Genomic DNA, 72,089 nt, shown 5'->3' on the forward strand with positions numbered 1-72,089 from the left:
ATATCGAAAAAAACTCAAACTATATGTAATTGTTTGTTTTATTTACAATTTAATGATAGATATGCTTATCATTTTTTTGTTTCAATATTTAGAATAAAATTCTCAAATGGCTAACCAACTATATTTTATACAAAAACTGAACTAATTAACTATTTTGGAAATAATTGATCGAAAATCACTTAACAAAAATCACCTATCAACTAATTTCTCTTAAAATCAATTTGAAGTAAATTTTATATATTTTTTAAAATCAATTTGGAGTAATTTTTATATATTTTTTAAAATCAATTTTAATTCATGTCAAACACTATCATTTGATTTGTACTGCAAATGATGTTGGCAAGAGAAAAAGTAATTTTGACCATCTCAAAGTCACTTCTAAATACACCCCTTAATTAAGTCAAAGTTTAAGGTTTAGGTAAAGTGATTTTGTTCAAACAAGAAGTAATAAATAATTGGATATACCATCGTACCAATAACACACTAATGTAGTGAATTCTATCAAAATCTAGTATTTAAGCGTGTTTAGACAAAAGTAGTACTAAGTTAAGTGACCATGGCCAATTGAAAAGTTTTCGTATTTGTATCCCATTTCACAAAAACAAGTAATAGAAAATTATTGTCCAAGCATAAATTAAACAATCTAATAGTAAATGATAAGTAAATTACTATGTTTTTTACTGTATGACCATTGATAGGCTTTAATAAATTTTGGTGGTGTAAGTAACATTTTATCTCCATTAAGATGTAATTTAGAAAAAATGTATAGCCAAATGTTAATATTGTCCTCCATTGTCAATTAAAAGGTGTCAACAAAAAAGATATAAAGTTGTCCGTCTTTGGAACATTGACAACAATCAATCGTCAAATATCAGTCTATGTTCGAAAAATTTCAACCAAAAAAGAAAAAAAAATACATTTTCATATATGTATATACACGTATACATATATAACGTTAAGATACTTTTTGTTTTTTTGAAAAAGATACGATAGGTCAATAGGTGAATCCAAACATCTCTACTAAGTAGACACTTCCTTACCATCCTCTGTCATTTATGCTTGATTAAGATATATATTTGTTGGAAGGGTAAAAGCATTAACAAAATTCCTTTTTTTTTTTTTTTTGAAAATTTTGAATAGTTGACATTAGCTTTGTTGATATAATTTTATTTTGGTTGTCAAATATGTTTTTTTTTTGCTGACTCTAATCCTTTTTGCTATTAACAACTGTCAAAATTATAATATTAGTATTTGATAAAATTAAAGTATATAGTAGTGAAGTTCTTATTTTCAAAGCCTTGCATCATATTGTTATACTTGGGTTGTGAAATATAGCCAGCAATAGACAAAGATAAAACAAAATAATCTCTAATTATTATTTGGTTCTCAATATAATGTTAATGCCCCTTGCCAGGTGCCAGCAAATTAATTAGGATAAACTACATATTCAGATTGGAGAGGAAACTTTGCTAGAGATAGTGCCAAATTTCTTTGTTTGTGTCTTTGTGCTCACTTACACAAACAAGTTAGAAAGATCACTATTACATTCAATGTTGAAGTGACTCTACTTTAATCACATATTCAGAAACAAACAAAGAAGGAATGTTATTTCTTTGGAAAGATATTTGCTACCTAATTGTCAGTTGACCTATATGTTTTGTACTAATAAAATTCTTTATGTCGATTGATAACTCAGCTAATTAGGTGAAGAAATATGTTTTGATCTTGAAAAATAAATAAATAAACAATTGGAATAGAGATCACTTCTAGGTTTAATAACTTAAGCGTGTAGTAATAGTTTGAAGAAAAATAATAATAAATGTAACAAATTAATTATACTCTGATCTTATTAATTGATATGGTCTAGGTCTATCATTAATGTAGCACTATATATATGTGCGTGTCTATTTATTATATTTACAACTAAAAAAATCCGTTGGGAATGTCAAACATAATTTAAGGGCATGTTGAAGTAAATTTTCAAAATGGCAAATTTGTAAACTACAAATGGATCTTCCACATTTGTAAGGTTTTAACGTGTAAGGTGCATTTAGCCACAAGCGGAAATTACATTTGTCCAAAAACTTGAGGTGAAGGGAAGCGTGGCAGCGTGTCATCGTAATACGTTCGTTTTTCGATACTATCGTCATGAATACCATTTCATCCTCAATCCGATTTATAGGGACGTGGTTTAAACCAAGAGTTTTTTTTCTATATATATAGAGAGGGTTTTTCAATCTTATTTTCTATAGAACCAAGTGCTCAACGATACATAATTTTGAACCACAAAAAAATTGAAGTTAAGAAAAAAATGAAATCAGTTGTAATTTTTTTGATTATTCTTAGCATACTTGGTGCAGAATCCACATCTACATTTAAGGATTCCCCTACGGATACCAACCATGCGGTTGATCTTCATAAATTTTGTAAACTTGGTTGTGTCTTTTCTCTTTGCAGCAATGTTTCCACCCAAGAAAACCTGAGTGAGCTAATTTCTAGTACTCTTGTATTACCTATTTTATTCTTGTACATTTTTGGATGAAGCTAATATATATTTTAATCGTTTAAGTTTTTGGACTTTTGACGTCTCAATCTAAATGCTATTACATATAAGTAACATCTGGTTTGGTTCTTTTCTTCTTCCGGCTTCTATAATATTGTCCCTTTCACATGGCTCTTTTGATTATACATATCTATGAATGTCACATTCTAGTTGAGATATTCTGGTCCACCTACAGCTAATTCACATCATCTTCTCTTTTGTTCCAAAAAAAAAAAAAAAAAAAGAGTTTAAGGTTAATTGGTTTTTTGATAATTCTTTTAAATTTTAAGCACTAGTACTGCTGGCAAACATGTTGTAATGAAAATAATTCATAGAGGAAGACAATGTTTGCTATTGAGCATGAAATGTCATTAGAGATGATCCTTGTCATGACTAACATTCAATTAGAGTAGTATTCATATACAAAATTTGTATCTCGAACTCACAATCAACGAGAGATTAGTAGTAGTATTCATACTAAAATTTGGTCCGTTTCTTTAATAACTCTCTCTAGTTTCGATGGATTATTATGTTTTCTTTAATTGTTTCTTTTTCTTTCTAAACCTGACAGATGTGGACAAAGTAGAAAGTTGTGTGAATGGGTGTGATCAAACGTGTAAGAAGAACTGATGGTAAAGAAAAGAAGATGAAGTATACTGATGGTAATAACTTTCTCTAGTTTCGATGGACTATTATGATTTCTTTAATTGTTTCTTTTTCTTTCTAAACCTGACAGATGTGGACAAAGTAGAAAGTTGTGTGAATGGGTGTGATCAAAGGTGTAAGAAGAACTGATCCTAAAGAAAAGAAGATGAAGTATACTGAGAGGAGAAGGGAACAGGGATTGGCTTTCTAAGATATACTATATATGAATAAACAAAAATCAAGTGGTGAAAATTAAAACCATTGGTTTAAAAAGATTATTATTTCATATTTAAGCATATGTTTTGTTTTGATATAAATAAAGTTTCAAGTTTTTGCATGTCGTTAATTATGAGCAATGGGTAAAAAAGAGCCCTTTCTCTCTTTTAATGCTATACGAGAATTAAGTGTGTTTTGCCAAAATTTTTGCTTTACTATAGATTATGTGTGTGTGTGTTTGTAACGACCCAACTTTCCGGACTAAGCTAAGGTCACTACCAAATACCAAAACTCTATCATTCAACATAAAATTTAAAACGGACCTGTTACGATTCATTAAAGCATTAGAAACCTTTCAAAAAGACAGTTTCGGGCCCTATTTTAAATCAATCAAAAGTCAGAAATAAAAACTCAAGTCACCAGTTCAAAATCACAAGTCAAAATATTCTGACAAAATACATAGCGGAAGCGATAAGAAAATCAGACGCGTCCATATGGCCTTCACGCGTCCTTCCTGCCTCTCGTCGGTCTGCCCCTCGCTGTGCCCTTACCTGAAAAGTTAAAGAAGAGAAAGGGTGAGTATAAACATACCCAGTAAGGGACCCACTACTGGGCCCGTTAGGGGACAACAGTTAACTTCCTATTCGGGGGTACCCTACATAACAGTCTAGTGGTTCCGTAGAACGCACATATCAGTCTAGTGCTCCCGTAGGATGCACACATCAGTCTAGTGCTCCCGAAGGATGCACACATCAGTCTAGTGCTCCCGAAGGATGCACAGATCAGTCTAGTGCTCCCGAAGGATGCACACATCAGTCTAGTGCTCCCGAAGGATGCACATATCAATCTGGTGCTCCCGAAGGATGCACGTATCAGTCTAGTGCTCCCGAAGGATGCACACATCAGTCTAGTGCTCCCGAAGGATGCACACATCAGTCTAGTGCTCCCGAAGGATGCACAGATCAGTCTAGTGCTCCCGAAGGATGCACATATCAGTCTGGTGCTCCCGAAGGATGCACGTATCAGTCTCGTGCTCCCGAAGGATGCACACATCAGTCTAGTGCTCCCGAAGGATGCACCTATCCTTAAGGCACACTACCCCATAGATGAAGCTAACCGTTACCCCTCAGTCCATACTAAACCGTCTACATCAGTCATACCCCAACGACATTCATATTACAGTTCCACCATAGACTTTGTCAGTCAGATAGTATAGGTTTAACAACTACGCCCTCAGTTGCTATACGCATCACCCATTTCGCACACCTTTAGGGAAAACCCTAGACCCAATCAACTAACCAACCCAAACCGGACTCACAGTACTTCCCCGTCCAAACTCCATGATCAACATCCAGACCAATGATTACTACGTACTGAACCGTAACTTCAAGGTCCATCAACATAAAATCTCAATCTACAATTAGCAGTCACAGTATCTTTACATTAGACAAAATATAATAACAGTGCTTAACAGTCAACACGCATACAGTTGTTCAGTACAGTCACTAATGTGTAATCCCCTGTGGATTACTACGTTTTCAGCCTAGATTCGGGGTCCAGTAGTAGGAAAACCCTTACCTGATGCTCGGTTATGCCCCTCGATCGAATCCACGCTCAACGGATCAACCTAACGAAAACACGAAGGTTTTAGTTGATGACTCTAGTAGAAGTCGTTTTAAAAGGTCAGAAGCGACATCCGTTGACTTACCCAAGGAAAGGAAAACTACCTCCAAACAAGCCTACCGCGAGACCCGAGAACTCAAGCGTCAACTCTGTACTACCTTCAAAGGAGAAAAGTAAGGCCATATCTTATTCCAATATTCAAACTCTAATCGCATGTAGCAACATTAGGGAATTCATCGAAATCAATCCTTACCGAAGACTCACCGTGACCCGGAACGGAGGAAGGAAGGCTTAGGTGGCTTGGTGAAACAAGGAGCTCGGCTCGGCTTAAAGGCGTTCGGCTCGGCTCGGCTCGGCTCGGCTCCACCTCGGCTCGGCTTGGCTTGGCCTCGGCTCGGCTCGGCTTGGCCTCGGCTCACAGCTCGGCTTGTGGCTCGGCTCAACTCGGCTCGCGGCTCGGCTCAGTGCGGCTCGCGGCTCGGCTCACTCGGCTCGGCTCACTCGGCTCGGCTCACTCGGCTCGGCTCACTCGGCTCGCGGCTCGGCTCACTCGGCTCGCTCGGCTCGGCTCACTCGGCCCACGGCTCGACTCACTCGGCTTGCTCGAATCGGATCCGTGGCTCGGGTCTGGTTTTTGCTTCACCCGACAACGCTCGAGTGAGAGACGTCGACGGCGGACGTGGGTGGCTCTCCTCGGTGTTCAGGGCTGCGTCGGGAACACAGATTGATGTAGAGCCGTCTACGGTGACAGAGACGGAGGAAGAGGGAGAGCTATCGGCTGCCGGCGGTTGGAAGTGAATCGGGAATGGATGGAGGCCGCGGCGGAATCCGCTTCGACGTTCGTGGACGGAGGCGGAGATGAAGGCGGAAGAGAAAAACGGAGACGGAGAGGAAGAGATGGTGGCGGCTGCGGCTTGAGGAAGACGAACGAAGAAGAAGAAAATTTTGGAGGGGGGGCTCGCGCGCGTCTCCTTTAGGGTTTCTTTTTTTTTTTTTTTAAAATATATATATATATATATATATATATATATATATTAAAACAAAATAAATATAATTAATATTAAAATATTAATATTAAATAATTTAAAATAAATAATAATAATATATATTAAATAAAAAAAAAATAATAATAATTTATAATAAAACATTAATACTAATTAGTTATAATAATATTAAATAATAATATTAATATTAATATTAAGTAAATAGTAAAAGGAAAAATATTAACATTAAATTGAAATGACAATAATACCCAATACTAATAATATAATTAATATTATACTATTAAAATTCACTTAAATTGCGAAAATTTTTACCTCGAGCTTCGGGGCGTTACATTCTTCCCTCCTTAGGGAACTTTCGTCCTCGAAAGTTTTTATTCCTCGAACAGTTCGGGATAACGGGACCTCATGTCATCCTCACGCTCGCACGTAGCCTCTTCTACCCGGTGATTCCGCCACAAGACTTTAACCAGAGGGATTTCTTTATTCCTCAACGTTTTCACCTCTCTAGCAAGCACCTCAACAGGTTGTTCAGTATAGCTCAAGATTTCATCAATCTCCAATGGCTCGTAATCCACTACATGGGATGGATCTGGCACGTACTTCCTCAACATGGAGACATGGAACACATCATGAACTGTCGAGAGTGATGGTGGCAACGCCAAGCGATAAGCTACAGGGCCAAACCGCTCCAGAATCTCAAACGGCCCAACAAAACGGGGACTCAGCATATTTCATATAAAAGAGTGAAAATTATTAATTATAGTAAACTGAAAAATGTATTACAAAAATCAAACGTTGAAAGGCTTAAGTACTTGATTTCTAACTTAATCATAATATTAGATAATAAGTACAAGAACTGACTTTTCATTTCGTACATCAATTGAATAATGAAAGAAAGGTAATGGTAACTAATAAAAATGGTTGAAATGCCTTGAATTTAATTTGTCATGTGGTGCTACAAACAACAAAGAACATATGCACCGTTTGTATTAAGAAAACATTCTCTCTAATAATAGATTTTCTCTCTATCTCGTAAATGTAGCTAACACTTCGTTCGTAAACTACGTATATCAAATGTGTCGATTTCTCCATACGTTTTTGGTAATTCTATAGTTCGTCGTCGATTTCTTCAACAAAAGTTGTGACATCTTTCTTTATCTTTTCAATGTGGGTGATTCTCAACTTACTCCAAACTATGTAGTCTATTTGAGTTCACGAGTCCTTGTCCGAATATAATATCTTTTTATACTAATTGTGACATCAACTTTCTATTTTTATACTAATTGATTTAATATTAAATTAGTAATTGGAGAGAAATATGATGCGGATATAGTGATTCAAATCGTAAGCCTCATGATCGCTAACACATATCACATGTCAGTTGACCTATATGTTTTATACTAATAAAATTCTTTATGTCGATTGATAACTCAGCTAATTAGGTGGAGAAATATGTTATGATCCTGAAAAATAAATAAATAAACAATTGGAATAGAGATCACTTCTAGGTTTAATAACTTAAGCGTGTTGTAATATTTTGAAGAAAAATAATTATAAATGTAACAAATGATACTATGATCTTATTAATTAATAATTATAAATTTCCTCGCCGCCCAGCAGAACCAGGCCGCCCCTGTTCAGGCCCAGGCCGTCGCTCCTTCAGCCCTTGAGGAAGCTCAACCAGTACCAGTTCAACTGTCGGCCGAGGCGAAACACTTACGGGACTTTAGGAAGTATAATCCTAAGACCTTTGACGGATCCATGGACAACCCCACAAAGGCCCAAATGTGGTTGACGTCCATAGAGACTATCTTCCGGTACATGAAGTGCCCAGAAGACCAGAAGGTGCAGTGTGCAGTCTTCTTCTTGGAGGACAGGGGCACCGCCTGGTGGGAGACCGCTGAGAGAATGCTGGGGGGCGATGTCAGCAAGATAACTTGGGAGCAGTTCAAGGAGAACTTCTATGCTAAGTTCTTCTCTGCCAATGTGAAGCACGCCAAGCTGCAAGAGTTCCTAAACTTGGAGCAAGGCGACATGACGGTGGAGCAGTACGTCGCCGAGTTCGATATGCTGTCCCGCTTTGCTCCCGATATGGTAAGGGATGAGGCTGCCAGGACGGAGAAATTCGTTAGAGGACTCAGGCTAGACCTTCAGGGCATTGTCAGAGCCCTCCGCGCAGCCACGCATGCTGATGCACTACGTATAGCACTGGATTTGAGCCTGCCTGAGAGAGCCGATTCGTCTAAGGCTGCCGGCAGAGGGTCAGCCTTGGGACAGAAGAGAAAGGTGGAGACGCAGCCTGACGTAGTACCGCAGCGAACACTGAGGTCAGGAGGTGTCTTTCAGAGACACCGACGGGAGCTTGCAGCAGCCGGGAGGACTCTGAGAGAGCTACCCGCTTGTACTACATGTGGGAGAGTCCACGGAGGTCGTTGCTTGGCTGGAAGCGGAGTCTGCTTCAGATGCAGACAGCCGGGGCACACTGCTGATGTGTGCCCTCGGAAACCTTTCGAGACGACACCGCCCCAGCCTTCGGCGTCCCAGCAGGGAAGAGTTTTCGCCACTACCCGGCAGGAGGCCGAGCGAGCTGGCACAGTGGTGACAGGTACGCTCCCAATTTTGGGGCATTATGCTTTTGTGCTATTTGACTCTGGGTCATCCCACTCGTTTATATCCTCCGTTTTCGTTCAGCATGTGGGTTTGGAGGTAGAACCTTTGGGTAGTGTTTTGTCGGTTTCTACTCCATCTGGGGAGGTCCTGTTGTCCAAAGAACAAATAAAGGCATGTCGGGTAGAGATAGCGAATCGTATGTTAGACGTGACCTTGCTAGTGTTAGACATGCAGGATTTTGACGTGATACTAGGCATGGATTGGCTGTCAGCCAACCATGCAAATATAGACTGTTTTGGCAAGGAAGTTGTCTTTAACCCTCCCTCCGGGGCTAGTTTCAAATTCAGGGGGGCAGGCATAGTATGTATACCCAAGGTCATCTCAGCCATGAAGGCTAGTAAACTACTTAGCCAGGGTACTTGGGGCATCTTGGCAAGCGTAGTGGATATTAGAGAGCCAGAAGTTTCCCTATCTTCCGAACCAGTGGTAAGGGAGTACCCCGACGTTTTCCCAGACGAACTCCCAGGACTTCCGCCTCCCAGAGAGGTAGACTTCGCCATCGAGTTAGAGCCGGGCACTGCCCCTATCTCGAGGGCCCCTTACAGAATGGCTCCAGCCGAGCTAAAGGAGTTGAAGGTCCAGTTACAGGAGTTGCTGGACAAAGGCTTCATCCGGCCCAGTGTGTCGCCTTGGGGAGCCCCAGTATTGTTCGTGAAGAAGAAGGATGGGTCGATGCGCCTTTGTATTGACTACCGAGAGTTGAACAAGGTGACAGTCAAAAACCGCTACCCCTTGCCTAGGATTGATGACCTGTTCGATCAGTTGCAGGGAGCCACTGTCTTTTCCAAGATCGACCTGCGATCAGGCTATCACCAGTTGAGGATTAGGGACGGTGACATTCCCAAGACGGCCTTTCGTTCGAGGTACGGACATTACGAGTTCGTGGTGATGTCTTTCGGCTTGACTAACGCTCCTGCAGTGTTCATGGATTTGATGAACAGGGTGTTTAAGGACTTTATAGACTCGTTCGTCATAGTCTTCATTGACGACATCCTGATTTACTCAAAAACTGAGGCTGAGCACGAGGAGCACTTGCACCAGGTTTTGGAGACTCTTCGAGCCAACAAGCTGTATGCCAAGTTCTCCAAGTGTGAATTCTGGTTAAGGAAGGTGACGTTTCTTGGCCACGTGGTTTCCAGTGAGGGAGTTTCAGTGGATCCCGCAAAGATTGAAGCGGTGACCAATTGGCCTCGACCGTCCACGGTTAGTGAAATTCGAAGTTTTCTGGGCTTGGCAGGTTACTACAGGAGGTTCGTGGAAGACTTCTCACGTATAGCCAGCCCGTTGACCCAGTTGACCAGGAAGGGAACACCTTTTGTCTGGAGCCCAGCATGCGAGAGTAGCTTTCAGGAGCTCAAACAGAAGCTAGTGACTGCACCAGTCCTGACAGTGCCTGATGGTTCGGGAAACTTTGTGATCTACAGTGATGCCTCCAAGAAGGGACTGGGCTGTGTCCTGATGCAGCAAGGTAAGGTAGTTGCTTATGCCTCCCGCCAGTTGAAGATTCATGAGCAGAACTACCCTACCCACGACTTGGAGTTGGCAACTGTAGTCTTTGCACTGAAGATATGGAGGCACTACCTGTACGGTGAGAAGATACAGATTTACACCGACCATAAGAGCCTGAAGTACTTCTTCACTCAGAAGGAGTTGAACATGAGGCAGAGGAGGTGGCTCGAGTTGGTGAAAGACTACGACTGGGAGATCCTATACCACCCAGGTAAAGCAAATGTAGTGGCTGACGCGCTGAGTAGGAAGGTTGCACATTCAGCAGCGCTAATCACCAAGCAGACCCCCTTACTCAGGGATTTTGAGAGAGCCGAGATTGCAGTCTCAGTAGGTGAGGTTACCGCACAGTTGGCTCAGTTGTCAGTTCAGCCAACCTTGAGGCAAAAGATCATCGCTGCTCAGTTGAATGATCCTTACTTGGCCGAGAAGCGTCGTATGGTGGAGACAGGGCAAGGTGAAGACTTCTCCATATCCTCTGACGATGGCCTTATGTTCGAGGAACGCCTGTGTGTGCCAGAAGACAGCGCAGTTAAGACGGAGCTTTTGACTGAGGCTCACAGTTACCCGTTTACCATGCACCCTGGGAGTACGAAGATGTACCAGGACTTAAGGAGTGTCTATTGGTGGAGGGGCATGAAGAGGGAAGTGGCAGACTTTGTCAGTAGGTGCTTGGTGTGCCAGCAGGTGAAGGCACCTAGGCAGCATCCAGCAGGGTTGTTGCAACCCTTGAGTGTGCCGGGGTGGAAGTGGGAGAGTGTGTCGATGGATTTTATTACGGGACTGCCCAAGACCCTAAAGGGCTACACGGTGATCTGGGTTGTGGTCGACAGACTCACGAAGTCGGCCCATTTCGTGCTAGGGAAATCCACTTACACTGCCAGTAAGTGGGGGCAGTTATATATGACAGAGATTGTGAGACTACATGGAGTACCCGTATCCATCATTTCAGACAGAGACGCTCGTTTCACATCAAAGTTCTGGAAAGGACTTCAACTTGCATTAGGTACGAGGCTGGACTTCAGCACGGCATTCCACCCTCAGACTGATGGTCAGACAGAGAGATTGAACCAGATTTTGGAAGATATGCTGCGGGCCTGCGTGCTAGAGTTTTCAAGAAGTTGGGACTCCCATCTGCATCTGATGGAGTTTGCCTATAACAACAGCTACCAGGCTACTATCGGTATGGCACCGTTCGAGGCTCTGTATGGCAAGTGCTGTAGATCCCCTGTCTGCTGGGACGAGGTTGGAGAGCAGAGGATGCTAGGCCCCGAGTTAGTGCAGACTACCAACGCAGCCATACAGAAGATCCGAGCTCGTATGCTGATAGCCCAGAGCAGACAGAAGAGTTATGCTGATGTACGACGTAAGGACCTCGAGTTTGAAGTGGGAGATATGGTCTTCCTGAAGGTAGCACCCATGAAGGGTGTTCTGAGGTTCGCGAAGAAGGGGAAGCTGAGTCCACGCTTCGTAGGGCCGTTCGAGATACTGGAGCGGATTGGCCCCGTGGCTTATCGCTTGGCGCTACCCCCATCTTTTGCTGCAGTGCACGACGTATTCCATATCTCCATGCTGAGGAAATATGTCGCAGACCCAACACATGTGGTGGACTTCGAACCACTGCAGATTAGCGAGAATTTGAGCTATGAGGAGGATCCTGTCGAGGTCCTGGCAAGGGAGGTCAAGAAGCTTCGCAGTCGAGAAATTCCACTGGTCAAAATCCTTTGGCAGAACCATGGGGTGGGAGAGGCCACGTGGGAGAAAGAAGAGGACATGAGAGCCCAGTACCCCGAGCTGTTCGAGGATTAGAACTTTCGAGGACGAAAGTTTTTTTTAGGAGGGAAGATTGTAACGCCCAACAAATTCGATATTCTTTTTTGTTTTGTCCATTGTCATTAATATTAAATGTGGTTATGGGAATTTTAAATTTATTGGAAGAACCTTACCATTTTGATTTCCTCGAGTAATTAAGGTTGGGAATCCTTATTTTGTTTAAGATAATAAGTATTTTTTTTTTTTACTTTTATTTTTATGGGAAATAATTGGGGAAGCCCTTATTAAACTAAAGTTGGTTTTTATTTTAATTATTGAAGTTAAGGGTGAAATAATCAAATTAATGGTGATTAGCAAATTAATTATTTGCCTTGGAAAAGGGTCAAGGGTGGCTTAATTGAAGAGAGAGAAAAGAGGGTTTATTAAATTCTTTTATTATTTTAAATTCTTTTAAAAAGGAGGCATTGGGAGACGTGAGACTCCTCATCTCCCCAAAGAAGAAAAACCCTAGCCGCCGCCACTCTCCGCGCCGCCGCCGCACGCCGCCGCACGCCGCCGCCGCCAGCTTCAAGCACAAGCGTCGGAGCCGGCCGCAGTAGAGCCGAACCACCCTCCCAGCCGCGCCGCGTCTGCAAGCCGAAGCCGGAACTCGCCGAGACAGCCGAAGCCGATCAGCCGCGCGTCTGCAAGCCGAAGCCGGAACTCGCCGAGACAGCCGAAGCCGGAACTCGCCGAGCCAGCCGAAACGGGAACTCGCCGCGCCGCTTCGAACTGAGGAGGACAGCCGAGCCGCGTCGCGCCGCTCCGATCAAGCCGAAGGGAGCCGCTTAGATCCGCGCACGCCGGGCATCCGCGCACAGCTGTCTCCCGCAGCCGCCACCCGAAGCCGATCCGCCGCGCGTGCCTCCAGCCGACGAACCCGAACCCGGAGCCGCTCCACATCCGCGCGCCCGAACCCGGAGCCGCTCCACGTCCGCGCGCCCGAAGCCGAAGCCGAAACCGCGTCGGCCAGCCCTCTCCGCGTGCAGCCGCGCCGCGTCCAGCCCATCAAGTCGAGCCGCACGCGTGCAGCTCCTGCGCCGAGCCGAGCCGCGCCTGCTGCCGAGCCGAGCCACGCCTGCTGCTGAGCAGAGCCGATCCTTACTCTTCCAGCCAAACCAAGCCGAGCCGATCCCTACCTTTGGAGCCACATAGATTTTGGCCGTTCCCCACGTTCCTTGGTAAGTTTTGGAAAGTAATTGGGATTTGGTATACCCAACGAAGAGGAATTTTAGTTTTTTTTTTTTAAATAATTCATTGGTTGAATTAAATTATCTTTCTGAAAGGGGGCCGGTTGGACAAATTGGTGTTGGAGCGTAGGATCATTTCTCGACTTAAAGGGGACTAACGCAACCTTGATTTCGGGGTAAGTTGCCTCAAACGACTCTTGGGTCTCTGTTCCTTGAAGGTTAGGTTTAATTGTTGTCTCTAATCTTTTAGGGCCCTGCTGCTTGGAAAGCACACCTTTTTCCACTTTTAGAACTCGTCAAGTAAATCTCCAGGTAAGAGATTCTACTACTAGCTCCATGCTTAGAATTATGAGACTATGTATGCTCCAATTTTGCATGTTGAGGATTAAACAGTACTATGCCTGAAATCAATGTTAGTATGATGCAAATGACGATATGGTTATACTATAGCCTGTTATGTGTGACGAGAACTGTTATGGCTATACGACGAATGTCGAGACGTAGAGTGTAGTGATGATTTATCTGATATGTTATATGCTGATGCCATGTGTATGTATACTGCGATTAGGGTACCTGTTAGCTTAATCTGTTAGAGTCGTACCTGCATGGGTGTCCTTCGGGATCACCACCTATTGAGGACTGTGTGGTCCAACGGGACACCAGTCTAGCATGGATATAGATATGACTCGAGTGACTCGACGGGGTCCTCGCATCCCGACTGTCCTAGGTGTCCCCCGAGGCACCGAAGACCAGAGTTACGTTCCTACGGGAGCGCATGTTGCACGTGTTCGGGAACGTGCCAGAGATTGGGTACCAGTTACAGGACTCTGACAGGAAGTTAACAGGCACCTAGTGGGACTAGTAGTGGGTCCCTTACTGAGTATTTTATACTCACTCTCTTCATTTCATGTTTTCAGGTAGAGGACGAGGCAAGGGCAAGGGCAAGCTGGCGAGCGACCCGAAGTGACCGTGGAGGGCCATAGGGACTACTGCCTCCGCTTATCCTTATTTTAGACTTTCGTATCTGAGTTTGAGTACTTTTCATTACTTATCATCTTATTATGTAGATAGGGCCCGAGTAGGACTTTAGGACGCATTACACTTTTTTTGCATAACTACCTTGTTTAAATTTTCATAAATAAAATTTCTCAAATCTTATGCGTTTTTAATAATTTTGATGACTTAAACCACTTGTTCTATATTTAGTAATCACTTCGACTTAGTATAAGGAGTTGAGTCCACATTTTTAGGGTTTTAACGTGTAAGGTGTATTTAGCCACAAGCGGAAATTACATTTGTCCAAAAACTTGAGGTGAAGGAAAGCGTGGCAGCGTGTCATCGTAATACGTTCGTTTTCCGATAGTATCGTCATGAATACCGTTTCTTCCTCAATCCGATTTGTAGGGTCGTGGTTTAAACCAAGAGTTTTTTTTTCTATATATATATAGAGGGTTTTTCAATCTTATTTTCTATAGAACCAAGTGCTCAACGATACATAATTTTGAACCACAAGAAAATTGAAATTAAGAAAAAAATGAAATCAGTTGTAATTTTTTTTTATTATTCTTAGCATACTTGGTGCAGAATCCACATCTACATTTAAGGATTCCCCTACGGATACCAACCATGCGGTTGATCTTCATAATTTTTGTAAACTTGGTTGTGTCTTTTCTCTTTGCAGCAATGTTTCCACCCCAGAAAACCTGAGTGAGCTAATTTCTAGTACTCTTGTATTACCTATTTTATTCTTGTACATTTTTGGATGAAGCTAATATATATTTTAATCGTTTAAGTTTTTGGACTTTTGACGTCTCAATCTAAATGCTATTGTAACGACCCAACTCCTTATACTGAGCCGAAGTCATTACTAAATGTAGAACAAGTGGTTTAAGTCATACAATTTAGCAAAAACGCATAAGGTTTGAGAAATTTATTTATGAAAATCCAATAAAATAATATGCAAAGATGAAATTTCGTTCTAAAGTTCTACTCGGGCCGTATCTACTAATAAAATGGTAAATAGTGAAAAATACTCAAACTCAGGTTCCAAAGTCAAAACAAGAATAAGCGGAAACAAAAGTCCCTAAGGCTCGACACGGTCACTTCGGGTCGCTCGCCAGCTTGCCTTTGCCCTTGCCTCGTCCTCTACCTGAAAACATGACATGAAGAGAGTGAGTATAAAATACTCAGTAAGGGACCCACTACTAGTCCCACTAGGTGCCTGTTAGCTTCCTATAAGAGTCCTGTAACTGGTACCCAATCTCTGGCACGTTCCCGAACACGTGCAATCATGCGCTCCCGTAGGAACGTAACTCTGGCCTTCGGTGTCCCGGGGGACACCTAGGACAATCGGGATGCGAGGACCTCGTCGAGTCACTTGAGTCATATCTATATACATGTTAGACTGGTGTCCCGTCGGACCACACATTCCTAAATAGGTGGTGATCCCGAAGGACACCCATGCAGGTACGACCCTAATAGGTTAAGCTAACTGGTACCCTAATCACAGCATAAATACACATGGCATCATCATATAATTATAACAGATTAATCATCATTTCACTCTCCATCTCAACATCCATCGTACAGCCATAGCGGTTCTCGACATCACAACATCATGTTATAATATAATTGTATCATCAATGGCATCATACTATCATAAATTTTATGCATCGTACAGTCTAGCCCTCAACATGCACCATTGGAGGTGACCTCATAACTCTAAACGTGGAGCTAGTAGTAGAAATCTCTTACCTGGAGATTTACTTGACGAGTCCTAACTGCGAGGCAAGTATGCTTTCCAAGCGACGAGGTCCTAACTGTTTAATACGCCAAAATTCGTAATTAGGTCACCAACGACTAACGGTTCAAAACTCAGTTGAAATGACTTACCCTAGAAAGAGGTTGCAATGGTTGAGCCCCTACTGAAGAAATCTCACGCTGCAGCGGTTACTTGGTCCAAGACGTCCCTTAAGGAAATTATCTAATTTAATTCCAAATTAAATTATTTAGTGCCCAAAACATTGAATCTTACTGGGTAATGCTAAAATAATTAATTTAATTACCAAAAATTAGGTGGAAGGAGCCAAATTAGTCTTGGCGGCTTGGCTGGAAAAAGGACAGGGATCGGCTCGGCTTGGAGGTTGAAGACCGGCTCGGCTCGCGGCGCAGACAGGCGCGGCTCGTGGTGCAGACAGGCGCGGCTCGGCTCGGCTCAGTGCAGAGGCTACGCACGTGCGGCTCGCACGCGGGCGCTGCTCGGCTCACGGGTGTACGCGACGCGGGCCGGGCTTCGGGTCGGAGGCACGCGTTGGATCGGGTCGCGGAGCGTGGTTTCGGCCGGGTCGGATCTTTGCGCGCGAGGCGCTGGGTTCTGGGTTTTGGACGGCGTGACGGCGCGACGGCTTCAGACGGATGTTCCGGCTGCGCTGCGTCGGATCAAAGCGGCGCGACGTGGCTGGACGTGCGAACGTCGGCTATGCGACACGGCTGGCTGACGGATCGGCTGCGGCTCCTCAGCGCCTGATTGGAGCGACGCGACGCGGCTCGGCTTGGCTGCTCTGCCTCGGATCGAAGCGGCGCGACGAGTTTCGGCTGGCAGACACGGCGCGGCGTGCGTTGCTGTTCCTAGGCGTGCGGTGGCTCGACTCGGTTTAAGTTCTCCGACGCGGCTGGGAGGGTGGCGTCGGCTCGATGGCGTGCGTTGGTCGTTCGTCGGCGGCGGCTATGGTGGGAGAAACTTGGGGTTAGGGTTTTCTTAGGAAGGTGATGAGTTTCACGCCTCCCAATGCCCCATTTTTAAAAGAATAAAAGAATAAAAAAAAGATAAAATAAAACCCACACAAAATTACTTTCTTTTCTTCTTTTATTATTAATTTCTTTTCTACTTTAATCCAATGGCAACTCTCCTCTCTCTCTCTTCATTAAAGCCACCTTTGACCCTTTCCAAGGCATTAATTAATTTGTTGCTTCACAATTAATTAATTTATTTCACCCTTAAACCTCAACAATTAAAATAACCAACCAAGGAAAATTTTAACCTTAATTAAGTGTAAGTCAAAATAATCTCATTCCATAACCACTTTTAAAAATAAAAAAAAATACTCTTGATATGAACAATGGAACTCTAATCTACTGGGGCGTTACAACTATTACATATAAGTAACCTCTTGTTTGGTTCTTTTCTTCTTCCGGCTTCTATAATATTGTTCCTTTCACATGGCTCTTTTGATTATACATATCTATGAATGTCACATTTTAGTTGTGATATTCTGGTCCACCTACAGCTAATTCACATCATCTTCTCTTTTGTTCCAAAAAAAAAAAAAAAAAGTTTTAGGTTAATGTGTTTTTTGATATTTCTTTTAAATTTTAAGCAGTAGTACTGCTGGCAAACATGTTGTAATGAAAATAATTCATAGAGGAAGACAATGTTTGCTATTGAGCATGAAGTGTCATTAGAGATGATCCTTGTCATGACTAACATTCAATTAGAGTAGTATTCATATACAAAATTTGTATGTCGAACTCACAATCAACGTGTAACGCCCCAAATTTTCGAGGTAAACTTTTATCGTTTTGCGTAAAATTTTTCGGAAATTTTAAATTTTTGAGTAAATTCTGAAATTTCTAAATTAATATTTGTAAATTTATATAATAATAATATAATATTAATTATATTATTATTATTATTATTATTTATTTTAATCTTTATATATAATTTAATATTAATGTTAGTTTTTATTATTATTATTAGTATTATTATTATTATTATTATTATTTATAATTATTATAAGTTAATATATATATATATATATAATAATTTTTTTTAAAAAAATAAACCCTAAGGCGCGCGCGAGACACGCCCCCCCCCCTTTTCATCCATTTTTGTTTTCTCTTCCTTGCGCCGCCGCCCCTCCCTTCTCTTTCGATTTCTCCTTCTTCTTCTTCTTCCTTCATCGTCCGCCGCCGCTGTTTTCTTTTCTTTTTCCTTCCGTTCGCGCGCGTCCCCATCCTCTCCATCTCCGTCCTCTGTCCCCGTCTTCATCTCCGTCGGCGTTCTTAGCTTCACCGGTTGTTCGCCGCAGCCACCATCCGCGCGTTGCACCGTCTGTCGTCCATCTACAGCCGACGTCTCCCTCTCTCTTCGTTTCTGCCACCGCCGGCGGCCTCTCCCTTCTCATCTCGTGTTCCCGATGCAAACAGAACACCGAGGGGAGCGCCGTCGTTGCCGGAAGGAGGAAGGAATACACCGAGCCGCGAAGTGAAGCCGACTCGAGCCACGAATCCGAGTTGAGCCGAGCCGCGAGCCGAATTGAGCCGAGCCGCGAGTTGAGCCGTGAGCCGAGCCGAGCCAAGCCGAGCCGAGGACCGAGCCGTAAACTGATCCAAGCCGAGCCAAGCCGCGAGCAGGCCAACCCAAGCCACGAGCCAAGCCTAGCCGAGCCGAACACCTCCAAGCCAAGCCGAGCTCCCTGTTCACCGAGCCACCTAAGCCTTCCTCCCTCCACTTCGGGTCACGGTGAGTCTTTGGTAAGGATTATTTTGATGAACTTCCTAATGTTGCTACGTCCGATTCGAATTTGAATATTGGAATAAGATTTGATCCCACCTTTTCTCCCTTGAAGGTATTAAGGAGTTGACGTTTAAGTTCTCGGGTTCCGCGGCAGGCTTGTTTGGAGATAGCTTTCCTTTCCTTGGGTAAGTCAACGGATGTTGCTTAGGACCATTTAAAATGACTTCTACTAGTATCATCGATTAAAACCTTCGTGTTTTCGTTTAGGTGGATCCATTGAGCGTGGACTCGATCGAGGGGCATAACCAAGTTTCAGGTAAGGGTTTTCCTACTACTGGACCTCGGAGCGAGGCTGGAAACGTAGTAGTCCACAGGGGATTACACGTTAGTAACTGTACCGAATAAATATATGTGTGCTTGACTTTTAAGCATTGTTATTATTACTCTTGTCTGATGTAAAGGTAACGTGACCGCTAGTTGTAGCTTGTGTGCTATCGGGTATAAGGAGTTACTTGCTAGTAGACCCTGATGCTGGATGTTCGGTATAGGGTGGTTATGTTAATGGGCTACGTTGTAGATTGAAATTGTATGTCGATGGACCTTGAAGTTACGGTTAGGTACGTGGTAGTCATGGGTCTGGACACTGATCATGGAGTTTGGACGGGAAGGACAGCGAGTCCGATTTTGATTGATTAGTTGATTGGGTCTAGGGGTTACCATAATGGTGTGCGAATTGGAAACGCGTATAGCAACTGAGGGTGTAGTTGTTTAAACCTATACTATTTGACTGGCAAAGCCTATGGCGAAAGTGTAATATGAGTGTTGATGGGGTATGACTGTGGTAGACGGTTAGTATGGACTGAGGGGTAACGGTTAGCTTCATCTATGGGGTAGTGTACCTTACGGATATGTGCATCCTGCGGGAGCACTAGACTGATACGTTCATCCTTCGGGAGCACTAGACTGATATGTGCATCCTTCGGGAGCACTAGACTGATATGTGCATCTTTCGGGATCACTAGACTGATAGGTGTATCCTTCGGGATCACGAGACTGATATGTGCGTTCTACGGAACCACTAGACTGTTATGTAGGGTACCTCTGAATAGGAAGTTAACAGTTGTTCCCTAACGGGCCCAGTAGTGGGTCCCTTACTGGGTATGTTTATACTCACCCTTTTCTCTTCTTAAACTTTTCAGGTAAGGGCACAGCTAGGGGCAGACCGACGAGAGGCAGGAAGGATGCGTGAAGGCCATATGGACGCGTCTGATTTTCTTATTGCTTCCGCCGATGTATTTTGTTAGAATATTTGGTTTTGTGATTTTGAGTTGATGACCTGAGTTTTTATTTGAAACTTTTGTGACTGTGATTTAAAATAGGGCCCGATACTGTTTTTTTTGTAATATTTCTAACGTTTTAAGAAATCGTAACCGGTCCGTTATGAATTTTGTTTTGTGTGGTCGAGTCTTAGTACTGAGTAGTGACCTCAGCTTAGTCCGGAAAGTTGGGTCGTTACGGTTGGTATCAGAGCCTAAGTTTTAGGTTCTGTAGACTGACTTATAATGTGAGTCTGTGTTTTGTGTCCTTATGGCTAAAACGATCCTTGCCACTCGTCAAGTACGCTCTCATGAAATTATATGTATAACTCTATATGCATTACCTTACCTAAGTTAAACTGCAAAGTTAATTACCATTTATGACTAAAGGGATCATTGGTGGTTGTTAGGGAAATGCCGCCAAGGAGAGGTGCATGTAGGGGTGGCCGAGGAGGCCGAGGAAGGGGAGCAAGACGTGTTCAACCTGAGGTGTGCAGCCTGTAGCCCAAGCCACTGACCCGGCTGCGCCAATTACTCATGCGGATCTAGCTGCCATGGAGCAGAGGTTTAGGGATTTGATTATGCAGATGCGGGAGCAGCAGCAGCCTGCCCCGCCAGCTCCAGCACCAGCTCTTGCTCCAGCTCTTGCTCCAGCTCCGGCTCCAGTACCAGTTGCGCCCCAGGTTGTGCCGGATCAGTTGTCAGCAGAGGCTAAGCACCTGAGGGATTTCAGGAAGTATAATCCCACGACGTTCGATGGGTCTTTGGAGGACCCCACCAGGGCTCAGCTGTGGTTATCGTCGTTGGAGACCATATTCCGATACATGAAGTGCCCTGAGGATCAAAAAGTTTAGTGTGCTGTTTTCATGTTGACAGACAGAGGTACTGCATGGTGGGAGACTACAGAGAGAATGCTAGGTGGTGATGTGAGCCAAATCACGTGGCAACAGTTCAAGGAGTGTTTCTATGCGAAATTCTTCTCTGCTAGTTTGAGAGATGCCAAGCGGCAGGAGTTCCTGAACTCAGAGCAGGGTGACATGACAGTGGAGCAGTATGATGCGGAGTTTGACATGTTATCCTGCTTCGCTCCCGAAATGATAGCGACCGAGGCGGCCAGAGCTGATAAGTTTGTTAGAGGCCTCCGACTGGACATTCAGGGTTTGGTTCGAGCCTTCCGACCGGCTACTCATGCCGATGCAATGCGCCTGGCAGTGGATCTCAGTTTACAGGAGAGGGCTAACTCGTCTAAGACCGCTGGTAGAGGTTCAACATCGGGATAGAAGAGGAAGGCTGAGCAGCAGCCTGTTCCAGTGCCACAGCGGAACTTCAGATCAGGTGGTGAGTTCCGGCGCTTCCAGCAAAAACCTTTTAAGGCAGGGGAAGCTGCCAGAGGGAAGCCGTTGTGTACCACTTGTGAAAAGCACCATCTGGGTCGTTACTTATTCGGGACCAGGACTTGCTTTAAGTGTAGGCAAGAGGGTCATACAGCTGATAGATGCCCGTTGAGACTTACGGGGAACGCGCAGAATCAGGGAGCAGGTGCTCCACATCAGGGTAGGGTCTTTGCTACCAACAAGACTGAGGCTGAGAGGGCAGGCACGGTGGTGACAGGTACGCTTCCAGTATTGGGGCATTACGCCCTAATTTTGTTTGATTCAGGATCGTCACATTCTTTTATCTCTTCCGCATTTGTGTTGCATGCTCGCTTAGAGGTAGAGCCCTTACACCATGTTCTATCAGTATCTACTCCTTCCGGGGAGTGTATGTTGTCGAAGGAAAAGGTGAAAGCATGCCAGATTGAGATAGCAGGCCATGTGATTGAAGTAACGCTGTTAGTCCTGGATATGCTCGACTTTGATGTAATCCTGGGTATGGATTGGTTGGCCGCTAACCACGCCAGCATAGACTGTTCCCGTAAGGAGGTAACATTTAACCCTCCCTCGATGGCCAGTTTTAAATTTAAGGGAGAAGGGTCAAGGTTGTTGCCTCAGGTAATCTCAGCCATCAGGGCCAGTAAACTGCTCAGTTAGGGTACTTGGGGTATCTTAGCGAGCGTGGTGGATACTAGAGAGGTCGATGTATCCCTGTCATCAGAACCGGTGGTGAGGGACTATCCAGATGTCTTTCCTGAAGAACTTCCAGGGTTACCTCCTCACAGAGAGGTTGAGTTTGCCATAGAGTTGGAGCCGGGCACGATTCCTATATCCAGAGCCCCTTATAGGATGACCCCCGCAGAGCTGAAAGAATTAAAGGTGCAGTTACAAGAATTGCTTGATAAGGGATTCATTCGACCGAGCGTGTCACCTTGGGGTGCGCCAGTTTTATTTGTTAAGAAGAAGGATGGATCGATGCGTCTATGCATTGACTATAGGGAGTTGAATAAGGTAACCGTTAAGAACAGATATCCCTTGCCCAGGATCGACGATCTATTTGACCAGTTACAGGGAGCCACAGTGTTCTCCAAGATTGATCTTCGGTCGGGATACCATCAGCTGAGGATTAAGGATGGTGATGTACCAAAGACAGCATTTCGTTCCAGGTATGGACATTACGAGTTTATTGTGATGTCTTTTGGTTTGACGAATGCTCCGGCAGTGTTTATGGACTTGATGAACAGAGTGTTTAGGGAGTTCCTAGATACTTTTGTGATCGTGTTTATCGACGATATCTTGATATACTCCAAGACGGAGGCCGAACATGAGGAACATTTATGTATAGTTTTGCAAACACTTCGGGATAATAAGTTGTATGCAAAGTTCTCGAAATGCGAGTTTTGGCTGCAGCAGGTGTCCTTTCTGGGCCACGTGGTTTCTAAGGCTGGAGTCTCTGTGGATCCAGCTAAGATAGAGGCGGTCACCGGTTGGACCCAACCTTCCACAGTCAGTGAGGTTCGTAGCTTTCTGGGTTTAGCAGGTTATTATCGACGGTTTGTGGAGAACTTTTCTCGTATAGCTACTCCTCTTACTCAGTTGACCAGGAAGGGAGCTCCTTTTGTTTGGAGCAAGGCATGTGAGGACAGTTTCCAGAACCTTAAATAGAAGCTAGTTACCGCACCGGTTCTTACTGTACCTGATGGTTCTGGCAGTTTTTTGATTTATAGTGATGCTTCCAAGAAGGGTTTGGGTTGTGTTTTGATGCAACAGGGTAAGGTGGTCGCTTATGCTTCTCGTCAGTTGAAGAGTCATGAGCAGAACTACCCTACACATGATTTAGAGTTGGCAGCAGTGGTTTTTGCTTTGAAAATATAGAGGCATTACTTATATGGTGAAAAGATACAGATCTTCACGGATCATAAGAGCTTGAAATACTTCTTTACTCAGAAGGAATTGAATATGAGACAGCGAAGATGGCTTGAGTTAGTGAAGGATTACGATTGTGAGATACTGTATCATCCAGGCAAGGCAAATGTGGTAGCTGATGCTCTTAGTAGAAAGGTATCACATTCAGCAGCACTTATTACCCGACAGGCCCCGTTGCATCGGGATCTCGAGCGGGCTGAGATTGCTGTGTCAGTGGGGGCAGTCACTATGCAGTTAGCCCAGTTGACGGTACAGCCGACTTTGAGGCAAAGGATCATTGATGCTCAGGGTAACGATCCTTATTTGGTTGAGAAACGTGGCCTAGCAGAGGCAGGGCAAGCGGTTGAGTTCTCATTATCCTCTGATGGTGGACTTTTGTTCGAGAGACGCCTTTGTGTGCCGTCGGATAGTGCGGTTAAGACAGAATTATTATCTGAGGCTCACAGTTCCCCATTTTCCTTGCACCCAGGTAGTACGAAGATGTATCAGGACCTGAAGCGGGTTTATTGGTGGCGTAACATGAAGAGGGAAGTAGCAGAATTTGTTAGTAGATGCTTGGTGTGTCAGCAGGTTAAGGCACCAAGGCAGAAACCAGCGGGTTTATTACAACCCTTGAGCATACCGGAATGGAAGTGGGAAAACGTGTCCATGGATTTCATTACAGGGCTGCCGAGAACTCTGAGGGGTTTTACAGTGATTTGGGTTGTGGTGGACAGACTTACCAAATCAGCGCACTTCGTTCCGGGTAAATCCACCTATACTGCTAGTAAGTGGGCACAGCTGTACATGTCGGAGATAGTGAGATTACATGGAGTGCCAGTGTCGATTGTTTCAGATAGAGATGCCCGTTTCACTTCCAAATTCTGGAAGGGTTTGCAGACTGCTATGGTCACGAGGTTGGACTTTAGTACAGCTTTCCATCCACAGACTGACGGTCAGACTGAGCGTCTGAACCAAGTTTTAGAGGATATGTTGCGAGCGTGTGCATTGGAATTTCCAGGTAGCTGGGACTCCCACTTGCATTTGATGGAATTTTCTTATAATAACAGTTATCAGGCTACTATTGGCATGGCACCATTTGAGGCCTTGTACGGCAAATGTTGTAGATCCCCGGTTTGCTGGGGTGAGGTGGGTGAGCAGAGATTGATGGGTCCTGAGTTAGTTCAGTCTACTAACGAAGCGATACAGAAGATTAGATCACGCATGCATACCGCTCAGAGTAGGCAGAAGAGTTATGCAGATGTGAGGCGGAAGGATTTTGAGTTTGAGGTAGGGGACAAGGTGTTCTTAAAGGTAGCACCTATGAGAGGTGTCTTACGATTTGAAAGAAGGGGAAAGCTGAGTCCCCGTTTTGTTGGGCCGTTTGAAATTCTGGAGCGGATTGGCCCTGTAGCTTATCGCTTGGCGTTGCCACCATCACTCTCGACAGTTCATGATGTGTTTAATGTTTCTATGTTGAAGAAGTACGTGTCAGATCCATCCTATGTAGTGGATTACGAGCCACTGGAGATTGATGAAAACTTGAGCTATACTGAACAACCTGTTGAGGTGCTGGCTAGAGAGGTGAAAACGTTGAGGAATAAAGAAATCCCTTTAGTTAAAGTCTAATGGTGGAATCACCGAGTGGAAGAGGCTACATGAGAGCGAGAAGATGACATGAGGTCCCGTTATCCCGAACTGTTCGAAGAATAAAACTTTCGAAGACGAAAGTTCCCTAAGGAGGGAAGAATGTAACGCCCCGAATTTTCGAGGTAAACTTTTATCGTTTTGCGTAAATTTTTCGGAAATTTTAAATTTTTGAGTAAATTCTAAAATTTCTAAATTAATATTTATAAATTTATATAATAATAATATAATATTAATTATATTATTATTATTATTATTTATTTTAATTTTTATATATAATTTAATATTAATGTTAGTTTTTATTATTATTATTATTATTATTATTATTTATAATTATTATAAGTTAATATATATATATATATATATAATAATAATTTTTTTTTTAAAAAATAAACCCTAAGGCGCGCGCGAGACACCCCCCCCTTTTCATCCATTTTCGTTTTCTCTTCCTTGCGCCGCCGCCCCTCCCTTCGCTTTCGATTTCTCCTTCTTCTTCTTCTTCCTTCATCGTCCGCCGCCGCTGTTTTCTTTTCTTTTTCCTTCCGTTCGCGCGCGTCCCCATCCTCTCCATCTCCGTCCTCTGTCCCCGTCTCCATCTCCGTCGACGTTCTTAGCATCACCGGTTGTTCGCCGCAGCCACCATCCGCGCGTTGCGCCGTCTGTCGTCCATCTACAGACGACGTCTCCCTCTCTCTTCGTTTCTGCCACCGCCGGCGGCCTCTTCCTTCTCATCTCGTGTTCCCGATGCAAACAGAACACCGAGGGGAGCGCCGTCGTTGCCGGAAGGAGGAAGGAATACACCGAGCCGCGAAGTGAAGCCGGCCCGAGCCACGAATCCGAGTTGGGCCGAGCCGCAAGCCGAGCCGCGAGCCGAATTGAGCCGAGCCACGAGCCGAGCCGTGAGCCGAGCCGAGGACCAAGCGAGCCAAGCCGAGCCGAGGACCGAGTCGAGCCGAGCCGTAAACTGATCCAAGCCGAGCCAAGCCACGAGCCAAGCCGAGTCGAGCCGAACACCTACAAGCCAAGCCGAGCTCCCTGTTCACCGAGCCACCTAAGCCTTCCTCCCTCCACTTCGGGTCACGGTGAGTCTTCAGTAAGGATTATTTTGATGAACTTCCTAATGTTGCTACGTCCGATTCGAATTTGAATATTGGAATAAGATTTGGTCCCACCTTTTCTCCCTTGAAGGTATTAAGGAGTTGATGTTTAAGTTCTCGGGTTCCGCGACAAGCTTGTTTGGAGATAGCTTTCCTTTCCTTGGGTAAGTCAACGGATGTTGCTTAGGACCATTTAAAATGACTTCTACTAGTATCATCGATTAAAACCTTCGTGTTTTCGTTTAGGTGGATCCGTTGAGCGTGGACTCGATAGAGGGGCATAACCAAGTTTCAGGTAAGGGTTTTCCTACTACTGGACCTCGGAGCGAGGCTGGAAACGTAGTAGTCCACAGGGGATTACACGTTAGTAACTGTACCGAATAAATATATGTGTGCTTGACTTTTAAGCATTGTTATTATTACTCTTGTCTGATGTAAAGGTAACGCGACCGCTAGTTGTAGCTTGTGTGCTATCGGGTATAAGGAGTTACTTGCTAATAGACCCAGATGCTGGATGTTCGGTATAGGGTGGTTATGTTAATGGGCTACGTTGTAGATTGGAATTGTATGTTGATGGACCTTCAAGTTACGGTTAGGTACGTGGTAGTCATGGGTCTGGACACTGATCATGGAGTTTGGACGGGAAGGACAGCGAGTCCGATTTTGATTGATTAGTTGATTGGGTCTAGGGGTTACCATAATGGTGTGCGAATTGGAAACGCGTATAGCAACTGAGGGTGTAGTTGTTTAAACCTATACTATTTGACTGGCAAAGCTGTAACGCTCCGAAATTTTTTTAAGGTAAAATTTTTCTCGCTTTATTTAAAGTGCAAATTGATATAATAAGGATATAATATTGATTGTATTATTATTATTAATATTTATTTTATTTGTTATAATATTAATATTATAATTATTATTATTATTTAATATTATAGTAATATTATTAAACAATAACATTATTATTACATAATATTAAATTATTATTTATTTAATATTAATATTATTAATATATTATTATTATTTCTTTATTATTATTATTATTTTTATTTAATATATATATTATTATTTATTTTAAATTATTTAATATTAATAATTTTAATAATTTTAATAATTATTTATATATACCTATTTTGTTTTATATATATATATATATATATTTTAAAAAAAAAAAAAAAGAGAGAAAAGAAACCCTAGGAGACGCGCGCGCCGCCCCCCCCCCTCCCGATTTTCTTCTTCTTTCTTCTCCCTTCCGCGCCGCGCCACCACCCGAGCCCCTTCCACCTTCTTCTTCGTTTCGTCTGCCCGACGCCGCAGCCGTCTCTCTCCCTCCATCTTCGTGTCCGTTTCGGCGCCGTCACCATCCTCTCCATCTCCGTCGGTGTGCGTAGCCTCGCCGGACGTTCGCCGCAGCCACCATCCGCAAGCCGCAACCCGTCCCTTCGTCGTCATCCGTCGAGTCCCAACCAACGCCACCGCCGCTCGTCGCCGCTCCACGAAGCAGCCACCCGCATCCCTCGTGTGTCGTCCGCGAATCGCCGCCGCCGTCGCTCGCCGGGGAAAAATCGATCACCGTGGCTGCCGTTTGAATCAATCCGACCCGGTTCCAAGCTGACCCGACCCGAACCCGTTTCCAGTCCGAGCCACACAGATCCGGGTGAGCCGAGTTGACCAAGCCGAGCCGCGAGCCGTACCCGAGCCGCCATCCTTGTCCGAGCCGAGCCCTAAGCCGAGCGAGCCGCGAGCCGAGCCGCGAGCCGAGTGAGCCGAGCCGCGAGCCGAGTGAGCCGAGCCACGAGTCGAGTTGAGCCGAGCCGAGGCCAAGCCGAGCCGAGCCACAAGCCGAGCCGAGCCGAGACCAAGCCGAGCCGAGCCGAGGTGGAGCCGAGCCGAGCCGAGCCGAGCGCCTTCAAGCCGAGCCGAGCTCCTTGTTTCACCAAGCCACCTAAGCCTTCCTTCCTCCGCTCCGGGTCACGGTGAGTCTTCGGTAAGGATTATTTTCGATGAATTCCCTAATGTTGCTACATCCGATTAGAGCTTGAATATTGGAATAAGTTATGGCCCTACTTTTCTCCCTTGAAGGTAGTTCAGATTTGACACTTGGGTTCTCGGGTCTCGCGGTAGGCCTGGTTGGAGATAGCTTCCTTTCCTTGGGTAAGTCAACGGATGTCGCTTCTGACCTTTTTAAAACGGCTTCTGCTAAAGTCAGCTACTAAAACTTTCGTGTTTCGTTTAGGTGGATTTGTTGAGCGTGGTTTCGATCTAGGGGCATAACCGAGTTTCAGGTAAGGGTTTTCCTACTACTGGACCCCGAGTCCAGGCTAAAGCCGTAGTAATCCACAGGGGATTACACGTTAATAACTGTACTAAATATCTGTATGCGTGTTGACTGTTAAGTACTGATATTATATTTTTGTCTGATGAAAATATACTGTGACTGCTATCTGTGGATTGAAATTATATGTTGATGGACCTTAAAGTTACGGTTTAGTATGTACGAAACACTGGTCTGGATGTGGTTCATGGAGTTTGGACGGGGAAAAACAGTGAGTCCGGTTTTGGTTGGTTAGTCGATTGGACCTAGGGTTTCCCTATCGGTGTGCGAATCGGTAATGCATAAAGCAACTGTGGGTGTAGATGCTTAATCCTATACTATCTGACTGACAAAGCCTATGGCGGGACTGTAATATGAATGCCGTTGAGATGTGACTGATGTAGACAGTTTAATTTGGACTGAGGGGTAACGGTTAGCTTCATCTATGGGGTAGTGTGCCTTACGGATAAGTGCGTCCTTCGGGAGCACTAGACTGATAAGTGCGTCCTTCGGGAGCACTAGACTGATATGTGCATCCTTCGGGAGCACTAGACTGATATGTGCATCCTTTGGGAGCACTAGACTGATATGTGCATCCTTCGGGAGCACTAGACTGATATGTGCATCCTTCGGGAGCACTAGACTGATATGTGCATCCTTCGGGAGCACTAGACTGATGTGTGCGTTCTACGGAACCACTAGACTGTTATGTAGGGTACCCCCGAATAGGAAGTTAACTGTTGTCCCCTAACGGGCCCAGTAGTGGGTCCCTTACTGGGTATGTTTATACTCACCCTTTCTCTTTTTTTACTTTTCAGGTAGGGGTACAGCGAGGGGCAGACCGACGAGAGGCAGGAAGGATGCGTGAAGGCCATATGGACGCGTCTGGTTTTCTTATCGCTTCCGCTATGTATTTTGTCAGAATATTTTGACTTGTGATTTTGAACTGGTGACTTGATATTTTTATTTTGTGACTTTTTAGTTATTTAAAATAGGGCCCGAAACTGTCTTTTGTAAGGTTTCTAATGTTTTAATGAATCGTAACTGGTCCGTTTTAAATTTTATGTTGAATGGTCGAGTTTTGGTATATGGTAGTGACCTCAGCTTAGTCCGGAAAGTTGGGTCGTTACAGTTGGTATCAGAGCCTAAGTTTTAGGTTCTGTAGACTGACTTATAATGTGAGTCTGTGTTTTGTGTCCTTATGGCTGAAACGATCCTTGCCGCTCGTCAGGTACGCTCTCATGAAAGTATATGTATAACTCTACATGCATTACCTTACCTAAGTTAAACTGCAAATTCAATTACCAATTTATGACTAAAGGAATCGTTGGTGGTTGTTAGGGAAATGCCACCAAGGAGAGGTGCACGTAGGGGTGGTCGAGGAGGCCGAGGAAGGGGAGCAGGACGCGTTCAGCCTGAGGTGCAGCCTGTAGCCCAAGCCCCTGACCCGGCTGCGCCAGTTACTCATGCGGACCTAGCCGCCATGGAGCAGAGGTTTAGAGATATGATTATGCAAATGCGGAAGCAGCAGAAGCCTGCCTCGCCAACTCCGGCGCCAGCTCCAGCGCCAGCTCCAGCACCAATTCCTGCTCCAGCTCCGGCTCCGGTACCAGTTGCACCCCAGTTTGTGCCGGATCAGTTGTCGGCAGAGGCTAAGCACCTGAGGGATTTCAGGAAGTATAATCCCACGACGTTTGATGGGTCTTTGGAGGACCCCACCAGAGCTCAGATGTGGCTATCGTCCTTGGAGACCATATTCCGTTACATGAAATGCCCTGAGGATCAGAAGGTTCAGTGTGCTGTTTTTATGTTGACTGACAGAGGTACTGCATGGTGGGAGACTATAGAGAGGATGCTAGGTGGTGATGTGAGTCAGATCACGTGGCAGCAGTTCAAGGAGAGTTTCTATGCGAAATTCTTCTCTGCCAGTTTGAGAGATGCCAAGCGGCAGGAGTTTCTGAACTTAGAGCAGGGTGACATGACGGTGGAGCAGTATGATGCAGAGTTTGACATGTTATCCCGTTTCGCTCCCGAGATGATAGCGACCGAGGCGGCCAGAGCTGATAAGTTTGTTAGAGGCCTCAGACTGGACATTCAGGGTTTGGTCCGAGCTTTCAGACCCGCTACTCATGCCGATGCACTGCGCCTGGCAGTGGATCTCAGTTTACAGGAGAGGGCCAACTCGTCTAAGACCGCTGGTAGAGGTTCGACGTCGGGACAGAAGAGGAAGGCTGAGCAGCAGCCTGTTCCAGTGCCACAGCGGAATTTCAGACCAGGTGGTGAGTTTCGCAGCTTCCAGCAGAAACCTTTTGAGGCAGGGGAGGCCGCCAGGGGGAAGCCGTTGTGTACCACTTGTGGGAAGCACCATCTGGGCCGTTGCTTATTCGGGACCAGGACCTGCTTTAAGTGCAGGCAAGAGGGTCATACAGCTGACAGATGCCCGTTGAGAGTCACGGGGATCGCGCAGAATCAGGGAGCAGGTGCTCCACATCAGGGTAGAGTCTTTGCTACCAACAGGACTGAGGCCGAGAAGGCAGGCACAGTAGTGACAGGTACGCTCCCAGTGTTGGGGCATTACGCCTTAGTTTTGTTTGATTCGGGTTCGTCACATTCCTTTATCTCTTCCGCATTTGTGTCGCATGCCCGCTTAGAGGTAGAGCCCTTACACCATGTTCTGTCAGTATCTACTCCTTCCGGGGAATGTATGTTGTCGAAGGAAAAGGTGAAAGCTTGCCAGATTAAGATAGCAGGCCATGTGATTGAGGTAACGCTGATAGTTCTGGATATGCTGGACTTTGATGTAATCCTGGGTATGGATTGGTTGGCCGCTAACCACGCCAGCATAGATTGTTCACGTAAGGAGGTAACGTTTAACCCTCCCTCGATGGCCAGTTTTAAATTTAAGGGAGGAGGGTCAAAGTCGTTGCCTCAGGTAATCTCAGTCATCAGGGCCAGTAAACTGCTCAGTCAGGGTACTTGGGGTATCTTAGCGGGCGTGGTGGATACTAGAGAGGCCGATGTATCCCTGTCATCAGAACCAGTAGTGGGGGACTATCCGGACGTTTTTCCTGAGGAACTTCCAGGGTTACCTCCGCACAGGGAGGTTGAGTTTGCCATAGAGTTGGAGCCGGGCACGGTTCCTATATCCAGAGCCCCTTACAGAATGGCCCCCGCAGAATTGAAAGAACTGAAGGTACAGTTACAGGAATTGCTGGATAAGGGATTCATTCGACCGAGCGTGTCACCTTGGGGTGCGCCAGTCTTATTCGTTAAGAAGAAGGATGGATCGATGCGTCTATGCATTGACTATAGGGAGTTGAATAAGGTAACCGTAAAGAACAGATATCCCTTGCCCAGGATTGACGATCTATTTGACCAGTTACAGGGAGCCACAGTGTTCTCTAAGATTGATCTTCGGTCGGGATACCATCAGCTGAGAATTAAGGATGAGGATGTACCGAAAACAGCATTTCGTTCCAGATATGGACACTACGAGTTTATTGTGATGTCTTTTGGTTTGACGAATGCTCCGGCAGTATTCATGGACTTGATGAACAGAGTGTTTAGGGAGTTTCTAGACACTTTTGTGATTGTGTTTATCGACGATATCTTGATATACTCCAAGACGGAGGCCGAACACGAGGAGCATTTACGTATGGTTTTGCAAACACTTCGGGATAATAAATTATACGCAAAGTTCTCGAAGTGCGAGTTTTGGCTGAAGCAGGTGTCCTTTCTGGGCCACGTGGTTTCTAAGGCTGGAGTCTCTGTAGATCCAGCTAAGATAGAGGCAGTCACTGGTTGGACCCGACCTTCCACAGTCAGTGAGGTTCGTAGCTTTCTGGGTTTAGCAGGTTATTATCGACGGTTTGTGGAGAACTTTTCTCGTATAGCTACTCCTCTTACTCAGTTGACCAGAAAGGGAGCTCCTTTTGTTTGGAGCAAGGCTTGTGAGGACAGTTTCCAGACCCTTAAACAGAAGTTAGTTACCGCACCGGTTCTTACGGTACCTGATGGTTCTGGCAATTTCGTGATTTATAGTGATGCTTCCAAGAAGGGTCTGGGTTGTGTTTTGATGCAGCAGGGTAAGGTGGTCGCTTATGCGTCTCGTCAGTTGAACAGTCATGAGCAGAACTACCCTACACATGATCTAGAGTTGGCAGCAGTGGTTTTTGCCTTGAAGATATGGAGGCATTATTTATATGGTGAAAAGATACAGATATTCACAGATCATAAGAGCTTGAAATACTTCTTTACTCAGAAAGAATTGAATATGAGACAGCGAAGGTGGCTTGAGTTAGTGAAGGATTACGATTGTGAGATACTGTATCATCCACGCAAGGCAAATGTGGTAGTCGATGCTCTTAGTAGGAAAGTGTCACATTCAGCAGCACTTATTACCCGGCAGGCCCCATTGCATCGGGATCTCGAGCGGGCTGAGATTGCAGTGTCAGTGGGGGCAGTTACTATGCAGTTAGCCCAGTTGACGGTACAGCCGACTTTGAGGCAAAGGATCATTGATGCTCAGAGTAACGATCCTTATCTGGTTGAGAAACGTGGCCTAGCAGAGGCAGGGCAAACGGCTGAGTTCTCGTTATCCTCTGATGGTGGACTGTTGTTTGAGAGACGCCTCTGTGTTCCGTCAGATGGTGCGGTTAAGACAGAATTATTATCTGAGGCGCACAGTTCCCCATTCTCCATGCACCCAGGTAGTACGAAGATGTATCAGGACCTGAAGCGGATTTATTGGTGGCGTAACATGAAGAGGGAAGTAGCAGAATTTGTTAGTAAATGCTTGGTGTGTCAGCAGGTTAAGGCACCAAGGCAGAAACCAGCGGGTTTATTACAACCCTTGAGCATACCGGAATGGAAGTGGGAGAATGTGTCCATGGATTTCATTACAGGGCTACCGAGAACTCTGAGGGGTTTTACAGTGATTTGGGTTGTGGTGGACAGACTTACTAAATCAGCGCACTTCGTTCTGGGTAAATCCACCTATACTGCTAGTAAGTGGGCACAGTTGTACATGTCTGAGATAGTGAGATTACATGGAGTGCCAGTGTCGATTGTTTCTGATAGAGATGCTCGTTTCACTTCCAAATTTTGGAAGGGTTTGCAGACTGCTATGGGCACGAGGTTGGACTTTAGTACGGCTTTCCATCCACAGACTGACGGTCAGACTGAGCGTCTGAACCAGGTTTTAGAGGATATGTTGCGAGCGTGTGCATTGGAATTTCCAGGTAGCTGGGACTCCCACTTACATTTGATGGAATTTGCTTATAATAACAGTTATCAGGCTACTATTGGCATGGCACCGTTTGAGGCCCTGTACGGCAGATGTTGTAGATCCCCGGTTTGCTGGGGTGAGGTAGGTGAGCAGAGATTGATGGGTCCTGAGTTAGTTCAGTCTACTAACGAAGCGATTCAGAAGATTAGATCACGCATGCATACCGCTCAGAGTAGACAGAAGAGTTATGCAGATGTGAGGCGGAAGGACCTTGAGTTTGAGATAGGGGATAAGGTGTTCTTAAAGGTAGCACCTATGAAAGGTGTCTTGCGTTTTGAAAGGAGGGGAAAGTTGAGTCCCCGTTTTGTTGGGCCGTTTGAGGTTCTGGAGCGGATTGGCCCTGTAGCTTATCGCTTGGCGTTGCCTCCATCACTCTCGACAGTCCATGATGTGTTTCACGTTTCTATGTTGAGGAAGTACGTGCCAGATCCATCCCATGTAGTGGATTACGAGCCACTAGAGATTGATGAAAACTTGAGCTATGTTGAACAACCCGTTGAGATACTGGCTAGAGAGGTGAAAACATTGAGGAATAAGGAAATCCCTCTGGTTAAAGTCTTATGGCGGAATCACCGGATAGAAGAGGCTACGTGGGAGCGAGAAGATGTCATGAGATCTCGTTATCCCGAGCTGTTCGAGGAATAAAACTTTCGAGGACGAAAGTTCCCTAAGGAGGGAAGAATGTAACGCTCCGAAATTTTTTTAAGGTAAAATTTTTCTCGCTTTATTTAAAGTGCAAATTGATATAATAAGGATATAATATTGATTGTATTATAATTATTAATATTTATTTTATTTGTTATAATATTAATATTATAATTATTATTATTATTTAATATTATAGTAATATTATTAAACAATAACATTATTATTACATAATATTAAATTATTATTTATTTAATATTAATATTATTAATATATTATTATTATTTCTTTATTATTATTATTATTTTTATTTAATATATATATTATTATTTATTTTAAATTATTTAATATTAATAATTTTAATAATTTTAATAATTATTTATATATACCTATTTTGTTTTATATATATATATATATATATATATATATATATATATATATATATTTAAAAAAAAAAAAAAAGAGAGAAAAGAAACCCTAGGAGACGCGCGCGCCGCCCCCCCCCCCCCCCCCCCCCCCCCCCCCCCCCCGATTTTCTTCTTCTTTCTTCTCCCTTCCGCGCCGCGCCACCGCCCGAGCCCCTTCCACCTTCTTCTTCGTTTCGTCTGCCCGACGCCGCAGCCGTCTCTCTCCCTCCATCTTCGTGTCCGTTTCGGCGCCGTCACCATCCTCTCCATCTCCGTCGGTGTGCATAGCCTCGCCGGACGTTCGCCGCAGCCACCCTCCGCAAGCCGCAACCCGTCCCTTCGTCGTCATCCGTCGAGTCCCAGCCAACGCCACCGCCGCTCGTCGCCGCTCCACGAAGCAGCCACCCGCATCCCTCGTGTGTCGTCCGCGAATCGCCGCCGCCGTCGCTCGCCGGGGAAAAATCGATCACCGTGGCTGCCGTTTGCATCAACCCGACCCGGTTCCAAGCTGACCCGACCCGAACCCGTTTCCAGTCCGAGCCACACAGATCCGGGTGAGCCGAGTTGACCAAGCCGAGCCGCGAGCCGTACCCGAGCCGCCATCCTTGTTCGAGCCGAGCCCTAAGCCGAGCGAGCCGCGAGCCGAGCCGCGAGCCGAGCCGCGAGCCGAGTGAGCCGAGCCGCGAGCCGAGTGAGCCGAGCCGCGAGCCGAGTTGAGCCGAGCCGAGGCCAAGCCGAGCCGAGCCACAAGCCGAGCCGAGCCGAGACCAAGCCGAGCCGAGCCGAGGTGGAGCCGAGCCGAGCCGAGCCGAGCGCCTTCAAGCCGAGCCGAGCTCCTTGTTTCACCAAGCCACCTAAGCCTTCCTTCCTCCGCTCCGGGTCACGGTGAGTCTTCGGTAAGGATTATTTTCGATGAATTCCCTAATGTTGCTACATCCGATTAGAGCTTGAATATTGGAATAAGTTATGGCCCTACTTTTCTCCCTTGAAGGTAGTTCAGATTTGACACTTGGGTTCTCGGGTCTCGCGGTAGGCCTGGTTGGAGATAGCTTCCTTTCCTTGGGTAAGTCAACGGATGTCGCTTCTGACCTTTTTAAAACGGCTTCTGTTAAAGTCAGCTACTAAAACTTTCGTGTTTCGTTTAGGTGGATCTGTTGAGCGTGGTTTCGATCTAGGGGCATAACCGAGTTTCAGGTAAGGGTTTTCCTACTACTGGACCCCGAGTCCAGGCTAAAGCCGTAGTAATCCACAGGGGATTACACGTTAATAACTGTACTAAATATCTGTATGCGTGTTGACTGTTAAGTACTGATATTATATTTTTGTCTGATGAAAATATACTGTGACTGCTATCTGTGGATTGAAATTATATGTTGATGGACCTTAAAGTTACGGTTTAGTATGTACGAAACACTGGTCTGGATGTGGTTCATGGAGTTTGGACGGGGAAAAACAGTGAGTCCGGTTTTGGTTGGTTAGTCGATTGGACCTAGGGTTTCCCTATCGGTGTGCGAATCGGTAATGCATAAAGCAACTGTGGGTGTAGATGCTTAATCCTATACTATCTGACTGACAAAGCCTATGGCGGGACTGTAATATGAATGCCGTTGAGATGTGACTGATGTAGACAGTTTAATTTGGACTGAGGGGTAACGGTTAGCTTCATCTATGGGGTAGTGTGCCTTACGGATAAGTGCGTCCTTCGGGAGCACTAGACTGATAAGTGCGTCCTTCGGGAGCACTAGACTGATATGTGCATCCTTCGGGAGCACTAGACTGATATGTGCATCCTTTGGGAGCACTAGACTGATATGTGCATCCTTCGGGAGCACTAGACTGATATGTGCATCCTTCGGGAGCACTAGACTGATATGTGCATCCTTCGGGAGCACTAGACTGATGTGTGCGTTCTACGGAACCACTAGACTGTTATGTAGGGTACCCCCGAATAGGAAGTTAACTGTTGTCCCCTAACGGGCCCAGTAGTGGGTCCCTTACTGGGTATGTTTATACTCACCCTTTCTCTTTTTTTACTTTTCAGGTAGGGGTACAGCGAGGGGCAGACCGACGAGAGGCAGGAAGGATGCGTGAAGGCCATATGGACGCGTCTGGTTTTCTTATCGCTTCCGCTATGTATTTTGTCAGAATATTTTGACTCGTGATTTTGAACTGGTGACTTGATATTTTTATTTTGTGACTTTTTAGTTATTTAAAATAGGGCCCGAAACTGTCTTTTGTAAGGTTTCTAATGTTTTAATGAATCGTAACTGGTCCGTTTTAAATTTTATGTTGAATGGTCGAGTTTTGGTATTTGGTAGTGACCTCAGCTTAGTCCGGAAAGTTGGGTCGTTACAAAAGCCTATGGCGAAAGTGTAATATGAGTGTTGATGGGGTATGACTGTGGTAGACGGTTAGTATGGACTGAGGGTAACGGTTAGCTTCATCTATGGGGTAGTGTACCTTACGGATATGTGCATCCTGCGGGAGCACTAGACTGATACGTGCATCCTTCGGGGGCACTAGACTGATATGTGCATCCTTCGGGAGCACTAGACTGATATGTGCATCTTTCGGGATCACTAGACTGATAGGTGTATCCTTCGGGATCACGAGACTGATATGTGCGTTCTACGGAACCACTAGACTGTTATGTAGGGTACCCCTGAATAGGAAGTTAACAGTTGTTCCCTAACGGGCCCAGTAGTGGGTCCCTTACTGGGTATGTTTATACTCACCCTTTTCTCTTCTTAAACTTTTCAGGTAAGGGCACAGCTAGGGGCAGACCGACGAGAGGCAGGAAGGATGCGTGAAGGTCATATGGACGCGTCTGATTTTCTTATTGCTTCCGTCGATGTATTTTGTTAGAATATTTGGTTTTGTGATTTTGAGTTGATGACCTGAGTTTTTATTTGAAACTTTTGTGACTGTGATTTAAAATAGGGCCCGATACTGTTTTTTTGTAATATTTCTAACGTTTTAAGAAATCGTAACCGGTCCGTTATGAATTTTGTTTTGTGTGGTCGAGTCTTAGTACTGAGTATTGACCTTAGCTTAGTCCGGAAAGTTGGGTCGTTACACAACGAGAGATTAGTAGTAGTATTCATACTAAAATTTGGTCCGTTTCATTAATAACTTTCTCTAGTTTCGATGGACTATTATGTTTTCTTTAATTGTTTCTTTTTCTTTCTAAACCTGACAGATGTGGACAAAGTAGAAAGTTGGGTGAATGGGTGTGATCAAACGTGTAAGAAGAACTGATGCTAAAGAAAAGAAGATGAAGTATACTGAGAGGAGAAGGGAACAGGGATTGGCTTTCCAAGATATACTATATATGAATAAACAAAAATCAAGTGGTGAAAATTAAAACCATTGGTTTAAAAAGATTATTATTTCATATTTAAGCATATGTTTTGTTTTGATATAAATAAAGTTTCAAGTTTTTGCATGTCGTTAATTATGAGCAATGGGTAAAAAAGAGCCCTTTCTCTCTTTTAATGCTATACGAGAATTATGTGTGTTTTGCCAAAATTTTTGCTTTACTATAGATTGTGTGTGTGTGTGTGTTTGTGGTTGAATTGGTGAATAAAGGTTAATAATCTCACAAACAAATTTTATTTCGTTGATTTGAAAATATTTCTAAGGCACCAATTATCTGTTTGAAGGTGGACGATCTAATCTCGGTCCACCTTATAATCGTTAAACTAAAAATTAATCTTAATTTGAAATAAGTGTTTTGGTTTTAAAAGATAGGATGGGTCAGTTGGATGCATCGAGCATTTTCACTAGGTTGGACATCCCATAACACCCTCTCATTACTCCTAGCTCACTAATTTCTCTTAAAAAATAATCCTAAATAGTTCTCGAAACCTACACAGCTATATAACAATCAAAATGATACCTCTAAAGTTTGTTTTATTTCTATTTTCAATTTAAAAAGTTGAGTTTCAGTTCCCCCTCCATTTATTGTTAAAAAACAATGAACTATTTTAATTTCAATTTTTTTGAAGAAAATATTATAGATGAACAGGGAAAGTGTGAAAATAATTAATTTGAATGATTAGACAATAAGGTAAGGATAGAAATAATTCATTTTAATCCAAAAAAATTCACAGGTTATTTCGATAAGATAACTTTATGTTTCTTCTTTGGTCTCGAGGTGTCATGAACGATTTGTCTTCCAAAACAAAAAAAGTTATTTAACATCTCTTGAATGCATTGTGTTTGAACAAGATTACATAACAAAATACTGTAGCGTGTGAGTAATTGTATATAAAAGAGAAAAAAATGAAGAGGAAAGAATTAAGGGAGCTATAATTTTTATGTTTTTTTATTGATAAGGAAAAACCATATATTTTTAAATCATCTGTATCCATTCAAATCTTCACATATTTCAAAGAAAAACATATCCTTCAAGTAATTATAGGTTTTAGGGTGTCCTTCACCCAAAGAGAAAAGGAAATTAATAATAATAATAATAATAATAATAATAATAATAATAATAATAATAATAATAATAATAATAATAATACTCACGAAGGATTATGCATGGCTTTTGATTCCTAGTTTTTTTTTTTTTTTTAAATAACTTTATTCCTTGTTCCAATTATTTTAACTCTGAATTTTTAAATTGTTTTCTTTAAAAAAGCTATGAGATATTCTTTCTAAAATGAAATATTAAAATGGATGGAAAAATGACGTGAAAAACAATAAATTATTAAAGAACTAAAATATTTGTTTTATTGTTTATGACCCAACATATTTCATATAAAAGAATGAATATTATTAATTATAGTAAAATGAAAAATGTATTACAAAAATCAAACGTTGAAAAGGTTAAGTACTTGATTTCTAACTTAATCATAATATTAGATCATAAGTACAAGAACTGGCTTTTCATTTCGTACATCAATTGAATAATGAAAGAAAGGTAATTGTAACAAATAAAAATGGTTGAAATGCCTTGAATTTAATTTGTTATGTGGTGCTACAAGCAACAAAGAACATTTGCACCGTTTGTATTAAGAAAACATTCTCTCTAATAATAGATTTTCTCTCTATCTCGTAAATGTAGCTAACACTTGTTCGTAAACTACGTATATCAAATGTGTCGATTTCTCCATACGTTTTTGGTAATTTTATAGTTCGTCGTCATTTCTTCAACAAAAGTTGTGACATCTCTCTTTATCTTTTCAATGTGGGTGATTCTCAACTTACTCCAAACTATGTAATCTATTTGAGTTCACGAGTCCTTGTCCGAATATAATATCTTTTTATACTTGTAACGACCCAACTTTCCGGACTAAGCTGAGGTCACCACCAAATACCAAAACTCGACCATTCAACATAAAATTTAAAACGGACCAGTTACGATTCATTAAAGCATTAGAAACCTTACAAAAAGACAGTTTCGGGCCCTATTTTAAATCAATCAAAAAGTCACAAATAAAAACTCAAGTCACCAGTTCAAAATCACAAGTCAAAATATTCTGACAAAATACATAGCGGAAGCGATAAGAAAACCAGACGCGTCCATATGGCCTTCACGCGTCCTTCCTGCCTCTCGTCGGTCTGCCCCTCGCTGTGCCCTTACCTGAAAAGTTAAAGAAGAGAAAAGGGTGAGTATAAACATACCCAGTAAGGGACCCACTACTGGGCCCGTTAGGGGACAACAGTTAACTTCCTATTCGGGGGTACCCTACATAACAGTCTAGTGGTTCCGTAGAACGCACATATCAGTCTAGTGCTCCCGAAGGAGGCACATATCAGTCTGGTGCTCCCGAAGGATGCACGTATCAGTCTGGTGCTCCCGAAGGATGCACGTATCAGTCTGGTGCTCCCGAAGGATGCACGTATCAGTCTCGTGCTCCCGAAGGATGCACACGTCTGTCTAGTGCTCTCGAAGGATGCACCTATCAGTCTAGTGCTCCCGAAGGATGCACCTATCCGTAAGGCACACTACCCCATAGATGAAGCTAACCGTTACCCCTCAGTCCATACTAAACCGTCTACATCAGTCATACCCCAACGGCATTCATATTACAGTTCCGCCATAGGCTTTGTCAGTCAGATAGTATAGGTTTAAACAACTACGCCCTCAGTTGCTATACGCATCACCAATTCGCACACCATTAGGGAAAACCCTAGACCCAATCAACTAACCAACCAAAACCGGACTCACTGTCCTTCCCCGTCCAAACTCCATGATCAACATCCAGACCAATGCTTTACTACATACTGAACCGTAACTTCAAGGTCCATCAACATAAAATCTCAATCTACAATTAGCAGTCACAGTATCTTTACATCAGACAAAATATAATAACAGTGCTTAATAGTCAATGTAACGACCCAACTCCTTATGCTGAATCGAAGTCATTACTAAATATAGAACAAGTGGTTTAAGTCGAAAAATTTTATTAAAAGCATACGGTTCAAGAAATTCATTTATAAAAACATAAACATAGTAGTCATGCAAAAATTGTAAAAGCGCTCTGAAATCCTACTCGGGCCCTATCTACATAAAAGAAAGTGAAAAGTAAAAAGTATTCAAACTCAAATGCTAAAATCTGAAATAAGAAACAAACGGAAGCGGTAGTCCCTATGGCCCTCCTCGGTCTCACTTCGGGTCGCTCGCCAGCTTGCCCTTGCCCTTGCCTCGTCCTCTACCTGAAAACATAAAGTGGAGAGAATGAGTATAAAAATACTCAGTAAGGGACCCACTACTAGTCCCACTAGGTGCCTGTTAACTTCCTGTTAGAGTCCTGATAACTGGTACCCAATCTCTGGCACGTTCCCGAACACGTGCAATCATGCGCTCCCGTGGGAACGTAACTCGGGTCTTCGGTGCCCGGGGACACCTAGGACAGTCGGGATGCGAGGACTCCGTCGAGTCACTCGAGTCATGTCTATATCATGCTAGACTGGCGTCCCGTCGGACCACACAGTCCTCAATAGGTGGTGATCCCGAAGGACACCCATGCAGGTACGACTCTAACAGAATCAAGCTAACAGGTACCCTAATTTCAGTATACATACACATGGCATCAGCATATAACATGTCGCATAAATCATTTCTACACTCTCCGTCCCGACATTCGTCGTAACCATGATAGATCTTGCCACACATAACAGGCTATAGCACAACTATATCGTCATTTGCATCATACTAACATTTATTTCAGGCATCATACTGTCAATTTCTCAATATGCAACATAGGGCATACACAGTCTCATACTTCAATCATGAAACTAGTAGTAGAATCTCTTACCTGGAGATCTACTTGTCGAGTTCTAACCGCGAGGCAGTACGCTTTCCAAGCGACGAAGTCCTAGCTGTTTAATAAGTCAAAATTCGTAAATAGGTCGCCAACGACCAACGGTTCAAGACTCAATTGAACTAACTTACCCTAGAAGGAGGTTGCAGTGCTCGAGCCCCTACTGAAGAAATCCCGCGCTGCAGTAATTTCTTGGTCCAAGACGTCCCTTGAGGAAAATAATTTAATTTAGATCCAAATTAATTTAACTAATGTCCGAGCATGGAGTCTTACCGGAAAGACCACAATAATTAATTAGCTTACCAAAATATAGGTGGATGGAGCCAATTTAGTCCTGGCGGCTCGGCTGGAAGAAGACAGGACCGGCTCGGCTTGGGCAGACGCGGCTCGGCTCGGTACAGGGATTTCGCGTGCGGCTCGGCTTGCAACAGGGGGAGACGCGGCTCGGCTTGCAACAGGGGAGACGCGGCTCGGCTTGCAACAGGGGAGACGCGGCTCGGCTACACAAAAGCGCGCGGCGCGGCTTCACACGCGGGCGCGGCTCACGCACGGGTGCACGCGGGCGCGGGTCGGGTTTCCGGAGGGTGGCGCGCGTCGGTTCGGGTCGCGGGGCGGGTCTTCGGTCGGACCCTTGCGCGCGAGGCTTCGGCTTCCGGATTTCGGGCGGCGCGGCGGCTGTTGGTGGTCCGGCTACCGCGGCTTCGCTCGGCGACGGCTACCGACTGGCGTTTCGGCTGCGCTTGCGTCGGATCGGAGCGGCGCGCCTCGGCTGGCTGACGGGTTGGCTGCGGACGCGCGGAGGCGGCTTCGACTCGGCTTCGGCGTGCGAGGGACGGCTGCTCCGACGGACGCTCGGCTGCGCAGATCGGCTTGGACGATTCTCCCGGCGCGGCTGGAAGCTCGGCGACGGCTCGGTTGCGACTGCGGCTCGGCTGCGCTGCTGAACAGAGAAGGGTGCTTGGCGGCTCGGGTTCGCGGCGGCGGCGGCGGCGGCGTGCGGCGGCTAGGGTTTCAATAGGAAAATTTTTTCCCCCTTTTTCTTTCTTTGTAAATTTTCCTCTTCCTCTTTACGCACGAGTCCCAAGGCCTCTTTTTAAAAGAAATAAAAATAATAAAAGAAATCTTTAAAACCCTCTTTCCTCTCTCCTCCAATAACCACCTTTGACCCTTTCCAAGGCCATTTATTTGTTAAGCCAATAATTTATTTCACCCCCTAACTTCAAAATTAATACATAAAAAAAAAAAACTTTAGTTTAATACTAATAATAAACACACTTTAGTATTAATATTAATGGTCAAAACAAAAGGAAACCGAAATTGTTGGGCGTTACAGTCAACACGCATACAGTTATTCAGTACAGTCACTAACGTGTAATCCCTTGTGGATTACTACGTTTTCAGCCTGGATTCGGGGTCCAGTAGTAGGAAAACCCTTACCTGATACTCGGTTATGCCCCTCGATTGAATCCACGCTCAACGGATCAACCTAAACGAAAACACAAAGGTTTTAGTTGATGACTCTAGTAGAAGTCGTTTTAAAAGGTCCGAAACGACACCCGTTGACTTACCCAAGGAAAGGAAGCTATCTCCAACCAAGCCTGCCGCAGAACCTGAGGGCTTAAACGTCAACTCCTTACTACCTTTAAGGGGTGAAAGATAGGATCAAAACTTATTCCAATAATCAACTCGAATCGGATATGGCAACATTAGGGAATTCATCAAACAAAACCTTACCGAAGACTCACCGTGAACCGAAGTGGAGGAAGAAAGGCTTAGGTGGCTCGGCTCGGCTCGGCTTGGACTCGGCTCAGATCGGCTCGGCTCGGCTCGGCTTAACTCGGCTTGGTTCTCGGCTCGGCTCGGCTCGGCTCGGCTTGGTTCTCGGCTCGGCTCGGTCCTCGGCTCGGCTCGGCTCAGTTTTCGGCTCGGCTCGGGTACGGCTCGCGGCTCGGCTGAGATTCACGACTCGGCTTGGCTTCGCGCGGCGCCTGCAATACTCGAGCTCCACGATCGTTGAAGGCTCGCCGCCGGCCGCTTGGCGAACGGTGCAACTCGCTTCAATGCGGCGGACGGCCAACGAAGGAGGCGTTCGGCGGTGGAAACAAATGGACAGGCGGTGGTGGCGTTGGCTGGCTGCGAAACGGAGATCCGGTAAGCTTCACGACTGCGACTGTGGGCTCGGGTTGACCGGAGAAGAAGGAGAAGAAGGGCTGAGGTCGCGTCGGCTGAAGAACAACCAAGCTGGAGACGAAGGAGCCGGCGGTGATGCAGAAACGAAGAAGAAAGAGATGGAGGCGGTGGATGGCGGCGTCGGGTGGAGGATGGAGGAAGAAGAGAAAACGGATGGGGCTCGCGGCGCGGTGGAGAAGAAGAAAGCGGAAACGAAAAAGAAGGGGGGGTCTGTGTCGTGCGCGGGTTAGGGTTACGTTTTTTTAAAAAAAATTATTATTATTATTATATATATATATATATATATATATATATAACTTTTAATAATAAAATAAATAGGATATTATTATTATATATATATATATATATCAATTTTTTAATTATCATAATTAATAATAAACAAATCTATAAAGTATTATTATTATATACATATATATATTAACTTTAAAAAATTTTATTAATAACAATAATACTAATAATAATAATAATAATAGAAAATATTAATATTAAATTTTATATACGGATAAAAATAAATACTAATAAAAATAATGATATAATTACTATTATATTATTATTATATAAATTTAAAAATATAAATTTCAGAATTCCAGAAATAAATCCAAATTTAAAATTCCCGAAAAATTACATAAAACGGTAAAAGTTTACCTCGAAAATTCGGGGCGTTACAATACTAATTGTGACATCAACTTTCTATTTTTATACTAATTGATTTAATATTAAATTAGTAATTGGAGAGAAATATGATGCAGATATAGTGATTCAAATCGTAAGCCTCATGATCGCTAACACATATCACATGTCAGTTGACCTATATGTTTTATACTAATAAAATTCTTTATGTCGATTGATAACTCAGCTAATTAGGTGAAGAAATATGTTATGATCCTGAAAAATAAATAAATAAACAATTGGTATAGAGATCACTTCTAGGTTTAATAACTTAAGCGTGTTGTAATATTTTGAAGAAAAATAATTATAAATGTAACAAATGATACTATGATCTTATTAATTGATATGGTCTAGGTCTATCATTGATGTAGCACTATATATGTGTGTGTGTCTATTTGTTATATTTAGAACTAAAGAATCCGTTGGGAGTGTCAAACATAATTTAAGGGCATGTTGAAGTAAATTTTCAAAATAGCAAATTGGTAAACTACAAATGGATCGTCGACATTTGTAGGGTTTTAACGTGTAAGGTGTATTTAGCCACAAGCGGAAATTACATTTGTCCAAAAACTTGAGGTGAAGGGAAGCGTGGCAGCGTGTCATCGTAATACGTTCGTTTTCCGATAGTATCGTCATGAATACCGTTTCTTCCTCAATCCGATTTGTAGGGTCGTGGTTTAAACCAAGAGTTTTTTTTTTCTATATATATATAGAGGGTTTTTCAATCTTATTTTCTATAGAACCAAGTGCTCAACGATACATAATTTTGAACCACAAGAAAATTGAAATTAAGAAAAAAATGAAATCAGTTCTAATTTTTTTGATTATTCTTAGCATACTTGGTGCAGAATCCACATCTACATTTAAGGATTCCCGTACGGATACCAACCATGCGGTTGATCTTCATAAATTTTGTAAACTTGGCTGTGTCTTTTCTCTTTGCAGCAATGTTTCCACCCCAGAAAACCTGAGTGAGCTAATTTCTAGTACTCTTGTATTACCTATTTTATTCTTGTACATTTTTGGATGAAGCTAATATATATTTTAATCGTTTAAGTTTTTGGACTTTTGACGTCCCAATCTAAATGCTATTACATATAAGTAACCTCTTGTTTGGTTCTTTTCTTCTTCCGGCTTCTATAATATTGTTCCTTTCACATGGCTCTTTTGATTATACATATCTATGAATGTCACATTCTAGTTGTGATATTCTGGTCCACCTACAGCTAATTCACATCATCTTCTCTTTTGTTCCAAAAAAAAAAAAAAAAGAGTTTTAGGTTAATGTGTTTTTTGATATTTCTTTTAAATTTTAAGCAGTAGTACTGCTGGCAAACATGTTGTAATGAAAATAATTCATAGAGGAAGACAATGTTTGCTATTGAGCATGAAATGTCATTAGAGATGATCCTTGTCATGACTAACATTCAATTAGAGTAGTATTCATATACAAAATTTGTATCTCGAACTCACAATCAACGAGAGATTTGTAGTAGTATTCATACTAAAATTTGGTCCGTTTCTTTAATAACTTTCTCTAGTTTTGATGGACTATTATGTTTTCTTTAATTGTTTCTTTTTCTTTCTAAACCTGACAGATGTGGACAAAGTAGAAAGTTGTGTGAATGGGTGTGATCAAACGTGTAAGAGGAACTGATGCTAAAGAAAAGAAGATGAAGTATACTGAGAGGAGAAGGGAACGAGGATTGACTTTCCAAGATATACTATATATGAATAAACAAAAATCAAGTGATGAAAATTAAAACCATTGGTTTAAAAAGATTATTATTTCATATTTAAGCATATGTTTTGTTTTGATATAAATAAAGTTTCAAGTTTTTGCATGTCGTTAATTATGAGCAATGGGTAAAAAGGAGCCCTTTCTCTCTTTTAATGCTATACGAGAATTAAGTGTGTTTTGCCAGAATTTTTGCTTTACTATAGATTGTGTGTGTGTGTGTTTGTGGTTGAATTGGTGAATAAAGGTTAATAATCTCACAAACAAATTTTATTTCGTTGATTTGAAAATATTTCTAAGGCACCAATTATCCGTTTGAAGGTTGACGATCTAATCTCGGTCCACCTTATAATCGTTAAACTAAAAATTAATCTTAATTTGAAATAAGTGTTTTGGTTTTAAAAGATAGGATGGGTCAGTTGGATGCATCGAGCATTTTCACTACGTGGACACCCCATAACACCCTCTCATTACTCCTAGCTCACTAATTTCTCTTAAAAAATAATCCTAAAAAGTTCTCGAAACCTACACAGCTATATAACAATCAAAATGATACCTCTAAAGTTTGTTTTATTTCTATTTTCAATTTAAAAAGTTGAGTTTCAATTCCCCCTAAATTTATTGTTAACAAAAATGAACTATTTTAATTTCATTTTTTTTAGAAGATATTATAGATGAACCGGGAAAGTGTGAAAATAATTAATTTGAATGATTAGAAAATAAGGGAACGATAGAAATAATTCATTTTAATAAAAAAAAAAATTCACAGGTTATTTCGATAAGATAACTTTATGTTTCTTCTTTGGTCTCGATGGGTCATGAACGATTTGTCTTCCTAAACAAAAAAAGTTATTTAGTATCTCTTGAATGCAACGTGTTTCAACAAGATTACTTAATAGAATACTGAGTAATTGTATATAAATGAGAAAAAAATGAAGAGGAAAGAATTAAGGGAGCTATAATTTTTTATGTTTTTTTATTGATAAGGAAAAACCATATATTTTTAAATCATCTGTATCCATTCAAATCTTCACATATTTCAAAGAAAAACATATCCTTCAAGTAATTATAGGTTTTAGGGTGTCCTTCACCCAAAGAGAAAAGGAAATAATAATAATAATAATAATAGTAATAATACTCACGAAGGATTATGCATGGCTTTTGATTCTTAGTTTTTTTTTTTTTTAAATAACTTTATTCCTTGTTCCAATTATTTTAACTCTGAATTTTTAAATTTTTTTCTTTAAAAAAGCTATGAGATACTCTTTCTAAAATAAAATATTAAAATGGATGGAACAATGAAGTGCAAAAACAATAAATTATTAAAGTACTAAAATATTTGTTTTGTTGTTTATGATCCAACATATTTCATATAAAAGAGTGAATATTATTAATTATAGTAAAATGAAAAATGTATTACAAAAATCAAACGTTGAAAGGCTTAAGTACTTGATTTCTAACTTAATCATAATATTAGATCATAAGTACAAGAACTGACTTTTCATTTCGTACATCAATTGAATAATGAAAGAAAGGTAATTGTAACTAAAAAAAATGGTTGAAATGCCTTGAATTTAATTTGTCATGTGGTGCTACAAACAACAAAGAACATTTGCACCGTTTGTATTAAGAAAACATTCTCTCTAATAATAGATTTTCTCTCTATCTCGTAAATGTAGCTAACACTTCGTTCGTAAACTACGTATATCAAATGTGTCGATTTCTCCATACGTTTTTGGTAATTCTATAGTTCGTCGTCGATTTCTTCAACAAAAGTTGTGACATCTTTCTTTATCTTTTCAATGTGGGTGATTCTCAACTTACTCCAAACTATGTAGTCTATTTGAGTTCACGAGTCCTTGTCCGAATATAATATCTTTTTATACTAATTGTGACATCAACTTTCTATTTTTATACTAATTGATTTAATATTAAATTAGTAATTGGAGAGAAATATGATGCGGATATAGTGATTCAAATCGTAAGCCTCATGATCGCTAACACATATCACATGTCAGTTGACCTATATGTTTTATACTAATAAAATTCTTTATGTCGATTGATAACTCAGCTAATTAGGTGAAGAAATATGTTATGATCCTGAAAAATAAATAAATAAACAATTGGAATAGAGATCACTTCTAGGTTTAATAACTTAAGCGTGTTGTAATATTTTGAAGAAAAATAATTATAAATGTAACAAATGATACTATGATTTTATTAATTGATATGGTCTAGGTCTATCATTGATGTAGCACTATATATATGTGTGTGTCTATTTGTTATATTTAGAACTAAAAAATCCGTTGGTAGTGTCAAACATAATTTAAGGGCATGTAGGGTCGTTGTTTAAACCAAGAGTTTTTTTTTCTATATATATATAGAGGGTTTTTCAATCTTATTTTCTATAGAACCAAGTGCTCAACGATACATAATTTTGAACCACAAGAAAATTGAAATTAAGAAAAAAATGAAATCAGTTGTAATTTTTTTGATTATTCTTAGCATACTTGGTGCAGAATCCACATCTACATTTAAGGATTCCCCTACGGATACCAACCATGCGGTTGATCTTCAAAAATTTTGTAAACTTGGTTGTGTCTTTTCTCTTTGCAGCAATGTTTCCACCCCAGAAAACCTGAGTGAGCTAATTTCTAGTACTCTTGTATTACCTATTTTATTCTTGTACATTTTTGGATGAAGCTAATATATATTTTAATCGTTTAAGTTTTTGGACTTTTGACGTCTCAATCTAAATGCTATTACATATAAGTAACCTCTTGTTTGGTTCTTTTCTTCTTCCGGCTTCTATAATATTGTTCCTTTCACATGGCTCTTTTGATTATACTTATCTATGAATGTCACATTCTAGTTGTGATATTCTGGTCCACCTACAGCTAATTCACATCATCTTCTCTTTTGTTCCAAAAAAGAAAAAAAAGAGTTTTAGGTTAATGTGTTTTTTGATATTTCTTTTAAATTTTAAGCAGTAGTACTGCTGGCAAACATGTTGTAATGAAAATAATTCATAGAGGAAGACAATGTTTGCTATTGAGCATGAAATGTCATTAGAGATGATCCTTGTCATGACTAACATTCAATTAGAGTAGTATTCATATACAAAATTTGTATCTCGAACTCACAATCAACGAGAGATTTGTAGTAGTATTCATACTAAAATTTGGTCCGTTTCTTTAATAACTTTCTCTAGTTTTGATGGACTATTATGTTTTCTTTAATTGTTTCTTTTTCTTTCTAAACCTGACAGATGTGGACAAAGTAGAAAGTTGTGTGAATGGGTGTGATCAAACGTGTAAGAAGAACTGATGCTAAAGAAAAGAAGATGAAGTATACTGAGAGGAGAAGGGAACAGGGATTGGCTTTCCAAGATATACTATATATGAATAAACAAAAATCAAGTGATGAAAATTAAAACCATTGGTTTAAAAAGATTATTATTTCATATTTAAGCATATGTTTTGTTTTGATATAAATAAAGTTTCAAGTTTTTGCATGTCGTAATACGTTCGTTGTAACGACCCAACTTTCCGGACTAAGCTGAGGTCACTACCAAATACCAAAACTCGACCATTCAACATAAATTTTAAAACGGACCAGTTACGATTCATTAAAAGCATTAGAAACATTACAAAAAGACAGTTTCGAGCCCTATTTTAAATCAATCATAAAAAGTCTCAAATAAAAACTCAAGTCATCAGTTCAAAATCACAAGTCAAATATTCTGACAAAATACATAGCGGAAGCGATAAGAAAACCAGATGCGTCCATATGGCCTTCACGCGTCCTTCCTGCCTCTCGTCGGTCTGCCCCTCGCTGTGCCCTTACCTGAAAAGTTAAAGAAGAGAAAAGGGTGAGTATAAACATACCCAGTATGGGACCCACTACTGGGCCCGTTAGGGGACAACAGTTAACTTCCTATTCGGGGGTACCCTACATAACAGTCTAGTGGTTCCGTAGAACGCACATATCAGTCTAGTGCTCCCGAAGGATGCACACATCAGTCTAGTGCTCCCGAAAGATGCACAGATCAGTCTAGTGCTCCCGAAGGATGCACGCATCAGTCTAGTGCTGCCGAAGGATGCACATATCAGTCTAGTGCTCCCGAAGGATGCACACATCAGTCTAGTGCTCCCGAAGGATGCACATATCCGTCTAGTGCTTCCGAAGGATGCACGCATCAGTCTAGTGCTCTCGAAGGATGCACATATCAGTCTAGTGCTCCCGAAGGATGCACATATCAGTCTAGTGCTCCCGAAGGATGCACATATCAGTCTAGTGCTCCCGAAGGATGCACATATCCGTAAGGCACACTACCCCATAGATGAAGCTAACCGTTACCCCTCAGTCCATACTAAACCGTCTACAACAGTCACACCCCAACGGCATTCATATTGCAATTCCGCCATAGGCTTTGTCAGTCAGATAGTATAGGTTTAAACAACTACACCCTCAGTTGCTAAACGCATCACCAATTCGCACACCATTAGGGAAGACCGTAGACCCAATCAACTAACCAACCAAAACCGGACTCACTGTCCTTCCCCGTCCAAACTCCATGATCAACATCCAGACCAATGATTACTACATACTGAACCGTGACTTCAAGGTCCATCACATAAAATCCCAATCTACAATTAGCAGTCACAGTACCTTTACATCAGACAAAATATAATAACAGTGCTTAACAGTCAACACACATACATTTATTCAGTACAGTCACTAACGTGTAATCCCCTGTGGATTTCCACGTTTTCAGCCTCGATCCGAGGTCCAGTAGTAGGAAAACCCTAACCTGAAACTCGGTTATGCCCCTCGATCGAATCCACGCTCAACGGATCAACCTAAACGAAAACACAAAGGTTTTAGTTGATGACTCTAGTAGAAGTCGTTTTAAAAGGTCCGAAACGACACCCGTTGACTTACCCAAGGAAAGGAAAGCTATCTCCAAACAAGCCTGCCGCGGGACCCGACAACTTAAGCGTCAACTCCTTACTACCTTCAAGGGAGAAAAGTAGGGCCATATCTTATTCCAATATTCAAACTCGAATCGGATGTAGCAACATTAGGGAATTCATCAAAAACAATCCTTACCGAAAACTCACCGTGACCCGGAGTGGAGGAAGGAACGCTTAGGTGGCTCGGTGAACAGGGAGCTCGGCTCGGCTCGGATCACCCTCGGCTCAGCTCAGCTCGGCTCACCCTCGGCTCGGCTCGGTTTGGCCTCGGCTCGACTCACTCTCGGCTCGGCTCAACTCGGCTCGCGGCTCGGCTCAACTCAACTCGCGGCTCGACTCAACTCAACTCGGTTCGGCTTGGTCTTCGGCTTAATTTGGCTCGTGGCTCAACTCGTGGCGCGGCTTGTGGCGCGGCTCGTGGCGCAGCTTAGCTCGGTCTCCGGTTCGGGTCGGCTTGGATTCGCGATTCGGGTCGGGTTCGATTGAAACCGGAGCAACCACGACCGACGGATTTCGGCGTTCGACGACCGGGATGATCCGCAGCTTGTCCGACGACTGGCCCTACTTCTACGCGGCGGAGGGCGACGGCGGATATGGTCGGACGAAGGACGCACGGCGACGTTCGGTTGTTTGAACCCGAGAGGAGACCCGAAATGGTAGGAAGCCGCGGCGGTGAGATTCCGACGACGGAGACGAAGGCGGACGACTACCACACGGACGGAGACGGAGAGGAAGAGAGATGGTGGCGGAAACGGTCGGAAGGAGAAGAGAATGAAGAGGAAGAGATGGCGGCGGCGCTTCGTGAAGGCGGTGGAGAAGAAAACGGAAATGAAGGGGAGGGGTCTGTGTCGCGCGCGCCCTCTTAGGGTTTTTAAAAAAAAAAATTTATTATATATATATATATATATATATACTTTTAATAAATATAAAATAATAATAATAATATAAGGTAACAATAATAATATATAGTAATATTAATATTTAATAATAAAAATAAATTTAACATTAGATAATAATATTGTTATTGTTTTAAAATAATAATATTACTATAATATTAAATAATAATAATAATTATAATATTAATATTATAATAAATAAAATAAATAATAATAATAATAATAATATAATAAATATTATATTATTATTATATCAATTTACACCAACATTTTAGATTTCCGAAAAAAGTTTACATAAAACGAGAAAATTTTACCTCGAATTTTCGGGGCGTTACATTCGTTTTCCGATAGTATCGTCATTAATACCGTTTCTTCCTCAATCCGATTTGTAGGGTCATCGTTTAAACCAAGAGTTTTTTTTTTCTATATATATATAGAGGGTTTTTCCATCTTATTTTCTATAGAACCAAGTGCTCAACGATACATAATTTTGAACCACAAGAAAATTGAAATTAAGAAAAAAATGAAATCAGTTGTAATTTTTTTGATTATTCTTAGCATACTTGGTGCATAATCCACATCTACATTTAAGGATTCCCCTACGGATACCAACCATGCGGTTGATCTTCATAAATTTTGTAAACTTGGTTGTGTCTTTTCTCTTTGCAGCAATGTTTCCACCCCAGAAAACCTAAGTGAGCTAATTTCTAGTACTCTTGTATTACCTATTTTATTCTTGTACATTTTTGGATGAAGCTAATATATATTTTAATCGTTTAAGTTTTTGGACTTTTGACGCCTCAATCTAAATGCTATTACATATAAGTAACCTCTTGTTTGGTTCTTTTCTTTTTCCGGCTTCTATAATATTGTTCCTTTCACATGGCTCTTTTGATTATACATATCTATGAATGTCACATTCTAGTTGTGATATTCTGGTCCACCTACAGCTAATTCACATCATCTTCTCTTTTGTTCCAAAAAAAAAAAAAAAAAAGAGTTTTAGGTTAATGTGTTTTTTGATATTTCTTTTAAATTTTATGCAGTAGTACTCCTGGCAAACATGTTGTAATGAAAATAATTCATAGAGGAAGACAATGTTTGCTATTGAGCATGAAATGTCATTAGAGATGATCCTTGTCATGACTAACATTCAATTAGAGTAGTATTCATATACAAAATTTGTATCTCGAACTCACAATCAACGAGAGATTAGTAGTAGTATTCATACTAAAATTTGGTCCGTTTCTTTAATAACTTTCCCTAGTTTCGATGGACTATTATGTTTTCTTTAATTGTTTCTTTTTCTTTCTAAACCTGACAGATGTGGACAAAGTAGAAAGTTGTGTGAATGGGTGTGATCAAACGTGTAAGAAGAACTGATGCTAAAGAAAAGAAGATGAAGTATACCGAGAGGAGAAGGGAACAAGGGTTGGCTTTCCAAGATATACTATATATGAATAAACAAAAATCAAGTGGTGAAAATTAAAACCATTGGTTTAAAAAGATTATTATTTCATATTTAAGCATATGTTTTGTTTTGATATAAATAAAGTTTCAAGTTTTTGCATATCGTTAAAAAAGAGCCCTCTCTCTCTTTTAATGCTATACGAGAATTTAGTGTGTTTTGCCAAAATTTTTGCTTTACTATAGATTGTGTGTGTGTGTGTGCGCGTTTGTGGTTGAATTGGTGAATAAAGGTTAATAATCTCACAAACAAATTTTATTTCGTTGATTTGAAAATATTTCTAAGGCACCAATTATCTGTTTGAAGGTGGACGATCTAATCTTCGTCCACCTTATAATTGTTAAACTAAAAATTAATCTTAATTTGAAATAAGTATTTTGGTTTTAAAAGATAGGATGGGTCAGTTGGATGCATCGAGCATTTTCACTAGGTTGGACACCCCATAACACCCTCTCATTACTCCTAGCTCACTAATTTCCCTTAAAAAATAATCCTAAAAAGTTCTCGAAACCTACACAGCTATATAACAATCAAAATGATACCTCTAAAGTTTGTTTTATTTCTATTTTCAATTTAAAAAGTTGAGTTTCAGTTCCCCCTCCATTTATTGTTAAAAAAGAATGAACTATTTTAATTTCATTTTTTTTGAAGAAAATATTATAGATGAACAGGGAAAGTGTGAAAATAATTAATTTGAATGATTAGAGAATAAGGTAAGGATAGAAATAATTCATTTTAATCCAAAAAAATTCACAGGTTATTTCGATAAGATAACTTTATGTTTCTTCTTTGGTCTCGAGGTGTCATGAACGATTTGTCTTCCAAAACAAAAAAAAGTTATTTAACATCTCTTGAATGCATTGTGTTTCAACAAGATTACATAACAGAATACTGTAGCGTGTGAGTAATTGTATATAAATGAGAAAAAAATGAAGAGGTAAGAATTAAGGGAGCTATAATTTTTATGTTTTTTTATTGATAAGGAAAAACCATATATTTTTAAATCATCTGTATCCATTCAAATCTTCACATATTTCAAAGAAAAACATATCCTTCAAGTAATTATAGGTTTTAGGGTGTCCTTCACCCTAAGAGAAAAGGAAATTAATAATAATAATAATAATACTCACGAAGGATTATGCATGGCTTTTGATTCCTAGTTTTTTTTTTTTAAAATAACTTTATTCCTTGTTCCAATTATTTTATCTCTGAATTTTTAAATTGTTTTCTTTAAAAAAGCTATGAGATATTCTTTCTAAAATGAAATATTAAAATGGATGGAAAAATGACGTGAAAAACAATAAATTATTAAAGAACTAAAATATTTGTTTTATTGTTTATGACCCAACATATTTCATATAAAAGAGTGAATATTATTAATTATAGTAAAATGAAAAATGTATTACAAAAATCAAACGTTGAAAGGCTTAAGTACTTGATTTCTAACTTAATCATAATATTAGATCATAAGTACAAGAACTGACTTTTCATTTCGTACATCAATTGAATAATGAAAGAAAGGTAATTGTAACAAATAAAAATGGTTGAAATGCCTTGAATTTAATTTGTTATGTGGTGCTACAAACAACAAAGAACATTTGCACCGTTTGTATTAAGAAAACATTCTCTCTAATAATAGATTTTCTCTCTATCTCGTAAATGTAGCTAACACTTCGTTCGTAAACTACGTATATCAAATGTGTCGATTTCTCCATACGTTTTTGGTAATTCTATAGTTCGTCGTCATTTCTTCAAAAAAGTTGTGACATCTCTCTTTATCTTTTCAATGTGGGTGATTCTCAACTTACTCCAAACTATATAGTCTATTTGAGTTCACGAGTCCTTGTCCGAATATAATATCTTTTTATACTAATTGTGACATCAACTTTCTATTTTTATACTAATTGATTTAATATTAAATTAGTAATTGGAGAGAAATATGATGCGGATATAGTGATTCAAATCGTAAGCCTCATGATCGCTAACACATATCACATGTCAGTTGACCTATATGTTTTATACTAATAAAATTCTTTATGTCGATTGATAACTCAGCTAATTAGGTGAAGAAATATGTTATGATCCTGAAAAATAAATAAATAAACAATTGGAATAGAGATCACTTCTAGGTTTAATAACTGAAGCGTGTTGTAATATTTTGAAGAAAAATAATTTTAAATGTAACAAATGATACTATGATCTTATTAATTGATATGGTCTAGGTCTATCATTAATGTAGCAATATATATATATGTGTGTGTCTATTTGTGATATTTAGAACTAAAAAATCTGTTGGGAGTGTCAAACATAATTTAAGGGCATGTTGAAGTAAATTTTCAAAATAGCAAATTGGTAAACTACTAATGGATCGTCCACATTTGTAGGGTTTTAACGTGTAAGGTGCATTTAGCCACAAGCGGAAATTACATTTGTCCAAAAACTTGAGGTGAAGGGAAGCGTGGCAGCGTGTCATCGTAATACGTTCGTTTTCCGATAGTATCGTCATGAATACCGTTTCTTCCTCAATCCGATTTGTAGGGTCGTGGTTTAAACCAAGAGTTTTTTTTTTCTATATATATATAGAGGGTTTTTCAATCTTATTTTCTATAGAACCAAGTGCTCAACGATATATAATTTTGAACCACAAGAAAATTGAAATTAAGAAAAAAATGAAATCAGTTGTAATTTTTTTTATTATTCTTAGCATACTTGGTGCAGAATCCACATCTACATTTAAGGATTCCCCTACGGATACCAACCATGCGGTTGATCTTCATAAATTTTGTAAACTTGGTTGTGTCTTTTCTCTTTGCAGCAATGTTTCCACCCCAGAAAACCTGAGTGAGCTAATTTCTAGTACTCTTGTATTACCTATTTTATTCTTGTACATTTTTGGATGAAGCTAATATATATTTTAATCGTTTAAGTTTTTGGACTTTTGACGTCTCAATCTAAATGCTATTACATATAAGTAACCTTTTGTTTGGTTCTTTTCTTCTTCCTGCTTCTATAATATTGTTCCTTTCACATGGCTCTTTTGATTATACATATCTATGAATGTCACATTCTAGTTGTGATATTCTGGTCCACCTACAGCTAATTCACATCATCTTCTCTTTTGTTCCAAAAAAAAAAAAAAAGAGTTTTAGGTTAATGTGTTTTTTGATATTTCTTTTAAATTTTATGCAGTAGTACTCCTGGCAAACATGTTGTAATGAAAATAATTCATAGAGGAAGACAATGTTTGCTATTGAGCATGAAATGTCATTAGAGATGATCCTTGTCATGACTAACATTCAATTAAAGTAGTATTCATATACAAAATTTGTATCTCGAACTCACAATCAACGAGAGATTAGTAGTAGTATTCATACTAAAATTTGGTCCGTTTCTTTAATAACTTTCTCTAGTTTCGATGGACTATTATGTTTTCTTTAATTGTTTCTTTTTCTTTCTAAACCTGACAGATGTGGACAAAGTAGAAAGTTGTGTGAATGGGTGTGATCAAACGTGTAAGAAGAACTGAAGCTAAAGAAAAGAAGATGAAGTATACGGAGAGGAGAAGGGAACAAGGATTGGCTTTCCAAGATATACTATATATGAATAAACAAAAATCAAGTGGTGAAAATTAAAACCATTGGTTTAAAAAGATTATTATTTCATATTTAAGCATATGTTTTGTTTTGATATAAATAAAGTTTCAAGTTTTTGCATGTAACGCCCCAAAAATTAAGATAATTTATTGGGCGTTATTTTGAATCCATTTAATGAGAATTATTTGATTTATGTGGGAATTGAAATTAATTAAATATTTGTTGGATGAATATTTAATTAATTAGAGGTTTTGGCATGTGTTGTTTGTTGAGATTTTGATTAGATGGTAAGTTAAGAGAATTAAGTAAAGTTGTGGACTTTTAGTGTTGTTGATGTTGAATTTAATTAAATAATTATGGATGTTATTTAATTAAATTGTGGGGTGGAAAGTTTGTTGGAGATTTAATAATTATATGTATATGTGGAAATATATATATAATTATTATGTTAAAGGAAAAGATAATTATTTTTGGAGAAAGATAAATAATAATTAATTATTGTGGAAGATAATTAATTATTTTTGGAGAAAGATAAATAATAATTAATTATTGTGGAAGATAATTAATTATTTTTGGAGAAAGATAAATAATAATTAATTATTGTGGAAGATAATTAATTATTTTTGGAGAAAGATAAATAATAATTAATTATTGTGGAAGATAATTAATTATTTTGGAAGAAAGGTAAATAATAATTAATTATTGTAGAAGATAATTAATTATTCTGCAGAAAGATAAATATTGATTCTGGAGTGAAGTTGTTATGGTTGGGTTAAGATAATTCATGTTGGAAGTTATAAGTGATTTATTGGAAAAAAAATTTGATTGATTAAAAGAATTGAGGATTTAAGTTAATTTGAGATTTTGGAGGGAAAAGTTGGTTTTGGTGGAATTGGCTTTAATTGAGTATATATATATGGATATATATATATATCCATATATATATATATATATATATATAATTATTAATTTGGAAAAGTGAATTAATTATATGATGGAATATAATTATATTTGTTTGGAAAAGAAGATAATCCATGAGGAGAGAGATGGTTGATTTGATTGGACGAAAAAGATATATATTTATAAGAGAGAATAATGGTTTAAATAAATATATATTTATTGTAGATTTTGGTGAGAGAAAAATAATAATAATAAAGAAGTATTATTATTATTATTAATGGTTATAAATGCCTAAGATTAAGGCATTTATTTAGGAAAAATAATGGGAATAAAGATATATGTATATTTTTTGGTATTATATATATATATATATATATATATATATATATATATATATATATATCCTAAAAGGAAAAGGAAAAGGAAATAATAATAATAAATATTATTGTTATTATTTGGGTCTATAAATATCATTAAAATGTTTAAGATGGAAATAAAGGAAAAAGAAAAAGGTTCTTTATCTTCTTCTCTAAGATAACCCTCTGCTGTCGCCGCCTCAGTTGAAGTTAAGAATGGTCTCTTTGGAAGCTTGAGGATTTAAAGTGATGAATTTTTCATCAAGGATAAGAGGATTTTTCAACCTTCATTTGAGTAACCTTGGTAAGCCAAAGAAATTAAATTAATATTTTATTAATTTAATTTTGGATCTATTTGGGGTTTCTGTAAAGGTTCAATTGGCTAAACTTTTTTAAGATCTAAATCTTAGATTTTTTCCAATCAAGGTTGAATTGGTTTCAACCCAATTTTTAGAAAGTTAATTAATTTGGGAGAATTTTTTGGTGTTAGCCAATTGCTAATTTCATTGATTAAAATACTAAGTTTTCCTTTTATGATTAAGATCAAGTTAATTGGAGAATTTTTACTGTCAACTAGGGAGTATCTTGTTTGGCTAAAATCTCAAGGTAAGAGATTCTCCTACTAGACCTTCGAACTGAATTTAAGAGACCGCATGTAATTATGATTATGCATTGATGGTAGCTAAAATGCATAACTTGATGCTACTGATAATGACTGTCATTTTATGGATGATTGATGATGATGACTGAGATTATTATGTTGATGATTGATGATGATGACTGATGTTATGTTAATGACCGGTAGTATGTTGTTGATGACTGTTGATGATTGTTAATGCATGATATATTAATCACATGATTAAGGACGTTAAGATTAATACTCATGCCATGTTATGATGTTATGTTATGCTACATGCTATGGATAGGGTGTTCTGTTAACTTTGTCTATTAGAGTCGTACCTGCATGGGTGTCCTTCGGGATCACCACCTATTTAGAACTGTGTGGTTCGACGGGACGCCAGTCTAGCATGGATATAGATATGATTCGAGTGATTCGACGGGGTCCTCGCATCCCGATTGTCTTAGTGTTACCCCCGGGTTCACTACAGACCAGCATGTCCTAGGTGCTCCCTCGAGACACCGAAGACCAGATTTTCGTTCCTACGGGAGCGCATGTTGCACGTGTTCGGGAACGTGCCAGAGATTGGGTACCATTTTCAGGACTCTAATGGGAAGTTAATAGACACCTAGCGGGACTAGTAGTAGGTCCCTTACTGAGTATATGTTTATACTCACTCTTTCTATGTTTAACATTTCAGGCGAAGGTAAAGGTAGAGGAAAGCTGGCGAGCGACAGAGAAGGATCCGTGACATGCCATATGAGGACTCAGTTTTGCTTCCGCGTTTATGTTTCAGTGTTTTAATATTCCGTTTTTAATGAAAATTTATTCTTCCCTCGTTTCAAAAAGGTGTCTCTTGTCATTGTTTCTTTTTAGTAATGACCTCAGCTTAGTATAAAGAGTTGGGTCGTTACATTGCATGTCGTTAAAAAAGAGCCCTTTCTCTCTTTTAATGCTATACGAGAATTAAGTGTGTTTTGCAAAAATTTTTGCTTTACTATAGATTATGTGTGTGTGTGTTTGTGGTTGAATTGGTGAATAAAGGTTAATAATCTCACAAACAAATTTTATTTCGTTGATTTGAAAATATTTCTAAGGCACCAATTATCTGTTTGAAGGTGGACGATCTAATCTCGGTCCACCTTATAATTGTTAAACTAAAAATTAATCTTAATTTGAAATAAGTGTTTTGGTTTTAAAAGATAAGATGGGTCAGTTGGATGCATCGAGCATTTTCACTAGGTTGGACACCCCATAACACCCTTTCATTACTCCTAGCTCACTAATTTCTCTTAAAAAATAATCCTAAAAAGTTCTCGAAACCTACACAGCTATATAACAATCAAAATGATACCTCTAAAGTTTGTTTTATTTCTATTTTCAATTTAAAAAGTTGAGTTTCAGTTCCCCCTCCATTTATTGTTAAAAAAAAATGAACTATTTTAATTTCATTTTTTTTTGAAGAAAATATTATAGATGAACAGGGAAAGTGTGAAAATAATTAATTTGAATGATTAGAGAATAAGGTAACGATAGAAATAATTCATTTTAATCCAAAAAAATTCACAGGTTATTTCGATAAGATAACTTTATGTTTCTTCTTTGGTCTCGAGGTGTCATGAACGATTTGTCTTCCAAAACAAAAAAAGTTATTTAACATCTCTTGAATGCATTGTGTTTCAACAAGATTACATAACAGAATACTGTAGCGTGTGAGTAATTGTATATAGATGAGAAAAAAATGAAGAGGAAAGAATTAAGGGAGCTATAATTTTTATGTTTTTTTATTGATAAGGAAAAACCATATATTTTTAAATCATCTGTGTAACGCCCAACAAATTCGATTTTTTTTGTTCATTGTCATTAATATTTAAATGTGGTCATGGGAATTTTAAATTTATTGGAAGAACCTTACCATTTTGATTTTTCGAGTAATTAAGGTTGGGAATCCTTATTTTGTTTAAGATAATAAGTATTTTTTTTATTTATTGGAAATAATTGGGGAAGTCTTTATTAAACTAAAGTTGGTTGTTTTGGTGAGATTTGGGGAGAGAGAGGAGGTGGTTGTTTTGGGTTTTTTTTTAAAGGAAAAGAAAAGAGTTATTTTCTTATAAAGCTGCGTTGGGACCCGTGCATAAGAAAAAACAAAAAAAGAGAGAGAAGCAATTAAGTTCTCCTTGAAACCCTAGCCGCCGCCTTCGCCGCCAGCGTTCAAGCGCAAGCGCTCGGGAGCCAGCCGCAGTAGAAGCCGAACCACCCTCCCAGCCGCGCCGGACGAGTCAAGCCGTCGTACGCCTAGGAGGAGCTACGCCGCGCCGTGTCTGCAGCCGTCTCTCGCACGCCCGAAGCCGAGTCGAAGTCACCTTCGCGCGTCCGCAGCCAACCCGTCAGCCAGCCGAGTCGCGCCGCTTCGATCCGACGCAGCGCAGCCGAAACGCTCCTTTACAGCCGTCGCCGAGCGAAGCCGTGTGTAGCCGACCACCAGCAGCCGTCGCGCCACCCGAAATCCGGAAGCCAGCGCCTCGTGCGCAAGGATCCGACCGAAAACCCGCCCCGCGACCCGAACCGACGCGCGCCATCTTCCAGAACCCGACCCGCACCCGCGTGCGTCCGCGTGTGAGCCGCGTGTGAGCCGCGCCGCGCGCTTCTGCGTAGCCGAGTCGCGCCCGCGTGCAAGCCGCGCCGCCTGCACCACAACCTGGGCCGCGTCTCCCTTCTGTCGCAAGCCGAGCCGCACGCGTAAAGTTCCTGTACCGAGCCGAGTCGAGTCGCGCCTGCGCCAAGCCGAGCCGGTCCCTGTCCTTTTCCAGCCGAGCCGCGAAAACTAATTTGGCTCCATCCAGCTAAATTTTGGTAATTAAATTAATTATTGTGGCATTACCCGGTAAGACTCAATGTTTCGAACGCTAATTAATTTAATTTGGGACTAAATTAAATTATTTTCCTTAAGGGACGTCTTGGATCAAGTAATTGCTGCAGCGCGGGATTTCTTCGGTAGGGGCTCGAGCACTGCAACCTCTTTCTAGGGTAAGTCATTTCAAATGAGTCTTGAACCGTTAGTCGTTGGTGACCTAATTACGAATTTTGGTATATTAAACAGTTAGGACCTCGTCGCTTGGAAAGCATACTTCCTCGCGGTTAGGACTCATCAAGTAAATCTCCAGATAAGAGATTCTACTACTAGCTCCATGTATAGAATTATGAGATTTTGTATACTTCAATTGTGCGTGTTGGGGGCTAGATCGTACGATGCATGAAAACAATGATAGTATGATGCAAATGACGATATGGTTATATTATAGCATGTTGTGTGATGACGAGAGCTGTTATGTCTGTAAGACGGATGTCGAGATGGAGAGTGTAATGATGATTTATCTGTTATGTTATATGCTGATGCCATGTGTATGTATACTGCGATTAGGGTACCTGTTAGAGTCGTACCTGCATGGGTGTCGTTCGGGATCACCACCTATTGAGGACTGTGTGGTCTGACGGGACACCAGTCTAGCATGGATATAGATATGACTCGAGTGACTCGACGGGGTCCTCGCATCCCGATTGTCCTAGGTGTCCCCCGGGGCACCGAAGACCAGAGTTACGTTCCTACGGGAGCGCATGTTGCACGTGTTCGGGAACGTGCCAGAGATTGGGTACCAGTTACAGGACTCTGACAGGAAGTTAACAGACACCTAGTGGGACTAGTAGTGGGTCCCTTACTGTGTATTTTATACTCACTCTCTTCATTTCATGTTTTCAGGTAGAGGACGAGGCAAGGGCAAAGGCAAGCTGGCGAGCGACCCGAAGTGACCGTGGCGGGCCATAGGGACTACTGCTTCCGCTTATCTTTATTTTAGACTTTCGTACCTGAGTTTGAGTATTCTTCAGTACTTATCATCTTATTATGTAGATAGGGCCCGAGTAGGACTTTAGAACGCATTACATCTTTTTGCATAACTACCTTGTTTGAATTTTCATAAATAAAATTCCTCAAACCTTATGCGTTTTTAATAAATTTTATGACTTAAACCACTTGTTCTATATTTAGTAATGACTTCGATTAAGTATAAGGAGTTGGGTCGTTACAATCTGTATCCATTCAAATCTTCACATATTTCAAAGAAAAACATATCCTTCAAGTAATTATAGGTTTTAGGGTATCCTTCACCCAAAGACAAAAGGAAATTAATAATAATAATAATAATAATAATACTCACGAAGGATTATGCATGGCTTTTGATTCCTAGTTTTTTTTTTTTTTTTTTTAAATAACTTTATTCCTTGTTCCAATTATTTTAACTCTGAATTTTTAAATTGTTTTCTTTAAAAAAGCTATCAGATATTCTTTCTAAAATGACATATTAAAATGGATGGAAAAATGACGTGAAAAGCAATAAATTATTAAAGAACTAAAATATTTGTTTTATTGTTTATGACCCAACATATTTCATATAAAAGAGTGAATATTATTAATTATAGTAAAATGAAAAATGTATTACAAAAATCAAACGTTGAAAGGGTTAAGTACTTGATTTCTAACTTAATCATAATATTAGATCTTAAGTACAGAACTGACTTTTCATTTCGTACATCAATTGAATAATGAAAGAAAGGTAATTGTAACTAATAAAAATGGTTGAAATGCCTTGAATTTAATTTGTTATGTGGTGCTACAAACAACAAAGAACATTTGCACCGTTTGTATTAAGAAAACATTCTCTCTAATAATAGATTTTCTCTCTATCTCGTAAATGTAGCTAACACTTCGTTCGTAAACTACGTATATCAAATGTGTCGATTTCTCCATACGTTTTTGGTAATTCTATAGTTCGTCGTCATTTCTTCAACAAAAGTTGTGACATCTCTCTTTATCTTTTCAATGTGGGTGATTCTCAACTTACTTCAAACTATGTAGTCTATTTGAGTTCACAAGTCCTTGTCCGAATATAATATTTTTTTATACTAATTGTGACATCAACTTTCTATTTTTATACTAATTGATTTAATATTAAATTAGTAATTGGAGAGAAATATGATGCGAATATAGTGATTCAAATCGTAAGCCTCATGATCGCTAACACATATCACATGTCAGTTGACCTATATGTTTTATACTAATAAAATTCTTTATGTCGATTGATAACTCAGCTAATTAGGTGAAGAAATATGTTATGATCCTGAAAAATAAATAAATAAACAATTGGAATAGAGATCACTTCTAGGTTTAATAACTTAAGCGTGTTGTAATATTTTGAAGAAAAATAATTATAAATGTAACAAATGATACTATGATCTTATTAATTGATATGGTCTAGGTCTATCATTGATGTAGCACTATATATATGTGTGTGTCTATTTGTTATATTTAGAACTAAAAAATCCGTTGGGAGTGTCAAACATAATTTAAGGTCATGTTGAAGTAAATTTTCAAAATAGCAAATTGGTAAACTACAAATGGATCTTCCACATTTGTAGGGTTTTAACGTGTAAGGTGCATTTAGCCACAAGCGGAAATTACATTTGTCCAAAAACTTGAGGTGAAGGGAAGCGTGGCAGCGTGTCATCGTAATACGTTCGTTTTCCGATAGTATCGTCATGAATACCGTTTCTTCCTCAATCCGATTTGTAGGGTCGTGGTTTAAACCAAGAGTTTTTTTTTCTATATATATATAGAGGGTTTTTCAATCTTATTTTCTATAGAACCAAGTGCTCAACGATACATAATTTTGAACCACAACAAAATTTAAATTAAGAAAAAATGAAATCAGTTGTAATTTTTTTGATTATTCTTAGCATACTTGGTGCAGAATCCACATCTACATTTAAGGATTCCCTTACGGATACCAACCATGCGGTTGATCTTCATAAATTTTGTAAACTTGGTTGTGTCTTTTCTCTTTGCAGCAATGTTTCCACCCCAGAAAACCTGAGTGAGCTAATTTCTAGTACTCTTGTATTACCTATTTTATTCTTGTACATTTTTGGATGAAGCTAATATATATTTTAATCGTTTAAGTTTTTGGACTTTTGACGTCTCAATCTAAATGCTATTACATATAAGTAACCTCTTGTTTGGTTCTTTTCTTCTTCCGGCTTCTATAATATTGTTCCTTTCACATGGCTCTTTTGATTATACATATCTATGAATGTCACATTCTAGTTGTGATATTCTGGTCCACCTACAGCTAATTCACATCATCTTCTCTTTTGTTCCAAAAAAAAAAAAAAAGAGTTTTAGGTTAATGTGTTTTTTGATATTTCTTTTAAATTTTATGCAGTAGTACTGCTGGCAAACATGTTGTAATGAAAATAATTCATAGAGGAAGACAATGTTTGCTATTGAGCATGAAATGTCATTAGAGATGATCCTTGTCATGACTAACATTCAATTAGAGTAGTATTCATATACAAAATTTGTATCTCGAACTCACAATCAACGAGAGATTAGTAGTAGTATTCATACTAAAATTTGGTCCGTTTCTTTAATAACTTTCCCTAGTTTCGATGGACTATTATGTTTTCTTTAATTGTTTCTTTTTCTTTCTAAACCTGACAGATGTGGACAAAGTAGAAAGTTGTGTGAATGGGTGTGATCAAACGTGTAAGAAGAACTGATGCTAAAGAAAAGAAGATGAAGTATACTGAGAGGAGAAGGGAACAGGGATTGGCTTTCCAAGATATACTATATATGAATAAACAAAAATCAAGTGGTGAAAATTAAAACCATTGGTTTAAAAAGATTATTATTTCATATTTAAGCATATGTTTTGTTTTGATATAAATAAAGTTTCAAGTTTTTGCATGTCGTTAATTATGAGCAATGGGTAAAAAAGAGCCCTTTCTCTCTTTTAATGCTATACGAGAATTAAGTGTGTTTTGCCAGAATTTTTGCTTTACTAGAGATTGTGTGTGTGTTTGTGTTTGTGGTTGAATTGGTGAATAAAGGTTAATAATCTCACAAACAAATTTTATTTCGTTGATTTGAAAATATTTCTAAGGCACCAATTATCCATTTGAAGGTTGACGATCAAATCTCGGTCCACCTTATAATTGTTAAACTAAAAATTAATCTTAATTTGAAATAAGTGTTTTGGTTTTAAAAGATAGGATGGGTCAGTTGGATGCATCGAGCATTTTCACTAGGTGGACACCCCATAACACCCTCTCATTACTCCTAGCTCACTAATTTCTCTTAAAAAATAATCCTAAAAAGTTCTCGAAACCTACACAGCTATATAACAATCAAAATGATACCTCTAAAGTTTGTTTTATTTCTATTTTCAATTTAAAAAGTTGAGTTTTACTTCCCCTTCCATTTATTGTTAAAAAAAATGAACTATTTTAATTTCAATTTTTTTAGGAGATATTATTGATGAACCGGGAAAGTGTGAAAATAATTAATTTGAATGATTAGAGAATAAGGGAACGATAGAAATAATTCATTTTAATCAAAAAAAATTCACAGGTTATTTCGATAAGATAACTTTATGTTTCTTCTTTGGTCTCGATGGGTCATGAACGATTTGTCTTTCAAAACAAAAAAAGTTATTTAGCATCTCTTGAATGCAACGTGTTTCAACAAGATTACTTAATAGAATACTGTAGCGTGTGAGTAATTGTATATAAATGAGAAAAAAATGAAGAGGAAAGAATTAAGGGAGCTATAATTTTTATGTTTCTTTATTGATAAGGAAAAACCATATACTTTTAAATCATCTGTATCCATTCAAATCTTCACACATATTTCAAAGAAAAACATATCCTTCAAGTAATTATAGGTTTTAGGGTGTCCTTCACCCAAAGAGAAGGAAATTAATAATAATAATAATAATAATAATACTCACGAAGGATTATGCATGGCTTTTGATTCCTAGTTTTTTTTTTTTTAAAATAACTTTATTCCTTGTTCCAATTATTTTAACTCTGAATTTTTAAATTGTTTTCTTTAAAAAAGCTACGAGATATTCTTTCTAAAATGAAATATTAAAATGGATGGAAAAATGACGTGAAAAACAATAAATTATTAAAGTACTAAAATATTTGTTTTATTGTTTATGACCCAACATATTTCATATAAAAGAGTGAATATTATTAATTATAGTAAAATGAAAAATGTATTACAAATATCAAACGTTGGAAGGCTTAAGTACTTGATTTCTAACTTAATCATAATATTAGATCATAAGTACAAGAACTGGCTTTTCATTTCGTACATCAATTGAATAATGAAAGAAAGGTAATTGTAACAAATAAAAATGGTTGAAGTGCCTTGAATTTAATTTGTGATGTGGTGCTACAAACAACAAAGAACATTTGCACCGTTTGTATTAAGAAAACATTCTCTCTAATAATAGATTTTCTCTCTATCTAGTAAATGTAGCTAACACTTCGTTCGTAAACTACGTATATGAAATGTGTCGATTTCTCCATACGTTTTTGGTAATTCTATAGTTCGTCGTCATTTCTTCAACAAAAGTTGTGACATCTCTCTTTATCTTTTCAATGTGGGTGATTCTCCACTTACTCCAAACTATGTAGTCTATTTGAGTTCACGAGTCCTTGTCTGATTATAATATCTTTTTATACTAATTGTGACATCAACTTTCTATTTTTATACTAATTGATTTAATATTAAATTAGTAATTGGAGAGAAATATGATGCGGATATAGTGATTCAAATCGTAAGCCTCATGATCGCTAACACATATCACATGTCAGTTGACCTATATGTTTTATACTAATAAAATTCTTTATGTCGATTGATAACTCAGCTAATTAGGTGAAGAAATATGTTATGATCCTGAAAAATAAATAAATAAACAATTGGAATAGAGATCACTTCTAGGTTTAATAACTTAAGTGTGTTGTAATATTTTGAAGAAAAATAATTATAAATGTAACAAATGATACTATGATCTTATTAATTGATATGGTCTAGGTCTATCATTGATGTAGCACTATATATATGTGTGTGTCTATTTGTTATATTTAGAACTAAAAAATCCGTTGGGAGTGTCAAACATAATTTAAGGTCATGTTGAAGTAAATTTTCAAAATAGCAAATTGGTAAACTACAAATGGATCTTCCACATTTGTAGGGTTTTAACGTGTAAGGTGCATTTAGCCACAAGCGGAAATTACATTTGTCCAAAAACTTGAGGTGAAGGGAAGCGTGGCAGCGTGTCATCGTAATACGTTCGTTTTCCGATAGTATCGTCATGAATACCGTTTCTTCCTCAATCTGATTTGTAGGGTCGTGGTTTAAACCAAGAGTTTTTTTTCTATATATATATAGAGGGTTTTTCAATCTTATTTTCTATAGAACCAAGTGCTCAACGATACATAATTTTGAACCACAACAAAATTTAAATTAAGAAAAAATGAAATCAGTTGTAATTTTTTTGATTATTCTTAGCATACTTGGTGCAGAATCCACATCTACATTTAAGGATTCCCTTACGGATACCAACCATGCGGTTGATCTTCATAAATTTTGTAAACTTGGTTGTGTCTTTTCTCTTTGCAGCAATGTTTCCACCCCAGAAAACCTGAGTGAGCTAATTTCTAGTACTCTTGTATTACCTATTTTATTCTTGTACATTTTTGGATGAAGCTAATATATATTTTAATCGTTTAAGTTTTTGGACTTTTGACGTCTCAATCTAAATGCTATTACATATAAGTAACCTCTTGTTTGGTTCTTTTCTTCTTCCGGCTTCTATAATATTGTTCCTTTCACATGGCTCTTTTGATTATACATATCTATGAATGTCACATTCTAGTTGTGATATTCTGGTCCACCTACAGCTAATTCACATCATCTTCTCTTTTGTTCCAAAAAAAAAAAAAAAAGAGTTTTAGGTTAATGTGTTTTTTGATATTTCTTTTAAATTTTAAGCAGTAGTACTGCTGGCAAACATGTTGTAATGAAAATAATTCATAGAGGAAGACAATGTTTGCTATTGAGCATGAAATGTCATTAGAGATGATCCTTGTCATGACTAACATTCAATTAGAGTAGTATTCATATACAAAATTTGTATCTCGAACTCACAATCAACGAGAGATTTGTAGTAGTATTCATACTAAAATTTGGTCCGTTTCTTTAATAACTTTCTCTAGTTTTGATGGACTATTATGTTTTCTTTAATTGTTTCTTTTTCTTTCTAAACCTGACAGATGTGGACAAAGTAGAAAGTTGTGTGAATGGGTGTGATCAAACGTGTAAGAAAAACTGATGCTAAAGAAAAGATGATGAAGTATACTGAGAGGAGAAGGGAACGAGGATTTGCTTTCCAAGATATACTATATATGAATAAACAAAAATCAAGTGATGAAAATTAAAACCATTGGTTTAAAAAGATTATTATTTCATATTTAAGCATATGTTTTGTTTTGATATAAATAAAGTTTCAAGTTTTTGCATGTCGTTAATTATGAGCAATGGGTAAAAAGGAGCCCTTTCTCTCTTTTAATGCTATACGAGAATTAAGTGTGTTTTGCCAGAATTTTTGCTTTACTATAGATTGTGTGTGTGTGTGTGCGTTTGTGGTTGAATTGGTGAATAAAGGTTAATAATCTCACAAACAAATTTTATTACCTTGATTTGAAAATATTTCTAAGGCACCAATTATCTGTTTGAAGGTTGACGATCTAATCTCGGTCCACCTTATAATTGTTAAACTAAATTACTCCTAGCTCACTAATTTCTCTTAAAAAATAATCCTAAAAAGTTCTCGAAACCTACACAGCTATATAACAATCAAAATGATACCTCTAAAGTTTGTTTTATTTCTATTTTCAATTTAAAAAGTTGAGTTTCAATTCCCCCTCCATTTATTGTTAACAAAAATGAACTATTTTAATTTCATTTTTTTTTAGAAGATATTATAGATGAACCGGGAAAGTGTGAAAATAATTAATTTGAATGATTAGAAAATAAGGGAACGATAGAAATAATTCATTTTAATCAAAAAAAAAAAATTCGCAGGTTATTTCGATAAGATAACTTTATGTTTCTTCTTTGATCTCGATGGGTCATGAACGATTTGTCTTCCTAAGTAACCTCTTGTTTGGTTCTTTTCTTCTTCCGGCTTCTATAATATTGTTCCTTTCACATGGCTCTTTTGATTATACATATCTATGAATGTCACATTCTAGTTGTGATATTTCGATAAGTAACCTCTTGTTTGGTTCTTTTCTTCTTCCGGCTTCTATAATATTGTTCCTTTCACATGGCTCTTTTGATTATACATATCTATGAATGTCACATTCTAGTTGTGATATTCTGGTCCACCTACAGCTAATTCACATCATCTTCTCTTTTGTTCCAAAAAAAAAAAAAAAAAGAGTTTTAGGTTAATGTGTTTTTTGATATTTCTTTTAAATTTTATGCAGTAGTACTCCTGGCAAACATGTTGTAATGAAAATAATTCATAGAGGAAGACAATGTTTGCTATTGAGCATGAAATGTCATTAGAGATGATCCTTGTCATGACTAACATTCAATTAAAGTAGTATTCATATACAAAATTTGTATCTCGAACTCACAATCAACGAGAGATTAGTAGTAGTATTCATACTAAAATTTGGTCCGTTTCTTTAATAACTTTCTCTAGTTTCGATGGACTATTATGTTTTCTTTAATTGTTTCTTTTCCTTTCTAAACCTGACAGATGTGGACAAAGTAGAAAGTTGTGTGAATGGGTGTGATCAAACGTGTAAGAAGAACTGATGCTAAAGAAAAGAAGATGAAGTATACTGAGAGGAGAAGGGAACAGGGATTGGCTTTCCAAGATATACTATATATGAATAAACAAAAATCAAGTGGTGAAAATTAAAACCATTGGTTTAAAAAGATTATTATTTCATATTTAAGCATATGTTTTGTTTTGATATAAATAAAGTTTCAAGTTTTTGCATGTCGTTAATTATGAGCAATGGGTAAAAAAGAGCCCTTTCTCTCTTTTAATGCTATACGAGAATTAAGTGTGTTTTGCCAGAATTTTTGCTTTACTATAGATTGTGTGTGTGTTTGTGTTTGTGGTTGAATTGGTGAATAAAGGTTAATAATCTCACAAACAAATTTTATTTCGTTGATTTGAAAATATTTCTAAGGCACCAATTATCCGTTTGAAGGTTGACGATCTAATCTCGGTCCACCTTATAATTGTTAAACGAAAAATTAATCTTAATTTGAAATAAGTGTTTTGGTTTTAAAAGATAGGATGGGTCAGTTGGATGCATCGAGCATTTTCACCAGGTGGACACCCCATAACACCCTCTCATTACTCCTAGCTCACTAATTTCTCTTAAAAAATAATCCTAAAAAGTTCTCGAAACCTACACAGCTATATAACAATCAAAATGATACCTCTAAAGTTTGTTTTATTTCTATTTTCAATTTAAAAAGTTGAGTTTCAATTCCCCCTCCATTTATTGTTAAAAAAAATGAACTATTTTAATTTCATTTTTTTTAGGAGATATTATAGATGAACCGGGAAAGTGTGAAAATAATTAATTTGAATGATTAGAGAATAAGGGAACGATAGAAATAATTCATTTTAATCCAAAAAAATTCACAGGTTATTTCGATAAGATAACTTTATGTTTCTTCTTTGGTCTCGATGGGTCATGAACGATTTGTCTTTCAAAACAAAAAAAGTTATTTAGCATCTCTTGAATGCAACGTGTTTCAAC

The 72,089-nt window shown here is 39.7% G+C and overlaps 5 long non-coding RNA genes across 5 annotated transcripts; all 5 read left to right on the forward strand.

The window, feature by feature from the left end:
• Positions 1-2,263: 2,263 nt before the first annotated feature.
• Positions 2,264-3,384, forward strand: LOC127151382 (uncharacterized). The gene is made up of 3 exons (XR_007824304.1): positions 2,264-2,483; positions 3,114-3,156; positions 3,322-3,384. It is a non-coding gene; the product is annotated as an uncharacterized LOC127151382 (long non-coding RNA).
• Positions 3,385-14,688: 11,304 nt separating this feature from the next.
• LOC127151389 (uncharacterized) lies at positions 14,689-46,774 on the forward strand. The gene is made up of 2 exons (XR_007824313.1): positions 14,689-14,915; positions 46,446-46,774. It is a non-coding gene; the product is annotated as an uncharacterized LOC127151389 (long non-coding RNA).
• Positions 46,775-48,997: 2,223 nt separating this feature from the next.
• On the forward strand, positions 48,998-50,099 carry LOC127151387 (uncharacterized). Its single transcript, XR_007824311.1, has 2 exons — positions 48,998-49,227; positions 49,854-50,099. It is a non-coding gene; the product is annotated as an uncharacterized LOC127151387 (long non-coding RNA).
• Positions 50,100-52,926: 2,827 nt separating this feature from the next.
• On the forward strand, positions 52,927-66,201 carry LOC127151383 (uncharacterized). Its single transcript, XR_007824305.1, has 2 exons — positions 52,927-53,152; positions 65,947-66,201. It is a non-coding gene; the product is annotated as an uncharacterized LOC127151383 (long non-coding RNA).
• A 2,516-nt stretch (positions 66,202-68,717) lies between these two features.
• On the forward strand, positions 68,718-71,311 carry LOC127151385 (uncharacterized). Its single transcript, XR_007824308.1, has 2 exons — positions 68,718-68,942; positions 71,066-71,311. It is a non-coding gene; the product is annotated as an uncharacterized LOC127151385 (long non-coding RNA).
• The last annotated feature ends 778 nt before the right edge of the window (positions 71,312-72,089 follow it).

The sequence above is a fragment of the Cucumis melo genome, chromosome 1 (genome assembly GCF_025177605.1).
Source record: "Cucumis melo cultivar AY chromosome 1, USDA_Cmelo_AY_1.0, whole genome shotgun sequence".
Classification (NCBI taxonomy): domain Eukaryota; kingdom Viridiplantae; phylum Streptophyta; class Magnoliopsida; order Cucurbitales; family Cucurbitaceae; genus Cucumis; species Cucumis melo.